At 37.2% G+C, this 72,089-nt stretch overlaps 2 protein-coding genes across 3 annotated transcripts in view; one reads left to right on the top strand and one right to left on the bottom strand.

Moving 5' to 3' along the window:
* LOC139116877 (alcohol dehydrogenase [acceptor]-like) overlaps positions 1-7,958 on the top strand; it is a 12,747-nt gene extending 4,789 nt beyond the window's left edge. For both annotated transcript variants that reach the window (XM_070679606.1, XM_070679609.1), the window contains exons 7-15: positions 250-366; positions 628-720; positions 2,304-2,357; positions 3,268-3,318; positions 4,132-4,226; positions 4,624-4,816; positions 4,918-4,970; positions 5,342-5,509; positions 5,926-7,958. In XM_070679606.1, coding sequence (XP_070535707.1) covers positions 250-366; positions 628-720; positions 2,304-2,357; positions 3,268-3,318; positions 4,132-4,226; positions 4,624-4,816; positions 4,918-4,970; positions 5,342-5,509; positions 5,926-6,055 — 954 coding nt within the window. In that variant the 3' untranslated portion in view covers positions 6,056-7,958. The remainder of the gene's footprint in view (positions 1-249; positions 367-627; positions 721-2,303; positions 2,358-3,267; positions 3,319-4,131; positions 4,227-4,623; positions 4,817-4,917; positions 4,971-5,341; positions 5,510-5,925) is intronic.
* A 15,222-nt stretch (positions 7,959-23,180) lies between these two features.
* LOC139117802 (QRFP-like peptide receptor) lies at positions 23,181-48,394 on the bottom strand. Its single transcript, XM_070681052.1, has 2 exons — positions 48,262-48,394; positions 23,181-24,965 (listed from the first exon to the last, which is right to left on the bottom strand). Exon 2 carries the CDS (start codon positions 24,938-24,940, stop codon positions 23,864-23,866), a length of 1,077 nt encoding a protein of 358 aa, XP_070537153.1. The 5' UTR covers positions 24,941-24,965; positions 48,262-48,394; the 3' UTR covers positions 23,181-23,863.
* Between the last annotated feature and the right edge of the window lie 23,695 nt (positions 48,395-72,089).

Genomic DNA, 72,089 nt, shown 5'->3' with positions numbered 1-72,089 from the left:
TCATGAGTTGTGTTTGAAACGGTTACTTTCCTTCAAATATAACTTTTCGACATAACGTTTGACATTTCGGCACTTCAACTTCGCTTTAAGTAGCGACGCAAAGTCAGAGAAAGTTATTGGGACCTGGCTAGATGAGAATCCATTATGTGACAGTGAATATAACCATAAGAGTAGTGACGATGCGATCGATGAGGAGCGAATGGTATGTAGATTGAAACTCACTGTTTTATCTTTGTGATATGCTTACAGATTGTATTCGAGGAGAAGAAGGCAACTGCTGTAGAATTCCTAAAAAGTGGAAAAAATGATATTGTGTATGTGAATAAGGAAGTGATCATATCGGCTGGTTCCGTAGCTTCTCCCCAGGTACGTACTGTGCAGCACGTACTAAGTGTCTGGTTCATAAGTAAATATTAGCTAGGGAGGTATAGTTTCAAAACTTCTAAAGGTTAACATGTCCCTGGGGGTATTTTGAAAAATGCATAACGTGCGAATTCAGAGTTTCTACTTTCAATGGCGTCGCTTAAGATATTGTTGTTTGTTAATTTGAGCTGCATCTTTTTTTACCGCGTTGAATAAGTAAATTGAGTAAATGACGGTATTAATCGATTTCTCGTCTACAAATAGCTTTTGATGTTATCTGGTGTTGGGCCAAAGGCTCATCTGGAAGAATTAGGAATACCTGTGCTGTGCGATCTACCAGTTGGTGAAAACATGCAGGTGAGTATCAAAATACAATTTTTATAGAAATCAACAAAAAATCAGGCATAGCTTGTTTTACACCAGGCGTCATCTGGTTAATGATTGTGTTGTGTTGTGTCTATGTTTAGCTCATAACAGAGGACCGTCATACATTTTCCAAATAAAGTAATTTTTACAAGAGGGTGCTAAACTACGAACGCCAATTTTAGTCCAATACATGCGCTGAAACACTAATGATGTAAATAATGTAAAGTTCAGAGCAAAGATAATCCAAACTTTAAGTATACTGTAGGTCTATCATTTTGTTATAAAACTTATACAAAAACCAGGTTTAGCTGCGAGGCTTTTAACTGAGCAACCGACTTCGTCCAGCTGGTAGCATAGGTCATATTGATCCAAACTTAGACACAAGTTGGACCGTGTGCCAAGAGCAATGCTTTAAGAATATGGCAAAGAAGAGAATATAACAGGAGTTCAAGTTTGTTTATGTTATATACAAACTTATTACAGGAGTTCAAGTTCGTTTATGTTATATAAATTCTTATTTTAACGTATGCAATGGCCATATATATTATTTTAGAAAATGTGACAGTAGATTGTAGACCACGGCTCAAAGTCATTGCATTCAGATTTAGTATTCTGCCCAATGACTGAAAGCATAGACAGAAGAGGGGTCTATAGTCTATGCTGAAAGGTATTAAATATGCAAATGAGCAAATAATGGTAGGCCATACTAAATCCAACGTCAAGCATGACGAAATCTCAGTAAAACCAATGTATTTTAAAAATCAAATCAACTTCAGTGCAGTCACTTATTCTGACATATGATGACTTAATTAACGTAGTTCCTGAAATATGCAAATAGGCCAAGAATGAGCATGTCGTACAAAGCAGAGTTTCGGCATAATTAAAGAGTATGATCAATGTCAATGCATTCTGTTTCGATTTATGGCCTATTAATGCAAATAATAAAATTGAAAATGAGCTAATTATTATGTGTCGCACTCGTCTAATGTTTTACACAACTTACTTTAAGAATAAACAATATACCCGAGAAAACGGATCAAATGTTCAGTCTTACTATGTGGCTTCATTACAGAAAGTTATAACATGTGCAATTATTGAGCGAATAAAGACAATGTCGTGAGCTGGAAAGTCAGTAAATTCTCGAGTAAATTCTTTTAGTCACCTAGCGAAAGACGTCACAGTTAACACCGTCTTGCTAAATCCTCACCTTTAAAAAAGAATGGTTCAATAACCGAGTTATATTCGTTACAATTTTTCGTACTGCGACCCCTCAACATGCTGTAGAGTTCGTAAAGCGTCCACGCGCGCACAAACGCTATCACACATCGCTTACAAACTTTATGAAAAGGCATTTAATGCATTTCTTCACTAGGCGAGGTAAACCTAAGTATGATCACTGAATATAACAAGTCCAGTCAGAATCGGTACATTCAGTATTGATATATATAGTAGCGTTACAGAAATTCGTTGAATATGCAAATGAGTTAATAATCACAACGTTGCACTCACCAAACTACCTGCAAAGTTATTCTTATGTGTCTGATTAATTGATATTTTTTACAATTATACTTTAGGACCATATCATGATTATAATGAGAAATCGTGGAAGTGGAGGCGGGATTGCAAAGGTTAGTATGTTTAAATAGATAATTGTCGATGACAATTGATAAATGAGTTTTTTTCTGGAACATAGCACACCAGGATAACAACTTCCCATATAAACCTAGTGTAGAGATAAACTTTTTACATGTACATTTGTGAAATCTACTTTCGTGCATACACAAAAATTACGTCATAGAGCCTTCTATTCTTACATTTCAGAAAAAGTGACAGTAGACTGTAGACCGCAAATGCAAATGCAAACGCACGTTAAAGCATGGCAATGGAAAGTAAAACATATCGAACATGAGAAAAAATATAGTGAATAATTTAACAAACGCTGAAGATTTTGTTCTCTTTGAAGAAATTACCAAAGGCTTCTTGTCATTTTTATCGGTTCAAACTAAAGTCTCAGGATTTAATGATGTTGCGCCAGACATTAAAAATTCCATTACACACTGTGTGCAAAGAATATGATGCAGACGCTTGTGTTTAAAAAGAGTCCTCATGAACTGAATACTAGGAACGTAACCTTTTACGAGAAGTTTGATAAAAAGTTTAAGAAACGTAAATTGTTGACTTTGTCAACCTTTTTGTGGACAAATTTGCTCCCGAAGCTGCCTGAGCTCAGTTCACCGACGTGACCATTGCTATGATTAAGTCAGTGTGCCATGTATGATAGCGAATGTGTATGAGAGAGTGCTTCATGGATTTTACACCATGCAGCACGGTGGGATTTAGCCGAGCGTTTTTGAATGCAACGTCTTCGCTAGGTGACTTGGTGCCGTTCCCTGTGAGTTCGAGTCTGATCGGAATTTACTGAATTTTGTGCCATGCTGAAAGTACTTTAAAAAATTTCTATTGAAACAATGGTTTCCGATTTATGTCAGATTTATTTTTGTAAGAAGGTGAGCAAAACTTCTCCATTATTCCTTGCAGGATTGCCTAACAACAAATGCCATTGAAGTCGCCGGATTTATCAAGACCAAGGTAGTTTTCACATTTAGTGCCAGATAAAGCTTCAGATTGCTCACGTCTCGAAACAGAAAGTTTGTAAACCTTTGCAGACACTTTTCTTTCAAAAAAGTGCGACTTTTCTTTCTTTCACAATTAAGCATATAAATCAGGGTCACTATACAAAGTACTTCAAAGTATGCATTTTGATCCAGAGAAAAAAGAATTTAAATTTGAAATAGAATGCGTCTAAGGGTTAAATATTTGGACTCTCAAACTTATACGATATTGTCTATCAATTGCTAGGAATCATTTCAAGGCTCGCAAATAATTAAAGATTTTAAAAGAGTGGGAAAGTTTTTTCCTACCCCACATAGTTAACACATGGATGGCAGCCATATTGAATTTCTAGTGTGTTGGTAAAATATTGGGTAATTTGTTTCTCTTCTACCAAATATTGCCCCGTGATTTTTACTGTTGTTTGTGAGGGGGAGTGGTGTAACTTTTTTCGCTCGGAAGATTTTTGCTAAGTTTCAATCTTTCAATTCCGAGGCGTGTACTAAATTAGGTCAGACTGGTATCACATAGTTTTTTCCTGTGTATAGGCAGTTAAGGAATTTTCAGGAAATATTATAGCACAAAAAACGTATTGAGCCTTAGAAATAAAAAGCTCAAATGTAATAAACGTAACGGAAACAGACTTCGCTTCTAAGAAATATTACAAGGTACATTCTTAGACATCTAAATTTTAAAATTATGAGATTTGCCAAGAAAACGTCGGGCTGTTTTAACGCTGCATTTATAAAAGATAATGACCCCATTAACTGACATTTACTTTCCTTACAACAGGAAGATATCCCCTGGCCAGATATACAGGTTTTCTACTCCCCTTTTTACCATCACTTTGGACCTAATGAGAAAGAAATCAGTAACTATGCAGATGAGTAAGTACGATAATTAATCAATTACAACAGTAATCACAGGATTTGTATTGAGGATGGCAGAAGGATATCACAGACCCATGAAACCCCTGTGATTATAACCAATAATTGAACACTAATCAGTACTAGTAATGGTAATATTTTGTTTATGCCTTGAAATTAACAAATGTATTTTGTCCCTTGGCTATATAATATTATTCAAACAAAACATGTTACACATGACAAATAAACATCATAGAATTTTTCATTTTTTGTGCACACGTAAACGTTCGATTTTAAGATAAATAAGTTGTGACAAATTTACGAATTACGGATGAGATGCTTTTTAAATTATCTTTTCCGATCTAAATACTATTAAAAACGACTTAATGACAGGAGTATACCTTTAAATTGGATAAAGGTTCGACAAAGCTCTAGAGTTCACAGAAAGCAAAGAAAAGATTGCTGAAAGAGAAGGATTGAATTTTCTGCCCGGTCTGCTACATCCAAAGAGTGTTGGTGACTTGAAGCTAAAGAGCAGAAACCCGCTTGACGATCCGCTAATAGATCCGCACTACCTTGAAGACCCTGATGACGTAAAAACAATGATAGGGGTAAGTGAAAACACTATGATTTAACCTTGGTAACCAACTGTGATGTATTGATGAGGGAAATACAACGTAATGGTCTTCACTTTAATTTTATCTTCTTGCAGGGAGTACGTTTTATTCAGAAGCTTACGGCCACAAAGGCTTTTAGAGATTTTGGGTAAGGCATATTTATATAATGTAATCAAAATGGGGAGAGAGAGAGAGAGAGAGAGAGAGAGAGAGAGAGAGAGAGAGAGAGAGAGAGAGAGAGGAGAGAGAGAGAGACGAGAGACAGACAGAGAGAGAGAGAGAGAGAGAGAGAGAGAGAGAGAGAGACAGACAGACAGACAGACAGACAGACAGACAGACAGAGAAAGAGAGAGGCGGACAGACAAACAAGCGGAGACAGACAGATAGACAGACAGACAGACAGACAGACAGTGAGTAATGAATATGAATTCCAGCAGTATAAATCTAACTTCCAGACGTGTATTTACTGCTACAGTTGAGAGTTTAATTCTCTGTCCTGTGATTTTTGTAATACGACAGAATTACACCTACCTATTTCAAGTTTGACAACTGCCCTCATGAGGTTGATAGTGACCAATATTGGGAACACGTCGTTCGCCACCTGACGTCGACGATTTGGCACGTTTGTGGCACGTGTAAAATGGGAGCCAAGGATGACCCAAAAGCTGTGGTTGATCCATCTCTGAAGTAAGATTACAAGAGTAGTGCATAGTTGTATGAGTAGTTCATAGTGCTGTAAGTAATTTGCGATTGTTTTAGCGATTGTACCATTTACTATATCAACAGTACATAATATTTGTTCAATGTTAATTTGGGTATAGGAAGAGCGAAGGGACAGTTTAATCTTCTAAGGTAATTCATGCCCAAACTTAGATTAACTTTGACATTGTTTCGATGTAAAGTTCCACGGAAAGGGTACAACATCTTAAAGTGTGTACTTTGAATTAAAATTAGTTTCAGAATGACAATTAACAGACACAATGTTGTATCTTCAAATACAGTCATAGGGCAAAGGTGTTTGTTCAATGTGTTCCGATATTTATGTGATGATTTTAACGAAAATTTTCGCATTGAAAAGCAGCAACACTATCATTTCATTTCAGAGTGAGAGGTCTGGACAATGTTCGTGTTGTAGACGCATCTGTTATGCCTCATATAACCTCTGGTAACACCAACGCACCAGTCATCATGATTGGAGAGAAAGGAGCCGATCTGATCAAACAAGATCTGTAGTGCTAGTGTCGATTATGAGCTGAGAACGTACAACCCATTATCACTACCGCATTTGCCTTGCGTGCCCTTTTTGTGTAAACTCTAAAATGACCATCGCAGGATTTTGTAATTGTTTGATGATTATTATCGATGTTTTTTAAACTTCTGCTCCTGTACCGCATAGCGAATGATTGTAATAGTTTTATTATCAAATTCGTTTTTTTATTAATCTTCTCAAAAGCATAATTCATTATGTAACAGAAGGCTAAAGCAAACAATATACCAATATATTCAATACATGCTAATATACTAATATATACAATATATAAAATCACCCAAACAATATACAAGTATCTTCAAACAAGTATACCCTAAACAATTTTAAAGGACAGTCCATTTTTCGGCAAACTTAGTTCCATAGATACTAAAGGAAAGGTAGGGAAAATATAAACTTGAACCTAAAAAGATTCATAGCGACTCTGTTCAATCAATTCATTTCGTTGCAGTAAACGTTGATGTAGATATAAATAACCTAAAGTATTAAAAATAGCAATCATCTGCATGTTATTTATGTTTACATCTTTCTATAATGTAATCATTGAGGTTTATTTGAGCGAGATCAGATTCTCTGCGTGATCTTTTCAATCGCCGAATGGACTATCTGTTGATTTCCAAAAAATCGAACAACTTAATATGTAAAAGCTAGTACATGATACAACACAAAATTAAAATCGAGCGAAAAATTGAATCGCGCGGAGTTAAAATGTAACTTTGCGGGGTTTTGGAGTTCCATATTTTCTTCAGTCTTTGAAATCACTTTAAAGTTCCAAGACAAGAAATTGACGTTTAAGCTAACGATTCTCTAGTGGTTAGTAAGCTCAGAACCCCCGTAACTTACATATTTTCGGAACGCCTAGATATATGGAAACATTTTGGTTACCAAAGTGTCACCATTGTTTACATAGCTATCACGTGACAGTTAATTTGCATGACCTTTGGAAATCGGTTTTCCCTATATATTGCTTCAATGCTTTGAGATATGTTGCTGAAATTTGTATGAGTGCAAGCTGTCCTAAGGATCTTCCAAAATGTGTCTCAGAATTTTTTTAAACCTTCTAAAACAATTTTTATGCCAGAAAAAACGTCCAGAAGGGTGACTTAAAGCCTAGTTGATTTCTTTAAAATTGTGCTCCAAAAAACTTAGCAAGATATGAAAAATCTGAGACACTCCTTTGAAAAGCGCTGTGACAGCTTGCATTCCAGAAAGTTTGAGTCAGATATTATGAAGTATTTAGACAAAACATACGGAAAACCGATTTTTAAAAGGTTATGCAAATTACCTTTCACGTGATAGTTATATAAACAATGGTGACCCTTTGGTTAGCAAAATGATCCCCTACATCTAGACTTTAGAAAATGTATAATTAACGGGGTTCTGAGCTTATTAACCACCAGAGAATTATTAGATTAAAAAGGTCAATTTCTTGTCTAGGAACCTTAATGCCCCAATAATGCTAACTTTTGATGATAATTTCATCATTTGTATTTTGAATGTGAACAATATTTACTTGTTCTTCTCCCAAAAGAATGTTGATACACACAGTATTATACTTGTCAACTCAGCCCTTATGGTTGTAAACTGCATTGTTATTGTCGAAAAGTGACTTCTGGTTCGGACTATAATTCAAATGTAAACAATAAAAACGCATTTTATACATTTGAACGATACGTTGACAAGCTAAATAGCAGGTGTTTCAACATTCTTTGGGGAGTAGAATAAGAAGTTGCAATTGATATATAAAATAAAAGTAATGAAAAAATTATCAAAAATTTGCAGTACTGGGGCTTTAAGTGAAACAATGTATTAAAGTTGTAAGATTGAGTTGGGGCCTTTAGTATAAATAAAAAACCGTAAATGACATAATTGTCTCGGCGTTTATGTACGCATGTATGTATGGATGGATGGATGGTTGTGTCTATTTATATATTTATCTATTGTGTATGTGTGTATCTTTGTATCGATGTACTATCTATGTACAGCATGATTAAAACTAATTTGGAATAATTGGATCTTAATTTTTTTCAAATTTTTCAAAAGTGTTAGGTGCCACATAGCTGAATGTCGCAATATTACAAATCACTTATAAAAAAAGTTTGTAACTTACAAAGAAAAGCAGGTGAGATTACATTTGCAGATTAAACGACAGTGTAGAAGTTATGAATATGATAAATAAATGACATGTATTAAACTTCTTTTTTCATTATACAAACCTAACCTGTGTCTAGTGTGTGCCTATTACTTTACCCTAGCTATCTCTGTATAGTATTTCAAAGAAAACAGTCCCTATCTGTTAATTGCCCTTTCTAATCCCCTCCATATTAATTAGTTCTGCCGATCATCAAAGTGGGCTCTGACCGTGTTAAATAACTCGCTAGCAATCTATTTCAGTACCAAGGTTAAACCCATTTGCCATAGGAATATGGATTTCAAGTTTCGTATCTCCAGGATCGTCTTCAGGTAACAGTACACTGATACCTTCATCTTCCATCACTCGGTTTGCGAGTACACAGCCAGCACTACCAGCTCCAATTATTAAGAAGTCAAACGCTGTCTTCTCATGCGCCATTGTAATGACGTTCCTATTCCCTCAGGAAGCCGTCATTATTTATGGCCTAGGGGTGTCAGGAATATAAGGTGGGGGCCACTCAAAAATCCACTCAAAAATTGAAAGCTATAAGGGAAGGGGTTGCTCAAAATCCGGAGAGAAAGAAAGGGGTTTCTCAATTTTGGTGAGAAATAAATTGAAATACCTATCAGATTGCACCATTGCACACATCAATTTCTCAAAATTTTCGATGCGAGAAGGGGGACACCTCCCTCACTTGCACCCCGTTCGGGGTGTTCTAACATCAAGTTCAAAAATACCTTTCAGATTGCACCAGACTGCACCATTGCACACATCAATTCCTCAATTTTTTCACAGGATCTCGGACAAAACTGAACTGTTGTGAATTCATCCTTTATTATCACAGAAACATATTTTAATTGACTTTAGTTCAATAACCATTTTGACACTCAACCATATCGTATTCAGGGTTTTCATTAGAAGCTTGCAGCTGGAGAAATGACACAAGAAGGTCACATATTTTCCATTCCTGCATATTCTTTCGTCTTCAACTCTGGCAAACCGATAACTGTTTTTACAAAGTGTATTGTCGTTGTTTGGTTGTTGAGTATTGTGACTCAAAAATTGATCAAGCAAAAAATGTAACAAAATATCAGTGTTCAATGTCATTTTTAAACAATTTTACAGAGTGCAAAATAAATTGAAACACCTCTCAGATTGCATAATGCCACATCAATTTCTCAAAATTTTCTATGCGAGATAGATGATCTCCTCATAAGCATCTTTCCCAAGTGACTTTCTAACACTTTTACTTTGAAAACAATACCTCTCAGATTGTTCCAGACTGCACCATTGCACACATCAATTTCTCGAAATTTTCCATGCATGATTGGGGACACCCCCTCTGACACTTCCCTCAGCCTCTCGTTTGTTCTCCCTCCCCACTGTATATTCAAATTCTGCCCAGTCAGATATCCTAGTGAAAACCATGTCATGATACCATCCAAAATTAAACAATACTATATGGTTGGATCTGGTTATTGCTTGAGCTTTTATATCTGTATTTTGTTGTCACTTTCACTTTTCCTTTTTGTTAGTTTCACCTTTTTTCAGCCGTCATGAGATAGCCGATGACATTCTAGCAGGGTACATCAGGATTTGAAAGGTCTTTACTATTGCTGAATTTTTACAAATTTTACAAATACATGTATTGGTATTTTACTTTTCTAAGTGGGCGGGGGTAGTCGAAAATATGACTTAGAGTGTGGGTTACTGAATTTTCATCATGGTTGGCAGGAGGGTTACCCAAAATTTCGGGGTTTCTGATGAAATTCCTCCGATCCCCCCTGGGCCCTACATAATGACGGCTCCCTGAAGGACAGAACAATAACGAGTACATGTAGTGGGCGCAAACTTTGTGTCTGTCGTCAACTTAGAGCAGTATATAGGGCGCTCTGGGGAACAGGTGATGACTCAATCGTTACACTTTCCAAGGTTGTTTTGGCTTACATCAAAATAGTAACCTTTTGTTACTTTTAGAAACCACGTTTGAACTGTGAAATTTAAGTTTCGATATTTCTTAGACTTGAAAAGAAGACGCCTCTTTGCCAGAGCGATTACTTTCTGACAACGTTACGTCAGATCACATTCACTTTTGTTCGAATGATTATGAAATTAACGTATGCAAACTTTTTGCCCAACTTTCTAATATAAGATATGATAAAGCATCTTCACTCAAACTGCTTCTATGAAAGTTTTTAAATTTGATTTCTTGCTAATGTTGTACTAAGACTTGTCAATATTAGCATAAAATCTCATTTACAAATTTGTTATAATTTTTGACTTTTTTGCCACATTCTCCTCATTTTTCACCATCGTTTATTATAAGATCTTCTTCTCTAAAACTACATGTTAATAAACTATCAAATATGATGTGTACTTTCCAAGGCAAGTCCCTAGTCAGTTGTTCAAAACATGAAGAAAATGTACAAAATCATGCAAATTATTTAATCCGTCTTTCATCATGTTAGGTTAAACGTGTTTAGAAAGCTTACAAGTTCGTTAGGCAGGTTTGCTAGGTTGTCATAATTACTGTAAACATTAGCATAAATTTGCATATTTGGCTTCTTGAGAATTTGTTATACTCTTGTTATTTAAGCAATAATGCACCCCCTCCCGGCCCATAATGGACGAAAGCAAACTTTGCACGACATAATGTACGAGGCGAAGCCGAGTACATTATGAAGTGCAAAGTTTGCTTGAGTCCATTATGGGCCGGGAGGGGGTGCATTATTGCTATTATTTTATAGTTTTGGCAATGCCAGTGAATTTGTAGTTGTAGAAAACGAATAAAAGGGGAAATTGAAACTGAGTTTGAAGCCATGAGTGAGCGTCGTCCGGCATGATCAGCCCGGACTCTGTTACACGCACTCCACACTGCACTGCACTGAACATGCACGTTCAACACAAAAAAATGAGCAGCACTTTCACGGTTCAATTTGGAATTAAAAACGATGTATTTTCGAAGGAAATGAAAAATAATTGCATCCCTACGGTCTATATCGAACTTGAAACATCACCTTTAAATATCAAGCCATTCAAAAAGCCGACACGGTGAAATGCCAGACAAGAAGAAAACGGAATGTTCATGCATCGACATCAGCATGATCAGCGAGCTGCATGGTATCAGCTGATCAATACGATCATTATTATGTCGCTAGTAGTACAGCATTCATTGCAAATGATATCTACAGAGTTCAAAAATGATATTCAAATGTTTAAATTTCATTAATAATTGTGTCTATAAATTTAATTTTTGATGGATTCTTGAGAAGAACTATTTTATTTCGGCGAACGAGAAAACTTGACGTAAACGGGTGCTCGAAAGGTGCATTTGACAAAACACACTGGAGGGTTTCCGTCGCAATATCGTAAACAAGGCAAGGTGAAACCACAGACAAGGAGAAAAAAAGATAGATGAAAGTTGTCTCCGATTACAGTCAGTGCATCAGCATTAGGTGGCCGAGATGATAGATCAATGGAGAGTCCAAGGTCGTTATGATTGTCGGCAGTATCTGACCTTGGACCGAGACCCAGACAGTTCCAGTCAAGATTGATGACAGCTGCCGTTGTTGGCCTGCTTACGGCTGGTTCGAGTGGCCTTTCACGCTTGCATCGTTTACATAGCCACTGACATACATAATATGCCATGTGTCAAACCAAGTATCGTCTAGGAGTTTGCAAACGTACTGAGGTCTGTTTAACCTGTACGGCAACAAAGCGAACCATGTTGTAAACAAACGTAGTCGTTCAACCAGCGTATCGGAAGGTGGACTGCATGCTGGGCGCGAGCCAGACAGAGCAGACGACGAGTGCATGCGGGAGGACAAAAAAATTGATAAATCGTACAGTAAGACATTATCATATTGTGCACCACTATCAAGATTTATAGTTTTGTGTATTACATGGTTTATCCGATACTTTCCCTCCTTTTAAATGCGCAGTCTTGTTTTCGTTTTCCCCCAAAAAACTTATTGTTATGCTCGCTGTGGTGCCGCAATGCTGAATAATGGAATATATTATCAGTAATAATGTATGGATATGACGTCACAAAATTCACTGGTATTGACAAAGCTATAATATAATATAGTATAATCTAACCGTAAACTGCTCGTTCGATCAACCACGAGCAGGTTAAAGATCAAAAGCTAACAAAATTTAGGATTATTCTTATCATTGAGAGAAAAAATTATGGATATTTTTGGTCTCGTAAAAAAAACTCTTTTCTGATACCACTGGTCTGCAACCTTTTCAACTTAAAACATAGCTTCTCAGACATTTTTTAAATTTTACCTCATTATAATTAGCCACACAAATTTTAAATGTGAATTATATTAGTATTTCTATTCAATTTTGATTAAAAATTACATTTTTTTCTGAAATTGTCATGTGATGGCTTTGAAACATTGTTTGTAGCTCTCTAGGGACTAACCTAGTCAGGTTTCTTTGAAAACATTTGTTTTGTCTGAAAACTGCTTTTTGAATTCGCTCTAACGTTGACTTACAGGTCTCTGGAGTCAAATAGAGATAATACGTTTTAACTTGTGCATATACTGAGCCCTATAAATGTCGCAATCAATTTTTTAGGTGAATGTCATCAGTATTTATCACTTGTCTTTATACTTGACACTTTTGAGCTACGAAAAAGTTCCCTTATCACACGAGTATATTGATGGCGCAAATACTGCTATTTGATTAGTTGAGACACGCAATTAAGTGCTTTATCCGCAGAATAGCACAGTCGGAAAAGGCACGAGGTTCCAGCTAGAGAAAATTCGCTCTTTGACTTTTCACGCCAGAAAATCTATGTATTATGATACTATAGTAATAAACCACATCGGCAACGGGTGTAGCACTCGCATTTGACCATTTCACTCCATATCGGCACTCACCATCGCTCTTGCACATATATCATAAACATGGTCAAAATCTCTTGGTTTACCGTCGTTGGGTGTGGTTCATTGCTTAAAAGCAGCAAAACTTATTATGTCGGTCATTAGATTAATTATGTATAAAAATAAGCATCAATCAAGTGATTTTCATCTCAGAAAAGACTGTCACCGCTAATGATCAGTTCATTCCAAAGTCATGTTAACCCTTTTTGTTATATTTTATCCATCATTTGCCTGCCTGCCTGTCTGTCTGTCTGTCTGTCTGTCTGTCTGTCTGTCTGTCTGCCTGTCTGCCTGCCTGTCACTACACTTTGTGACTTATTAAGATCTCATTGCAGAAGAAATGTCATGTGCCTTGTTTAGCAGAAACTTGCACCTTCATGAATAAAACAATTCCTATCTAGAAATCAATGTTGCCTTCTCTGATCTACAGTATATATTAGCTTATTTAGCTGGTAGCATGTAAGTAGCTAATTATAACGGCTAATACCTTTAAATTGGTGAATAGCTATGCTATTCCGACCTCTCGAGTTTTTAGCTGATACCCAGATAATAACTAGCTAAGAGTTGCCATCATCAGCCAAAATAGCTAATATCTTGAATAGCTCAATAGTCATACCATTCCGACCTCGGTTTTTTTAGCTGATAGCCATCTAGAAAACACATAATCATAAACATAAATAAACATACATTGCTAAAATGGCTAATGGCTTGAATAGCTCAAAAGCCTGCTGCACAAGCAATGCCGCACAGTGCTAATCAATCCATCCATCTGTCGGTCTTTCCATCCCTATATACGTCGTATAGACATTTAGATAGATAGATAGATAGATAGATAGATAGATAGATAGATAGATAGATAGATAGATAGAGATAGATAGAGAGACAGAGAGATAGACACGTGCGTACGTACGTACATGCATACATACATACATAGTTTACATACATACATACATACACACACACACACACACACATACATACATACATACATACATACATACATACATACATACATACATACATACATACATACATACATACATACATACATACATAAAAGCCGAGACATATATGTCATGTACGCTTTTTATGTATTGCAAAGGCCCCGACTAATTCTTGCAACTTTAATATATTGTAAATTTCGCTTCAAGTTATTTCAAAGACTGAAGAAAAAATCTGGAACTCCGAAACCCTGCAAAGTTATATTTTAAATCCACGGGATTTATTTTTCCATCGATTTTAATTTTATGTTGTATGACGAACAAACTTTGCATCACCAGATCAAATTTGGAAATACCCAGATGACCAACGCGATGAAGCGGGTGAGAAGATCACGCTGAGAATCTGATTCTCAAATAAACCTGAATGGCTACATTAAAGAAAGATGTACACATCAGCATGAAGATGATTGCCATTTTCAATATTTAAAGTTATTTATCTACATCGACTTTGCTGGAAACCTTTTTACTTGTATTGATTTGTCCAAAAGGAAGCTACAAAATAGCACAAAAAGAACACGCAAGGAATATGCCGTAATGATAATAAGTGATCTGGGTTGAACATTCTCAGCTCATAATTGAGACAAGCACTACAAATCTTGTTTGATCAGATCGGCTCCTTTCTCTCCAATCATGATGACTGGTGCGTTGGTGTTACCAGAGGTTATATGAGGCATAACAGATGCGTCTGCAACACGAACATTGTCCAGACCTCGCACCCTGAAATGAAACATATAGTGTTGCTGCATATAAATGCCAACAGTTTCGTAGATATCAACATACAAAAAAGGAACACCTTCGCCTTATGACTGTATTTGCAGATACAACATCGTGACTGTTGTTATTGCAGAAACTAATTTTAATTTCAAAGTACACACTATAAGATGTTGTACCCTTTCCGTTGGAGTTTCCATCGAAGCCATGCATGTCAAAGTTAATCTAAGTTCGGGCACGATTTACCTCAGAAGATTAAAACTATCCCTTCACTCTTCCTATATAAAGATTGAATAAATATCCTGAGATTTATGTACTGTTGATATAGTAAATGGTATAACGCTAAACTCTAATCCTCAACTTTCACAAAAATAAAATTGCCAAAAAGGAAATCTTTTTTGAAGTTTCAAGATGAATCAATATATTATAAAGTGGTACAACAATGATAAGTTTCGATTATTGATAAAACTTTTTATCAGAGATCAGACCTAGGAACCACCCCGCTTTAAACGCCGAAATTGCACATACATAGTTTGCCTAAGATGATGATTAGCATGGTAATGACATTAAGTTTTTTGAATACTGTGCTGAAAATTTAATATAAACGCTACACTGACAAAATTACAGAGATTGAATTTCGGTGTAGTTCTGTGCCTTAAGAATTAAAAGTCTCACGTATGTTATGAAGTTAAGGGGATACTGGATTCAAACTGTCCTTATAATGCAGGAGTGTATCGATCATTCAATTTGAAAAAGTCGTAAATCTATATTTTTCATTTACAATGGGAATTATGGTGTTTACAGTACTTACATGAAAATATGACTTTTCTGTTCTTTACAGTTTTCATAATGATCAATTCGTGCGGTTTTACAAGAAAACAACCTCAATAAGAGCAAGAAAACAAGATTAAAATGCAAGGGCAAAGACAAATTTTTAAAGGTGAAATATCGACTGACATCTTGCTCGGGTACATGGTTAATCTATTTCGACTATGGCATATTTTTTGCATGATATATATAGCAGTGGAATCGCTAAAACAATCGCAAATTTGCTTACAGCAATATGTACTAAACGACAGTTGAAATTCTTACTTGAGAGACGGATCAACCACAGCTTTAGGGTCATCCTTGGTTCCCATTTTACACGTGCCACAAACGAGCCAAATCGTCAATGTCAGGTAGCGAACGACGTGTTCCCAATACTGGTCACTATCAAGCTCACTGGGGCAGTTGTCAAACTTGTAATAGGTAGGTCTAATTCTGTTTTATCGCAAAATGGCAGGAGGGAGAATAAACTCTCAACTGCAGCCTTACATACACGCCACAAAGATAGATAGTATAGTATACTCATATCTGTCACTCTCTGTCTGTCTATCCGTCTTCTCTCTCTCTCCTTCCCCCCCTCTCTCTCTCTCTCTCTCTCTCTCTCTCTCTCTCTCTCTCTCTCTCTCTCTCTCTCTCTCTCTCTCTCTCTCCATTTTCATCACATTATATCAATATGCCTTACCCAAAATCTCTAAAAGCCTTCGTGCCCGTGAGCTTCTGAATAAAACGCACTCCCTGCAAGAAGATAAAATTAAAGTGAAAACCATCGTACGTCCCTCAACTTTACGTTACAATTGGTTACCTTGGTAAAATCTTACTGTTTTCACTTACCCTTATCATAGTTTTAACGTCATCGGGGTTTTGTAATTAGTGATATAAATCTGAAATTATTTAACTAAATTTTGTGAAACCAGCTACAGATACTGATCCTATTAAATTCTAATTGTCGTGTGAAGCACCGTGAAGGGTCAAGTTAATTAAGGTTTCATTTGTATATTTAATGAAGTTTTGTAATTATTGATATAACTCCGTAATGACAGCATTAAATTTGATGAAACGTCCGACAGATGTTGATCTGACAGGTATCTAATTGTCCCATGAAGCATTGAGCAACGTCATGTTAATAAACAGGTCATTTACATATTAAATGAAGTTTTGTAATAAGTCAGTTACCTCCGACAGTACTGTGCGAAAGTTGATGACATCTAATATAGGTAATGATCTCACATATATCTAATTGTTCTGTGAAGCGTACAACTATACTAATGAACCGATTGTAAACCACGTGAGCACATTCAGTTCACATCTCGTCTTTAATGTTATAGTTAAACATGTACTGTTCGTTTCCCATTTGATCCACCACCCCCTCTAAATGGAAGTTCTTATGCTAACTTGGTATATCAATGATGTTAGTGTGATGCATTTACGTACACGCACTATGGATCCCGGGTACTGTACGAATCCATAATATACAAGAACCGATGCTACATATTGATCAAAACACTTTCAAGTGATAGCAAATTTTATTATCTTTCTCGTGTAGGAAAATGTTTGACACATTTCAGCGGCGGAAAAGCATGCAATTCTGTGCTTTTTGCTTCTGTATTTTGTGGTCTGTCTTTTCTTGATGAACACGACGTCCGCATATTGTATCAACTTTGATCTAAAGATAAAGTCGCGGCATAGCATTTCATTTGTAGCTCGTTTATTTACAACTCTGTATCAAAAACGTTTCCCGGTCCTGCATATATCTCCCAGTTTTATTGTCACTTGGTCATAGTTTAAAAAACAGTACGGAAATACTGATGCGATTTGATAAACGCAAGTCGACATGAGCTCCCCCAACGAAAGAATTTCACAGGTCGTGCGACACATTTTATTACCGACGGCTCCTTAATTTTGAAGAAGATTGTGTCTCGGAGACAGATGTTCAGACTCTACAACTTTTCAATACCCTCCTTGCCTACCGAAAGCTGTTCCGTTTTTGTTATTAGAATCGAAACTTTAATGTTTCCCAAGATAATTGAAACAGAGATAGCATTTTGATTTCAGAACGTGTCAAAAAGTCACAAATCAGAAGAAATTTGCAAATGAGATTTTATGCTAATATTGACACAGAGAAACATAAAGAGTGGCAACGCTTGCATGCCTTTTGTTCCATGGTCGTCTCGGTAGACTATGGCCTTTTCATATTAAAATGAGCTTCAAAGGTGTTAAACTTTTTGGAGGCTTTGTTTGTGGTTGATAATTACACGAGATTATGCGAAAAATACGACGAGATGGCATCGTACTGCCAGTCGCGTAGCAACCATAGTTACTTTGTGAGCTCTCAGGCCAGAAACACTGCTTCACGCCAATCAAAACATAACACGCCAGCAGTTTCATAAACATGTCCTTCCTTGACGCACGTGTAAAAGACGGTATGACTGACCGTAAACCTTTGAGTAAAACCAGACAGTATCGATAAAAGACTTTCAAATTTGGTTCAAACACACTCATCATATATTCATAAAAATATGAGAGGAATTTTTAAAACGGTAAAACTCACTTTCCTGAAGCTCAAAACACTCCCTTTTTCGCCAGCACGTCAATTCAGCTCAGCTCCACACGACAACAACAACACAAACTTTTCAGAACATACTTTCGCTCAACAATTGGCGAAAATCCGAAAATTACCGAAGGATGCATGGTCAGCACTCTTCGGAAAAGAGAGGCGAGAGTACCATGAGGCGAGGCGAACATGGATGGGTTACGTAACCGCTTCACGCCTTAAACAATACCCGTTGCGACTCTGTCTATGTTCCTCTGTGATATTGACAAGTCTTAATTAAGCACAACATTAGAAAGATAATCAAATTGAAAACTTTCAGAGAAGCGTTATGAAAGAAGATGCTTTATTTTATCTTAAATGAGAAAATTGGGCAAAAAGTTTAAATACGCAAATTTTATAATTATTTGAACAAAAGTGTATGTGATCTGACGTTACGTTGTCAGAAGTAATCGCTCAGGCATAGAGACGTATTGTTTTCAAGTATTAGAAATATCCGAATTTAAATTTCACAGCTAGTACAAACGTGGTTTCTAAAAGTAACGATATGTTACTATTTTGATGTAAAATAATCGCAATCATACCAATCCATAATCCAATAACACTTGGTCAAAATTTGTAAGACAATAGTTGTAAACATAGACACAAAACAGCACAGAACAGACAGTAAATAGACGGTACACAAACAAAGTCATATTCATGAAAGAAAGATATATGGACCTCTGGCCAGAATACCAAGAAGTGATGTCAGGTGTTTTTAATTATAAGTCAAAGCTATCTGTAACGTTTGAGAAACATAGCATTAATCCTTACCCATAGCTATAATATCTCTAGAGCGCCCTCCCTCCATGCGTTTGTTATTAGCATTCACAGCGAGACCTCTCTTGGACTTTGAACGGACTAGAACGTCACTGCCATGGCGGGTGTGAAGACAACGTTGGACTTCGTAATAATTGGAGCTGGCAATACTGGCTGTGTACTCGCAAACCGTTTGATAGAAAATGAAGGTATCAGTGCACTGTTACCTGAAGCCGGTCCTGAAGAAACCTGAAATCCATATTCCCATGGCAAAGGGGGCTGAACTTCGTACTGAGATTGGCAGTATAAGGTGACGCTTTGCATTTCCCGTAAATTTATGCTTTTTACTTTGGCTCTGAGAATACTTCCCTTGACAAAAACACAAATAATCGATTAATCTATTGGAGCCTATTTCTATTCATCAAATATCTGTAGAAACCAATCCAGTATGCAATATAGAGGCAAACTTTATGAAATAGGTCATTAGGTCATAACATTAATTAGGTCTTACATGCTATTGTTGCAGTAACAACAGATTTTCACTGCCATTATTTTATTTCAGAGTGCGAGGTTTGGTTAATGTTCTTGTCGTCGACGCCAGTGTTATGTGTCATAACCTCTGGTAACATCAATTCACAATTCATCATGCATGATCGGAGGGAAGGAAGTCGATATGATTAAACACACTTTGTAGTGCTTCCGATCTGCAATCTGTGAACCCCTGTAATGTGACGTGTACAAAATTGATCACCTTTACAGTCATCACCACGACCATGGCTACAAGGAGTACAGCTTCTGTAGTGAGACTTTACATTTGGGTCGATGTTGTTTCAATTGTACAATTTATTGTGGCCAGTTTAAAGACTCCGAATGTGTTTTTGTCCCCGAAACCATGATGGATGAAGAAATCTACCAGACTGGTCAAGAATCATTATGTTTTATCCTCTTCACCGACAATACTTCGAAGAGAGAATCAAACAGAAGGAGTTCATATCATCATCTATCAGACTGAGTGCCTTTACATCTAGGTTCAGTACACATTACAATGAACCCCCTGATCATTTTGAATCAGATGTTAAATATCAGACAAAAAGCCACCGTTTTTTCAAAGCTTGCTCCTTTTGGTTGTTTTGTTTTCTTCCAAAGATTATTATCGTCATTTCCTGTTAATCTAATCTAAATGAAGGAAACACACACAGAATGCTCTGATTCACTGTAAGTGTACTTTATTGCGGCATACGGTTTAAGTGAATATTAAATATAGCATCAAAACAGGTCCAATAATCAGTAACAAGGCAAATAAATCATTTACAAAGTCTAAGAAACAAACAGAAAGTCACAATAATGATAGGGTTAGAATAGCGTTTGCAATCGCACGTATTCTGACTTGAACCATGAGAAAGTAAGAATACGAAGAAAACTTCTGAATACGTTTTTTTTATTCTCAATAACAGCAGAGAAATACGTCACAGCAACTTAGGTTAGAATGCGCCTCGGGGTCAGATTTTTGGTCTCTCGAATTTGTTCAATATTTTTCTAATCTAGAAATTGAGTGGGCTAATTTTAAAGCTCTTGGAAAACGTAAAGTTTTCAACGTCTTTTTGTGAAAATCGAAAATTTAATTTTTTTAAATATAACAAAATACACGAAACACTGAAGTGTTAAACAACATTTAAAAAATCAAATTTGTAGAACTAAAAATACACTACTTTTAAAAGTGTTTCGTGATTAAGTTAACACTGGGATGGCGGTTGTTTTGACGGTAAATATAAGGTAATTTGTTTCCATAGTACCACAATTTGCATGGTGACCCCAATTTAATTGTTGTTTTGAAAGAGAATGGATGTGAAAGTTTCCAGGTGAAACGTTTGAGTAAAACTTTGTCTTTCAATTTCGAAGCGCATACTAGCTTAATCGTTATAGAAAGCAGGAGCACACAAAAGTTACAAAGCGGCAAAAACAACTATGTTCTTTATGTTCACTACAACTGTAACCGTACATGTACCCAACTAATAAACGAACGATATTATAACTTAAACTTGGCGTCACATCAAATAATTAAGATATTCTAAAAAGTTGTACTTTGGATAATTCTTCTACAGGAGATATAATCCCATGATATGATTTAAGCAGTTAATTCAAATATTGAATTATATTATAATGTGATATGATTTTACGATGTACATATTTACATTTATCAGATTTTAAAACGAGACTTCTTTCATTAAAAGAATTTGTGGTTTTAATAATATGCTTTCGAAATTTTGTCCTCTCATAATTTGATAAAAACAAACAACTCATGTTCTGTGCCAGGAAATATCCATCATATCGTTGTGTCTAAATGAAACATGACTTTGAATTAGTTCATACGTAAAAGTTTATCCATATAAACACTTTTCATTGTGGCTAGTTTCAGTTCTATATATTGATTTAATTCATTAAATAGCTTGCAAATATTCTTCCATGATTATATTTACGCATTATAAATATTTGCAGTATTTTTGCTGAAATTGGAATAGTTTTTTCAGATTCCGAGCAGTATGATCGTACTTGATTTCGTTATATACATCAGCATATTACAAATTATCGCATAACCGATTACAAATTTACCTCTTGGCTAAAATGCAAACGCAAAAAACGAATCTATTTACTTATCTGAAGTAAAATATAAAACACTAACACAGTAAGACTCACAGCGTTTATGAAGTAATTTCAAATATTATGTACAGATTTACAAAGAGTTTCGGCGGGGAATAATAAGTGTGGCTCTGACATTGAGAGCTGTGTCACTAGCAATAAGATATATATAACTCTAAATATTGAGTTAACTATATGAGAAAATAATTAAGATGACAGGAATCGGTTCATTTAGGTACGATGAGAACATGATGCCAGACTGTGCATACTAAAAGCGCATGGATATTTCCACGTTATATCACGCCGAGATGCTGCGAGCTGTTAACTTAAGCTCCTGAGGCTAAAAACTGTTGAACAATATATTGCAAGCTATATCGTAATGTTCGTACTATTGTTGCATTTGTACGCATTGTAACTCTTACACATTAAATTATAATACATTCTTTGTTCCTGTTGCTTTACGAAAATATGGTAATTTGCCACATTTTGGCAGGTTGTGCCCGTTGTATAAGGCGATATGAAGGCGCAATCTCCGCTGACAGCGTGACATTTCGTTGTCGTGTAGACATTAGACTCTTACCATGACTTATTGTGTTTAATGTTGAGAATTAATATTGTATAACATAAGGTGACTCTATAGATTATAGTTATATAAATATTATATTAATATGATGGTTTCTACATATACGTTTTTAAGGGTACGTTGGTACGAGATGTTTTAAAATGGTCATAAATTGCACAAGTTTTGTCCAACAGGAATGAATACAAAATATATTCTTCTATGGTTAAACTACTTATGATGAAGTTTGCCATGATTGAAATGGATTATAATTTTAATTTTCAAACTTCATGAGCTACGACGATTTGTAATATCACATTCTTGATAAAAATATGGATCTTAAAATGCTTGGCTAAAGTACTTACGTCAGTCACGGAGAGGACGAATGAGAAAGTCATTTATCACTACGAAGAAGTGACAACTAACCGTATACTTTAAGAAATTAATTGATGATTATATATATATATATATATATATATATATATATATATATATGTGTGTGTGTGTGTGTGTGTGTGTGTGTGTGTGCGTGTGTTGTAGAGATAATGTATATATAATGTGTGTATATATGTATAATGTATATATAATTTATATATATATATATATATATATATATATATATATATATATATATATATATATATATATATATATATATATATATATATATATATATCAATACATGTTTATGCCCTTAGCATTTCAGCAAGCTGGTATGTAAGGGGTAGCGGTCGTATATAGTTTCTATTATCGTAATAACGTTATTTAATTAATGTCCACGTTTTAGTTCACAGTGAATACTCGCCATACTGGCCTTGTCGTATTTTTCGCCACCACTAAATATCGAAAGCCCCTATTTAATTAATGTCCACGTTTAAGTTCATGGTGATGATATTTGTCATATTGGCTTTGTCGTATTTTTCGCTACCACTAAATATCGAAAGCCCCTATTTAATTAATGTCCACGTTTAAAGTTCATGGTGATAATATTTGTCATATTGGTCTTGGCGTATTTTTCGCTACCACTAAATATCGAATGCCCCTTTTTTAATTAATGCCAACGTTTAAGTTCTTGGTGATAATTTTCGCCGTACAGGCCTTGTCATTTTTCCGCTCCCCCTGCTACTTTAAATATGTACACAATTAAAAGTCCCTCTGCATCCATTGACAACGTCGTGATTCAGCAGTGTCTCTTTCTGAGTTACCCATAGGTCTAATGTCGATCTGACAGTATGGATAATTGAACAAAATGAAGATAAAAAACGTCAAAGTCAATATTTGTAAATGCCCTTTGCTTTTGACCAAGGTGACGAGTAAAGGGTCACGGTCATAAATCATACTTTACAAATATTGCAATGCCTATGATTTATTATAAGTTTATGGTCACAACATTCGTCATACTGGCCTAGTTGTATTTTCCGCTTTATCAAATATCCCACTTCATTCATCGATATCGTCTGCTTGATTCAGCAATAATATCTTCTACATGACCCATTCTGTTGATTTGACATTTAGGTGCGATAATATTGCATTGTAAAATATACCTTGCAATAGACATGTCACAACTTTGTGTTTGCAAGCCCGTGCAGATTGATCAATAGACTGTGATACAAGTAATGTTGCTATGCCTGTAAGGATGCAGTGCCTCGATTGGTGTGTATATACATAATTACGATACGGCAGTTGGTTGTGTTGCGGGATGGGTATCGTTATATGTTTGTAACCCGGCGGGCATCACCTTGTTCCTCTTGCAGCAATTCTGTACACACGGGAACATGCGATGCAATTCGTTTCGAAAGTTTTCGTTGAAGTAGGCGTACAGGAATGGGTTCATCAAGCTGTTGCTGACATAGCAGGTATGGGCGAAGTACCACTGAATGTACACCGTCTTGAAAATTGAAAGCGGGACTTTGTCCCTCGGTGTCAGGCGCCAGTACAGCGTGAAATAGTAATACGGCACCCAGGTCACTGCAAACAGTATTACAACGGAGAACAACATTTTCGTGGCCCGCTTCTTGTTTCGGTTGGATGAATTGCTCGGTGATTTCCTGTACCACAAAGTGCCAATCATTGCTGAATACAGACTTATTAAAATCAAGAGAGGGATAAGATACATCACTAATAAATCAGCCAAAAAGAACTTTTCGAGGTAACCATTGGCAGTGTACTTACTGGCGATTTTGCAGAAATACTTTGTCACGTTAGTGTTGTCGTGGGTGATTGAATCAAGAGAGAACATGATGGGTTTGTAGCTGGAGTATCCGAACGACGCGATCCAGACGCATGCGATTATGAAGATAGCCTGGGGGCGGTTTATCTTGGGGTTCAGAGGCTGTACAATCGCCCGAAAACGATCAATGCCTATGGCAAGAAGAGAAAACACTGTGGCACAACGCGATGTCCACTGCATCCACGCAAAAGTTCTGCAGACAAAGAGATCGCTGTTCAGTGCGTTGAAGAATTGTGGGTAATACTCGTATATCACGTGATAAGGAATTGTGAAGATCGCCACCATAAGGTCTGATACGGAGAGAGAAGCGATGAACCAGTTTGTCGGCGATTTCCGTAGTTTTGGTTGACGTACGATAGCTATAATCACCCATATATTACCCAAAATTATTATTATAAAGAATAAACAGTATAAAGTGACTTCATAGTCATCGGGGATTGTCGGCAGACGTGGACGCGATGGAAAGAAGGGCGGAAATCCCTCCTCTACGGGAGTCGAATTCGTTGTATTCGCCATCTTCTCGGGGCAGTACGCTTATAGCCTGAAACACGAAATATAGAACAAAGAGAATTGAAATGCTATGTTAAACGTCTGATTTGAGAGTGAAATAAAAAAGATCACAATGATTGCCTGAAATGAAGAAAAACTGAAGATGAATATGACAGGGCATTCGAAATCGATAGTGAATGTGAGTTGTGAACATGGATAGCAAAAAGTGCTGTTAAGGTTGGCGCTACGATAAAGACTATTTAAACATACCTAATTGTGTCCACTGTTTTGCTCCATTCTGTCGAAAAATTGTACTTTATGACTTCAATAACTTATATATGATGTATGCAGTTTAATTTATTACGTAAGTGTTGATGATAATAGGAAATGTTAATCAATGGTCACCAGGTCTTTTCAGCCTAATCTGAAATAAGGTGCGCATCATCGTCAAATCGCTCTGAATTATTGTTGAAAATCCTTATTAGCGCCATCGTGCGCGCACACATTACGTTTGTTGCTATGGCAATGTATACCCACAAACAACTAAGCATGCAAGTTACCATTAACAACGATGTGCCTTATGCAAGTTGAATGCTGTGAACGGCTAAGTTAGCCAGAGGTCGTCAACCCTCGAAATAATTGGATGCATATTTATTAATATAGTGGAATTGAATCGATGGAAATCTTGCGATAAAATGGCCTGCAATTTGCTTTACATTAGATTATATGTGAATAAGACAGCTGCTACTGTCATCTAGTTTTTTTGGCTTTTGTTAAAAGACAAAACAAGTAAAACATGTTCACTTTCAGTTTATTCGGTCGATTCAAATCCTTGCTTTTGCTTTGATTCACAAACGATTTGTAAGCGATTCTTTTAGTTCTGCGAGGCGCCAGGCTTTTCCACTCACTCAGAATTCTGGCCAAAAGCTGAATCCCATTATAACATTTTAATCAATCACAGTTATGATTACCGACAAAAAGATGTGATGATAACGCGATGCACTTAGTCTGACAGTGTAACAGAGCTACACGCCGCCACCATATGTGGCGATCAATATCGAAATCATGGTGTGCATGTGCTGTTAACTGAGCCTGTCAAACTGCCGTCATATCCAGACAACTTAACGAACATACAGATTGTCACATAATTTCCACGTGTTGTAGATACCGTGAAATCTAAAAGACGCTCCGGATGTGTGTACATCAACGCCTCGAGGTCGCACGCTGATTTCTCTGCTCTCTTCGTATAATTTTCATTAAGACGAAAACCTGTGATTAAGTTACAGAGTAATATTGATACCACCTGCAGGGATTGGCTGTGAGATTCAGACATTGATGTAAGAAATGGACCAGTCGGAGGGATTTTTAACACAATCGCACAGTTTTTATAGGATTGGGGAATTCGTATTATCACAAAAATCTTCAAAAATATATAAATATTGAATAAGCTTAAATACCCCTAGAATTGAGTCTTGAAATTCGACGAAGAGTTCGTAGTAAATTTCAAAATAGCTTGGAAATACAACGTGCTTGGGTGATAAGAAAAATATTTCTGGCAATAGAGAATGACGCCAACTGCATTCATTACAAACGTTCTCCTTCGATAAATTTTGCAACGACGTTCATGTACATACATTTCCTCACTGCAATGAATCTCGTTTTCATAATTCCATACAGTGATCTAGATTTTTCGGACCACTGGCAGGGATTTTATCTGCGTCATTGATATAGTACCATAGCGTGACGTCGCATGCGCAGTATTAAGGGCGGTCGGTAGATAAGGATGACCCTTTTATTTTATTTGTTTCTCATCTCCAGAGGAATACTCGGGCAAAACGGGCGGTCGAAATAAAAAAAAACAAGTACCAAAAAAAACTGTATTTGCTTCACGGTTCAATGTTCTGTCCATTTAGTCTCTACAATTTTTAAGTACAAAAAATGTGTATTTGTTTCAGTTTAATGTTCTGTCCATTCACGGTCACTGCCATTGCTTGTCTTTCAGTTCAGTGTTCTGTATTCTCTGTCCTTTCAGTCTGAGTCGCTGCAATCTCACAATTTGATGACGGTGGTGCTGTTGCTAGGATGATCGATTCAGAGGCGGTGCAAATAAAAAAAGTTGTTTATTTTCATGTCTGAGCTGAAATTTACGGTCGGTCGGGAGATGGTAAACACAAAAATAAAAAATGTTGCCCTAATCTGTTGTTTACGATGGAAAATTCTTAGACTTGTCTGGCATGGCGCTGATAATCGAGTCGCAAATACCTGTGCGCTGAATTGTCAAATCCACGAGAAACGCACTATTGACGAGCCAGCTGTACAGTATGACTGAGTCAGTATTTAACTATTTATCTGTACTTTACAAATAGAAAGTATTGCTGCTAAGCTCCGGTTCAGAGTTTGTTTGATAATAAATGGCCCGCAATAATGACTGCTACTGCTTTGATTTAGTATTGTCATATTTTCTGTCTCTTTTTTCGCACCAGGGAATAGTTTTATGTAAAATAAGGCCAAGACAAATAAAAAGTTTGTTTCTCATCCTAGACATATTTCAGATATGATACGGTGACACTGATTTTTTTACTCTCAATTTTTTTTTATTCTTCGATTAACAAGAACGCGGAAAAACATTACAACAACATAAGATAAATGCACAGCAGTGTTGCTTTATTATTTTTGTATAGCTACAAATCTGCGGTTTGACTTTTAGAGCAGCAATGCACAGTATGACTGGTCAATATATCAGTGACATATGTGTACACTTCTAAATGAAATGTTATTGCCAAATTGTTTACGGTCCTGTTTTATACAGCACTGTGTTATGCACTATCGTCGTGTATTTTTACGTTAATTTTTTATTGTATTTCCTCATAAACAGAAAAAAGGTTGATGCGGCGGGTCTGAATTGACGCGCGCGAGGATGAGAAACAAACTTTTTATTTTTCTTGGCCTAACAACTTCTTCGTTACATCACAAGAAACATTCTCAAAGCACCATAATTAAACGCTTATACCACATCACGAAATACTTGTATGGTTGATACTGCATCCGTCAAGTGAGCGCATAGCAGCTTCGCCTTGTAGATAAAACAAAACATGCATACATACGTACGTACATACATACAATACATATGCATGCATGCATACATACATACATACATACATACATACATACATACATACATACATACATACATACATACATACATACATACATACATACATACATACATACATACATACATACATACATACATACATACATACATACATACATACATACTCGTACAACAGAATGATCTAGATCGTGGTATTTTCCACATGTCCCTGAATTACAACATTCTGGAGGTCTTCGAATACAAAACTACTCTAAGGCACCACTAAAATATAGGAAATCAAAACAAGAGCGAATGTTTTCAGAACACGGACATGTACGTTCCCATGGAAGCTTACTGTATACAGACAATAACAAGCTACATTTCAATTGGATAAGACCACTGAGGGCTTCGCTGGCGTACATTATTGCCTAAAAGTCAACAAACACTAAAATGTAGGAATGTACATCCTTTCCAATGTATTTGCCCCGATGCAGTTATTTTCTCCCATGGTGAAATACGTGCCTAAGGCGAAATCACGGAATCCTAGTATATCAGCAAATTGCCTCAATCTTTTTCAAAATTTCAATTTGTATTTTTCGTTGAACAAGGGATTATATAATCCTCTTTTAAGCGATACATTCCGTGTGCGCCAATAATAATAGTGTGTGAATCACGTCTTGTGCGACTTCCGCGACACTCATATATTGAAATCAGCTTAATTAAAAGATACATTCTATCGTGGTGTATTCTTGGGGAACAATGCGCCTACACTTCTTGGATGGTGTAACAAACTTTTCTGTTTGAACAAGTCAGAGCATGGCATTATTGTCGAAGATATGTGCATTTTCACAAGAGTTTGAAGTGATTCAAAGAATCGTAAGAAGAGAGAATAAAAAGCAATTTTCTTCTGAGTATAAGTAGGCATATCGTTGCCATCTTGAATAATTGGTTGAACAGACGGCATTCAAGTGTTAAAGTTAATTCTTAATAACAGGCACGGAAAATGTTGACGTGTTCAGCATTACAACTCGGCTCTTACTGCTATAAAGTTTTGCCACGTCATGGTAGGGTTGACTTTGTATACATCATGGCTTGATAAGAAGAGGTTTACAAACAAACAAAGCTTTTTTCACATCATGCAGTTCTTCTTGCAAGATCTCTTGATACCCTTGCCAAGAACGTCACCTCGAGAGTAAGCACACAGCTCATGTTGACTCGGAGTGAACATAAGGTATACGTAGCATTCGCTTCGGGGACAGATACTCGGGCTTTCAAACTTTTTACGACACATTTTGGTAAACCACTCGTAGGTGCTCACCTTAAGCTCTTGGAGCACATAAGATTTTCACCTCCTTATTTTGTGAAAATCGGAAATTTATTTTTCCGATAGAGTCAAGACAGGGATGGTCACCATTATGAATATCAAATATCAGTAAATTAATTGCAATTTGTAAATTTTTGTTATGACCCTTGATTTTCATTCTTGACTGCGAAAGGGAATAGTTACAAGATTCCTCGAGGAAAGTTTGAGTAAAGGTTTTTTAGTCTTTCGAGGTGCATACTGCAGTAAGACGTTATTCATATAGTGGCTTGTTATGCCATAACTTTGTCTGTGTCACTCATTGAAAACCGATCTCGACAGATATGAGTGAGGCCGCATTAACAGCTATGATAATGTTTGAAATCTCTGAAAATTTGGCTTCAATCTGAAGATTTTTACATAGCATTGCAATTTATGCCAATAATAAAAACTTTCACTGAATCGTAGAGTCAAGTCGACTAGTCTGTTCCATTTTGTGAGTATATACAATCGCATCGATCCAAACATAGTTGGAACTAATTTGGGATTATTTGATGGTGAAGTAATGGCTGTTTAATCTGCAAAATGTAAGCTCATCTGCTTTTCGTTTTTAAGTTATTTTTATGATTAATTTGTAATATTGCAACATTCAGCTATAGGGTACCTAACACTTTTTAGAAATTTGAAAAATATGAAGATCCAATTATCCGTTCCAATCGTGTATCCTATAGAATGCGTAACGTTTTTTGGGACAGAGGAGTCCAAAAACAGTCCATATGGTATTTGGTTGAATATTAGGAAAATTAATATCTCGAAGCAGAGCGCAGTTTGTGCTTATGGAAGCAGTGATATCTTACTTTGAGCCGTGGGATATGAAATGGAATAGCACAATCTGTGGTTTGATGATAAAGTCGCCGAGCATTTTTCCATCCCTATTAATCTTGACGCCACATGCGCAGCGTATGTAAAACACTTTGCCAGCTTCGTCACGACTACATCCATTTTTCGCCTTCGAGGATCAAATACAGAACACTATGATGTGAAGAGGCTTGGAGCAGAACGAAATGAAATTTAATTCTTCTGTCACGTTCTCAATAAAATTGTTATCGAATACTAGTAAGCAAAATGCATACGATATTAAGATATGAACAACAACTCATAATTATGCTCAATTAAGAAACAACTATAAAATCACTAGGAAACTATAATTACATTGTTTAACCGATTGATGGGCCACAAATTAAAGAAATGTCTTTGAAAAAGTATATTTACTGTTGTCAAAATCTGAATAGCAAGAGCTGTGCCCTGAAGGACGTTTCTGTGTTTTTCAATCAGTCCAATTTCCTTGGACATCTTCTGAACGCAGACGGCGGAAAGTCCTGGAGGTGCAAAGCAAATCACGTCCTGTTTGTCGATGGAATTAAATTAGGAGAGTATTTAGGGGAATATGAAAACGCTCTTGAGTTATTTATTCAGTATATTGCCCGATTACACTCCTCGCAAAATTTTTATCAGACTGTCAAATATACGAAAGTTATGTTTTGTTACTCAGAATTTATGCTAAGGGTTACTCGACATTAGTCGTGTTAAAACAACAAAGCTCTTTATTATTGTCACATAGCTATTTTGACCTCATAAAATCGCTTTTTGCATTTCTATAAAGCCTAGTGATAGATCCTTAAATGGGCATTTTTATCGTGTTTTTCCTTCACGCGTTTAATTAATGACCTTCTGCAGTTCTTCAACCGAAACACTACTCTTACACAAGCCTTTATTCTACCTTATCCAGAGTATGCTGAAAAATCTTTCATATCCATAAATTTTATTGCGGAATTCTCCTCTTTTTCTGCATTTAAGCTAACATGACCGACTGTTGTACCGCTGTCATTCTAAGTGTGCGTGTGCGCGTCATTCGGCGCACTATCTCGAGAAAAGCTTACCAGTTTTGACTGAAATTGAGTACATGGATTGTATAATCAATTCATTATTACACTTAGATATTCTCAAGGCTCGTCATATCTCACAAATCGTGCTACAGATTGTTGATTATAGAAATTTATAATCAATTACACATTCATTTAGTACGATGATACAAGTTTTTTGCGACCCTAAAAGGAAAATACATTTTGATGTCAATCATTTTTTAAAGCAATTTCTATAATTTACATACTTTGCAATTAATGACATTTTCCTGATAAAATTCGACCTATCAAATATCAATAGCTCACGCAACAATGAAATTATCGTGAAAGACATAAGCGATATCACCAAATTGTATCTTGTTTGATGACAATTTTATTAAAGAAGCTTAACATCGACATTGATTCCATCGAATTTGATGATAAGGCATTCTTCATATATGTAGCACATAAAAGGCAAGTGTAGATTTGTATGTAAAATTGGTAATTTGCATATGAATTGCGTAAAATGAACGTTTTAAAATTGCTACACTAAAGTAAATGTCGTTTGCTAGTCATCATAACATGACATAGGCATATTCATGGCAGTTTGTCATCATTTAAGGTAGTTTGCGAATCGAAAGTGAAAGACTTTAACTTTTGCTTAAAATGCCCTGAAAAATTCTTTCAAACTTTCTCTTTCAAAATCAAGAATAAAAATCGGGATCGCCGTGCAAACTTTAGTACTATAGAAACAAATTACCCAAGATTTACCTATATTTGAAATTCAATATGGCCGCCATCCCTGTGTTTACTCTATGGAGAAAAACAAAATTTTGATTTCCAAAACACTAAGCTGGTGAAAGTTTTTTTCTTACTCCAAGGCCTTTAAAATGAGTCCAAGAAGTGGTAGATCAGAAAAGAATTGGACAAGTTTGAGAGTCCAAATATTTATCCCCTAGACGCATTCTACATTAATGAAGATGAAAACTTGTAGAATAACGCCGGAAGAATCATAAGTGTCAATTTACCGACAACAGCAAGTTATACTGAAACAAGGGAGCATTTTCAGTTCATATCTGATTGTATCTTATATCACTTGAGCAATTTTTCGGGGTTTTTTTATGAATGACTGTTGATTGTGCTCCCAATTTATCTTTTGTTCCTAACTTACAGAAAAAAATCGTCCAAGTCAATACCAATATATACTTTTCAATATCAAAAAACTAAAACAACCAAGGTGTAATGTTACTAGTTGCTAAGATTGTTCAAAATTTAAATTCTTTTATCTCACTTTTATTGATTTCTTTTCAATCTTTTCGTCTCATGCTGTTTCGACGGTGTGAGGTCGTGTTGAAAAAACAATCCTAGCCAGAGTTAGAATGCAACTCCTGAAGTTTGTGCTTGGTCGAACTATACATGTCAAAGGAGAACTAATTAAGGTAGATCGCACTCCTTGGGAACGATATTCGGGCTTTCAAACTTTTTCAATTCTATTGTGATCTGCCACTTGTGGTGGTTTATTTTAAAGTTCTTGGTGAAAGTTCTTACCGTCTCAGTTTTTCTAAAATCGAAAAATACATTATTCTTCTCCATAGAGTTAAAACAGGGATGGCGGCCATTTTGAATTTCAAATATCGATAAATTTTGGATAATTTCAATCTCTATTACCTACGGTGACCCTAATTTTAATTATATATTATTGATTTTGAAAGAGAAAGGTTGGAAAATTCATTGAGGAAAGTTTTAGCAAAAGTTGAAGTCTTCCATTTTCGAGGCGCATATTACTTTAGGGAGCGTTCAGTTTTTACGGCCGGGGGGGGCCGGCAAAATCCAGGGGGGGTCATCGTAATTTTGGAATCCGCAAAGGGGGGGTCATCGCTTTTTCACTGGTAGGAAAGGGGGTCACCACATTTTCAAAAACATAATACCAACAATAAAGTTCACTTTATGCCATGGCCATGATCGACCCTCTTTACCGGCGGGCCGCCTTCGGCGGCCCACTACAATAAATATACATTATGTATTACCCATGACCCTCTTAACGGGCAGACGCCTTTGGCGGCCCACTCCAATTAGGTTTACTTCATGCGATGGCCATGATCAACCCTCTTTACCGGCGGGCCACCTGCGGCGGCCCACTACAATAAATTGACTTTATGTAATACCCCATGGCAATCTTAATGGCCGCACGCCTTCAGCAGCCCTGTCCAGTAAAGTTTACTTTATTCGATAGCCATGATCGACCCTCTTTACCGGCGGGCCACCTTTGGTGGCCCACTAGAATAAAATTGACTTTACGTTATGGCCCATGACCCTCTTAACCGGAGGGCTGCCTTTGGCAAACCACTCCAATAAAGTTTACTTTATGCAATGTCCATGGACATGAGTTGTCTATGGAAATGAAGTTAAAAATTGCCTTACAGTCGTCCTAATCAACAGACGTTTCAATGGATGTGGCTGAGAAGTTTGTGCACTGGCATTTCTGCTACACGAATAAAGTGTGCCGCGTACCGGAGTTCAAATCCAAACCATGCGGGTAAATTTGACATATGGGTTTTGGTTATTTTTCAGCCGGGGGGGGGGGGGGGTCATCAATTTTTTTCATCTGACAAAGGGGGGGTCATCTTTTTTTCACGAAAAATGCAGGGGGGTCTATATTTTTTTTAACACCGCCGACAAGATTTTGCCGCCCCGGCCGTAAAAACTGAACGCTCCCTTAACAGGTAAGTCATTTTTGAACGACAAAAAGACATATTTTCACGTTTTACCTTCTGTGTAAATCTTCCAACCTATTGTCGCTTGTGGATTCAAGAGTTAAAAGCAGCCAGAACAACTCTGAAACGAAATTCCCTGCTGGGATAAAACTTAGTTTTGTTGTATTGTTTAATTGGTGTTAAATTAATTTTTTGAATTTCCCTGTTGAACGTGATGATATTTTCCATCTTTTTGCAAATAGACATAGTTTGAACAACTACGGTTTTTATGAAGGTCAATAAACATATAAAAATACAAGTATCAAATAAATTATCAAGGTAACTAGACAAAGATAACAAAGTGTGGCCCGCAGCTTGATGTTACAGCGAACTAAGTTTAACACATCTTATTTCCAGAATATACAATAATTGTTAACAAACTCCTTCAAACCACTTGAAAGAATGGTTTCATTACAACCATTTTCAGTAATAGAGCGCGAATCCACTGCAGGGAACTGCAATAAAACTGATCACACTAATTAGTTTTAGCTGTAGCCAGCTGACAAAGTCGACAACATTGTATGTCCCATGCAGACAGTTTGTCTGGGGAAGTTGAAATAAAAAAGATTTGTACATGGACCAGTGCATGGTAATGTTACATTGTATCTTAATCTTGAACACAGGGTGCCAATCGTAAACTCTCATTTACAACCCGAGCCTCAGACAGAGCTAGTTTTGCCTTTGTACAAGCTGACTTTTTGTCTGTATCAAGTAGCCTTGTTCAACACCAAAGTGGCCACGGCTACAGCTGAAACTAATCAGTGTAAGCAGTTTTATTGCAGTTCACTGCGGCAGCTTCGCGCTCTTTTACTGAAAATGGTTGTACCTATCGAGAAATTAAACGATATGATATCTGTTCCTTGTCATCGTTTCTCGTGTCATTTAGCAACTGTGCTTCCTTTTGTTCTTGTCTCATTAAACATCAAAATCTCAGATATTTTTTATGAGTTTGACATTTATCGTGCATATTCTAGACGCCGCAATGTCTAGGAAAAGCGTCTTCGTAGGCTTTTAGTCAAATAAAAACTGCAACATAAATGATGAAACAGCGGTCATCAACCATCGGCTATATGTGCTAAATAGCGATCTATTGCAGGGAGAAAAGCACACAGTGACTATATCATTGACTTGTAATAGGTACCCTGTCATAACACTACAGCAAGTCTGAGCTCGGATTAGGCTTACAGGCTCCGTTGGAGGAAAATGCGGGTAGCGCCGGAGCTTACGTAGAGGGATGATGGAACACGGTAGCATTTAGTCAAGTAAACGCCCTGCGGTATACCATTTGAAGTATTTTCAATACAACCCTGCCGCTATTGAAGTATTTTCTCTCTGATGACACAGAAACACTTCAGCTTTTCCGTATATCTGTTACCCATTCTGAAGAATAACCATGGCAATTCATTGAATCCACGCTCGTTCGACAAACCACTAGTTCATAATTGGAACCGTATATAATGCCCTTTTAATTAAGCTATTTATTTTCAAAACTCAGGGCAAGTCTGTGAGGGGACGAGTAACGCTAAATCAATTAATAAACGAATCCTTTGGAAAATGCGACTGTGTGGACAAGATTGGACGGTTTCCGATAACCCTGTTTGAGTAACTGCACAAACACCATGGCCATCCGGAAATATATTGAAAGTCTTCCGCTGCTGAGGAAGTATACCTTTCATGGACAAAAAAGTGACATTTCTTTTAACTTCTTGAGCTTATTGACAATGGTGAAACACAGCCACTACGATATGACCGTTCCTTCAGAAACAGAATGCACCCCACCTTGGCAGTTGTTTGAGATTTCTGTGGCATTTAAAAACTTTTGTTAACCCAGGGTTTACCGGACAGCCAAATTTTGGATCCAGACCGTAGACGAAACCTGGATAATTTTTCGACATACTTTGTTCGTTCGTGTATTCAGACACACAACTACTAACGGGTTAAACTAATTACACAAACGTTGGGAACATGGACTGATTTTATACTGAGTTCGGGCATTCATGATTATGTCAATATCGTTTTAAGGTACACTGTTGACTCAATACAGCAACACCGCTAAGCCTTAATAACATGACTGTCTATAAATTCCTTTAAGTGATTACGACATATCGGCGCAGATAGGAAATTAAGAAACAACAGGCACCTTCAAGAAATCAATTAAAGCTCTTTTTATATTGAGACTATTTCATAATGTGGTGTTTGATTTTGATTTTATAATTACAGCTCTCTGGGCATATGACGAGAGGGAAATTCTCTCTTAATAAAAAAATGCCATTTCTGACATTGTTCCGTTAAAAGCGCCAGGAAGTTTCAAATCAAGGGCAAACAAATCTCGGTGAGTAAAAAGCCTACAGAAATCACAAGTATACAATGAATACAGTTTTACTCTGACTTATTCAACGCAAATGCACCATTTCAATGGTTTAAGAGAAAATCGAGTGCGGTCTCATGGCAAATTGCGTGCATCTGAATTCTGTGAAATTATCTCTCTCCCCTTTACGATCGGCGTCTATCTCTGGCCGCAGTGACTTTACCATGGCAACGGCGATAAATACGCAAGTTTCATTGTGTGAAAGTGGCACTACACAGGGTTTGTCACGCTGTACTTATTAATGCGATAGTTAGACGTGCAAGTGGAACACGTCATCACCAAGACTTTCCCACTGCAAACGTTACTGAGGAGTCCGATTCGTAGGACTTGAACAATGGCACAGGCGTTTCAAGATCTCAAAAATAATATTCGAAGGCGCTTCAGTTATCGAAATCTTGTAAGAAACTCTTCAAAATTCGTATCAGCATAAGAAATATAACCATTACTACTATATGATTACTGTTATCTGTCACTTTATTCATACTGAGGAACCGGTTGGTGTTGTAGACCTCTAGAAAGCCTTAAAGTACCTTGCATAGGACGTGCAATGCATATAAAGTTTCTAAAGATCCACTCTTTGTAAGGTAATACGCCCCCACCCCCAACTTGAACAATGCAAAGTAAAATGTTTATGCATTCCTTGCTCTTGGAAACTACACTCTTCGTTTTTATGACCAGGAATCAATCAGGCTTAATCGTGTAGCTTTTTATGAGAAGAGCAAAGTACCGCAAATTCACCCATATTTTAGATTTCTTCCTATTATAGTAAAGTTTCAACAGGATATTTCAGTTGTGAAATATGTATGTATGTTAAGGTAGATGAAAGACAGAAATTTTTCTCAGACTTTTCTCGGGGAAGGTTTCAACCGTTCTCTTTCGAAATCAGAGGTAAAAAAAAATCAAGGGTTCCCATGCAAATTTTTGTACAGTATAAAAACAAATTACCATAAATTTACTGATATTTGAAATTCAAAACTGCCGCCATCCAAATGTTAACTCTTTGGGGAAAATTTAATTTTCGATTTTCACAAAAGTAAGGCGGCCAAAGCTTCATCTTCTCCCAGTGCTTCAAAATGAGCCCCCGAAAATGGTAGACCAGGAAAATATTGTTAAAATTTAAGAGTCGGAATATGTGTCCCTAAGGTAAATTCTACCTTAAGGTAGTTCGCACCTCAAATGTGAAAGACAACCTTTTGCTCAAACTTTCCTTCAGCAAAGTTTCAACCATTCTCTTTCAAAATCAAGAATAGAAATAAGAAGTTTCCGTGCAAATGTTGGTACTAGAGAAACAAATTACCCAATATTTGCCGATATTTGAAATTCAAATGGCTGCCATTCCCGTATTATCTTTATGGGGGGGGGGGAATGAAATTCCCAATTTTCACATTTAAACCGATCAGTTTTATAAATACCTTGTTTATTTCACAATAATATAATTTATATTTAAAATCGTGCACATCAATGAGTATATCGTATAAAAATGACCATGAATATATATATACATATATACACACGAATAATTTAGATGTCTTAGTGCACAAGATATTCCAGGGGTCAGTGGCAACAGAAACTTACCAGTGGTGTTGAGACAGCTGAGTATAGCAGTTATGCGTTTTATGTTAGCTTCGCTAGCCATAATTTATGTATTTTCCGGATTTTTTTTTTCATTTTTCTGCACAACACAGTCCCCCGTTTTCCTATCAAAAGCATGTCGAAATGAGTACTTTTCGATTTGTCAATGCAATGTGTATGCATGTACAATTTTAATCAGACAAGAATCCGTTTGTCTTGCAACAATTACGTTGGAATTGATAGCGATGCTAATACTGCATAGAAGGTGAATATGAGAATGCGTCTGTTTTATGAAAACCATCCAAAGTCTCAACTATTGTCTAATGGAGTTCAATTACACTGAAGTCACACGGAAATGTGTTTTGAGGGATTTAGTCATGGTAGTTGTAAGAACAGTGCAATAAGATGGTGTATTTGGAACTTGTATGAAAGATAATAAATAACTGTTAGGATGTACAAGATAATCCTGCACCATTACCAGAATAAATCTTGTATACTATCTGTTACATTGTGAAAAAAGAATCGCTTACAAATAATGTTGCCTTGCTATAGAATAAATCATATCATTCTGTCGCTAGAACCCGTCGCTTTGGGATATGATATGGTACTTCTCGAGGGGCGTTTTGGTCGAATAGCTATGAGTAAGATAAGAAGAAATTTTGAATGATTTTCCCTTTTGGTGTTTTTTTCATAGGTTTACAGATAAACTATGAATATTCGGAACGCTTCATTCTTTAAAAAATACTGTTGCTGGTTCGTTATATAGAAATTCTGTAATTAAAAATATGATAAGGCGGACTTGGGTAGTTCTAACTCTAAAGATAATATTTCTTTTTCAATATTAAATTACAAGGTACCAATAGTACTAATTTTCGGACATATCGTGTATACGGATACATGAAACTTACTGTATCTGAATACACAAAGGTTTTAACAAATATTCTCTGTGCTACGAATGTAAGCTTTCGCTTTTATCGTGTTTCTAAATGAACGGTGTTTTATAAGTGCAGAGTGGGTTTATGATACAACTGAACCATTCCGCACGAGACGAGTGTGGAGCCGTGCCGCTGTCTTTTACCGCAGGACACACTAGAAAAATCGGTGATCAGTTTCCTGTAACAACAATCGTGTACTGCGTAGCTGGAGTTAGCCTCGGGGATGGAACATTTAGACTCCGAAATATGATAATATAGCTATGAGTAAGATAAGAAGAAAGTTACCTTACTATGGAATGATTTGCCATTTTGAAATTAAGACCGCCAGAAGTGTAGATAGTTTTAAGCGCAGTTTGAAAACCTACCTTTTTACTCAGTTTTATGTGTAATTTTCTGTTTTACTTTTTTAGTGTGGTTGTATATTTAAATTATTTTATACAGCTATGTACAATGTGCTGAGACGTATGTGTAGTGCATTTTAAACAACTTTTAATAATAAAAATAATAATAATAATAATATCGGGGCGGGGGGGGGGGCTAAATCTTTAGCAATCTCATTTTGCAACCTGCATTTATGGATGTCGAAACATATTTTTTTCTATGCAGTTACCATAGTCACAGACATATATAGAAACAAACTAGCAACTGGTATTGTTCAAGGCGTGAAGCGGTTACGTAACCCATCCATGTTCGCCTCGCTTCAGGCTGCTCTCGCCTCTCTTTTTCGAAGAGTGCCGACCATGCATCCTTCGGTAATTTTCGGATTTTCGCCGATTGTTAAGCGAAAGTATGTTCGGAAAAGTTTGTGTTGTTGTCGTCGTGTGAAGCTAAGCGGAATTGGCGTGCTGGCGAAAACAGGAGTGTTTTGAGCTTCAGTAAAATGAGTTTTACCGGTTTAAAAATTCCTCTCATATTTTTATGAATATATAATGAGTGTGTTTGAACCAAATTTGAAAGTCTTTTATCGATACTGTCTGGTTTTACTCAATGGTTTCCGGTCAGTCATACCGTCTTTTACACGTTTGTCAAGGAAGGACATGTTTATGAAACTGCTGGCGTGTTATGTTTTGATTGGCATGAAGCAATGTTTCCGCCCTGAGAGCTCACAAAGTAACTATGGTTGCTACGCGACTGGCAGCACGATGCCATCTCGTCGTATTTTTCGCATAATCTCGTGCAATTATCAACCACAAACAAAGTCTCCAAAAGTTTAACACCTTTGAAGCTCATTTTAATATGAAAAGGCAATAGTCTACCGAGACGACCATGGAACAAAAGGCATGCCGCGTTGCTAGTCTGTTTCTATATTTGTCTGTGCCATAGTATATGGCGGATATTTCTTTCAAGTATCACAATTTAATTTGCCTCTCTAGTAAGCCAACAATATGCACGACGACCCGATATTAATTTTTTTATTCTTTAAAATATCTAGATAATTTTGTCAGACGTTTCGTCAAGCGATGTATGAGTGAAATAATACTTTCATTCATGGCGTGTAAGTTGAATTTTGTTCCAGAATGCCATGTCTATTATTTGCCTAATATATTCAGAAATTATTAAGTGCGAAATGAATATTGTAATCGCAGACTTTATCAGAAAAACAGATATTTGTGTGATTCGATCGACCTAACCAGCAAGGACAAACATGCAAATAAACCGCTAAACACTTGCATATGAATAATTTTAAACTTCGCGGGCGGTCTGCCATACTTTCAAAGTGAAATGTCACTCACTACTTTTTACATTTAAAAAAGTGATCATAACTAAGAAAAGGTCTTATCGAGTGCATGATGATTTCTACGTACAAAGTGGGGCTTCCTCGCTCCTTCGTAACACTTTGCATGACTCCTTAGTTTTAAATTGATTCGCAGACGTGCGTATCTTTGTTATCGCTGCGCTGGAGATGTCTGAGAAGCAAATAAAGCACGGTCCCTGTGGATAGACCGTGATTAAAAAAGACAGGCGCAACAGCAGCCTGATCCTCGACATTTGCTTTTAAGGTAATTTGTGCCTCGAAAATGAGAAACTTAAACTTTTGCTAAAACTTTCCTCAGTGAAAGTTCAAACCATTATATTTCAAAATCAAGAATAAAAATCAGGGTTCACTGTACAAAATTTGGTACGAGAGAAGTTAAAGATATTTAAAATTCAAAATGGCCGCTATTCCTGTATTGTTTATATTGTGGAGATTGAAATAAAATTCCCGATTTTTACCAAACTAAGCCGTTTGAAAAGTGTATTTCCTTCATAAGCTTCAAAACGAGCTCCCACAAGTGGTAGGCCAAAAGAATATCGTAAAAGTTTTAGTGTCCGAATAACTGTCTCCTGGGTCATTCTACTTTTAATCGGTTTTTCAGCGGCCCTCATCAAAGCGGGGTACAAGCTGCTGACAAAACATCCAGAAAGCGGTGAATACAAGCTGCGTTCCGGGAGCAAAGGAATAGCAACAGTTACCAGTATCATTTCAAAACATATTGATTTAATATCTTTTTGCCGGACTGTCAGAATCTATCATTAACCTATATGTTCAGCAAACTACAGATTTTATGAGCAAAAACAGATATAGGCGTTATTCGATCGACCTAACCTGCAAAGTTTAACATGCAAATGAAGCGTCAAGCTCTCGTATTGTTTAAAATATCGTTTTTTTCTCGCGACAGCATTGGCATAATTGGTGTGGGTCGAAGAGGGGGCTGACAAGACAACAGTGAATACAAGCTACGTCTTAGACATACATACAGTGGCGACGAAAAGCTGACATATTGAAGCTTATAACTAATCGCCTTGTTCGCCTTGTCTATAAGCCTCTGCATGTCGCATGATTTGAAACCTATGTAATGCTCGTATTTGTATAAATTTATTACTTTAGTTTGTGAACTTTTCTGATGGTGCCGAATTGATATTCCAGTACATATTATCATAAGAACAAATAAAACTATTTTATCCAGTAAGTGGACTTACGTGTAGCTTGTTAATAATACATGGGCGGGCTTCTGGGAAATTAAGGTAATATTGCAATTTAGCGGAGATGTAATAAAATACTTCTTAATGATGTATACCTACGTTACTTCTTAAAAACCCACTCTGCCAGAAATACCCTATTTTATTTTCCCCAGATGTCAGCAATGAGACTGAGAATACGTTATTGAGTAAAATCTGTAGACGTTTAGCCGCAAACCATAATTAAACCATCCGTTATCTAGTAAATGGATTTACCGTTGGGTATCGTTTAATGGTTATTACCCGAATGTCATTAGGGTAACAATAATAAAGTATGTTTAGAAAGACAAATAGATAGTGCTCTTCATTATTGTTCGTAATCTACGAGGGACGATTACCCTTGTCAATGAACTATCGTATGAACGTACCTTGAAGGTTGAAGAGTATGACTAGATTACAAAATCTGGATAGTAAGGAAACCTCGAAAGCGCCAGTAATGGTACGTCTGCAAAGTCTACACACGCACAACCATCTCATCAAAATGGCTTTCAGAAGACCAGGCACGTACAGAGTTTAAATTCTCGTACCTACTTATCACGTGAAGAGGATGGCCAATGGCGTCATCGACAGAGTTGTCATAGAATAAAACTTAATCGAAATTTATACTGACTGTGCTTGGTGTGTAACAAAAGAAATTGCCGGCAAACTTTACGAAAAAGAAGCGACGTCATAAAGGTAGTCGCCAGGTAGCATCAAAATGTTGGTTACGGATGCGAGAAATAGTGTGATACTATACACGATATTCATTTTATAGGTTTATTTGTCTCACCATTCTTTTATAGGTAATGTACTTTAATACACTGTCATGAGTGTTACTGTCACTAAGAAAGGCCACTGTACTCAAGTCAACCCCTTCAGAAAAATAAAATCCAGCTTTAGAATAGGTTTCTGTCTTAAAGTGAAATCCTCGAGGTGTTTAAATCATTGATATAAACACGCACTGCAAATGTACAACTTCGAATAGTGGCATAAAAGAGTACATACAGCCTCGGGGATAATTCTGTCCATGGACAGAGCTTAAAAATTCAGTAAATGCTCGAAAAGTAGTCATGTGCCATGTTTCACCAGTGATTTCCATCACCAGCACAACAACCAGCTTCAACTGTAAGTGTTATTTGTCGTTGAAGGCGTCCCGCTTCTTCAAGGAAAGTGTTCGGCTTACACAGCTTTAACCAATTCGGTTAAACCGCTTGTTTGGTTGAAGCGGAAAATATTGATCCACTCATTTGATTTACAAAAATCGGTGTAATGTTTACCTGCTCTTACGTTATTCAAATATAACGACGAAAAACACCAAAGAAAACTGCCGTAAGCACACCAGGATACACTGTAAACACACTTCGGATGGTACATAATTACAGTATATTAATGTTTGGCATCATTATCCAAAGAAATGATGTAGTTCGTGGAAAGTGGACTGCTATACGAGCTTAGACTAGCGTGTTTGTATGTTCCTATATAGCTGATCGTAAAAGACTATAGCAGTTATTAAATTCCATAAATTTTGCTTTGCATTATTCATGTCATGGCAAATCACACCATGATTGTCCTTGTGATGGAGATATGTTGCATCTGAGACTCGCCTTGAAAATTGGAGCACTAAAATTCAGAATGGCGAGAGGCGGCGACTGTTACTATGCGTAATATCGATATGAAGGAGAACAAATCTTTCATTTAACATTTCATTCCTTACTTTTTTTGAAAGAAACACGTTGTGAAATGAAAACAATTAATTCTGAAGGCAACGATCTACATAACCTAAAATAATTCAAATCATTACAACATTAGAATATGTCTCAAAAAAGAATCGATGTACTCAGGAAGCTATCTTGTAATCATCCTGTCTTTATTTTCTTCGTCGATGAGAAACTTGAGTACTTCCGGTAGCTTCTTTTATGATCGAGTAAAATAGAAATTAACACAACAGTGGCAGATCTTTTTTTGAGGGATTCTCTGAAGAGACAAGACAGCTGATTGGATAAGAACCTAATCGAGGTGTTAATGAGTCTGCTTGATAGCATGCTGATGAATTAATGACTAAAAAGGTTTATGTATCAGGCCAATCAAAACCAACCAACCATGCTTGGCCTGACCACGGTTCCTCTGATAGACGGACCGTGGCCTGACACTACATTTCAGACGTATGGTTATCTTGTCGAGCGGATATTTAACAACGTCATTTTTAAACTTTTAATTCTCAACTTTTATATGAAAGGGATTACATGGCATTGTTCGGACGTTGTTTCTGGTAATTTTGTTGTCAATCAATTAAGAAGTGAGTATACCTTCTGCCAAGCTTATGGACAGCACAGATGAAGAAACAAGTGGCATAGTTTCTGTTACCAGGCAAAAATAACAACAAAAATAATAACAGACCGCTAGCCTCGGTTTCAAGTAAAAAGACGTTGAATTTGACACTCGTGACAGAGTTGACATTTAGGATCAATACACATCATGCGAGTTTATTGTTTACAAGGGATATTTAATAAGGTAATAAGAGACGGCGAAAAGAATGACTTATGTCCTTAAAATTAGCCATGGAAGATTGAAAATTCCGAAGAGTGCAAAATTTTAATTTGAACAATGCAACAAAAGACAATCTGATAACTTCTATTATTAATCATAGTTATATGAGTGCACCGGCGAACGTTATTCGTAAAGCAAGCAGTGCCAACTGTTCGTACATTTTACGGCCATTGCTGCAGTACAAATACAAACGCTGGCTGTTGCAGTTCAGTTACTCCGAAAAGGGGTGTCATTTCAAAATTACCAGCGTTCAGATCAAAATTCTGTTTTACAAACACTTCGATTACTATAGCTTGGGGGACGTATTGTGCGCAAACAGCGTAGAAAATAAGAATCGCCTCAAATTCTCAAAAAAAATATCACAGCGGACGAGCTACGTTACTTTACAGTGGATCGCTTGAAAGAAAACCCCATATTCAGTCGACGCGGTCAAACTGTGTGATCATTGGCCAAATTTAGCGAAGCATTGTCGACTGAAATTAAACCATGCGTGAAATTCTCCCGCATTTATCATCGTAGGCGCTCAGTTCCCCGTTGCTAGGCAGTAGTCCATTACTAGATTTCGTCTAATGTTTTGTAAGTGATATAGCTGCTATATCATCGAAACCCATCTTTCAATATTTTCAACATGCCAGCACCCTCGTCGGAGTTCTTAAAAGAGTCGGTACGGTAAAGGACACGCATATGTCTGTTTTTCATATTTTTTTTTATTTTCCTATTCAAGTTTTTCACAAATCTGCACGATAAGAAAACCACACGTGTGACGTCACGATTTTAAGTTTCGAGAGAAAAGTTTGCAGACAGAGAAATACCCTGAGGAAAAAGACTTGGCGGTTTCTTAAAAGATATGAGCCTAACTGCAGAGTTCGTAAGATTATATTCACGTGATAGTTGCACATGTATTGACATTTACCGTATTCTGCCGGCGTCTTTCTTTACATCTCTGGCTGTGCGGCATTATGTTACAAATTGTTCAGTATGTGTATTTTTTTACATGTCAGTTTTCCGTCCAACCATCACAAATGTTTGACCCAGCTGTATATTTATATGTAAGCACCTGATGCAAATTGCAGACAATAAAACCTGCCTATCTGACGATCGCGTGAATGCGTGAAACTCGAGCAGTAGGTACCAAACATACTTGAAGCGTTCCCATTTTTATTATATATCTGTTATTTCATAGGAGTGTTCATTGTTCAACATACGTTGCTATAATTTCAGCATCTAGCAACATACGCCCTTTTCTCTAGTATCAGGCATTGTAATTCTGTGCTACTGTGCGAATATTCCTGCGGCAAGGTATATTGTCATCAAGCCATTCCTTATCTCCTTAGGTTTTAATTTGTAGAACAGTATTTATTACAAACATAAATATACGATAGAATAGAGAGCGCAAGGGGAATAAATCTTGCTTTCGATTTTACCAGTATCTATTTCAGAAATACTCATACATAAGCAATTTCCAAGCAGATTACTCCTTAAATGGAAGAAGCTGATGATTACATTGCATTTGAACATAAATCACGGGCACAATTTAAAACATACGAAAGAACTACATTTACAAATTTGTGATACTGTTTCGTCTATATCTACATGCATCATAGAAATGAAAGGGTCATTGGCTGAAACTTTAGGTGATTTTGTAATATGTTGTTTTAATGTCAGCTACCCTTTTCTTGTGCTTCTAGCTGAAGCACTGCATTGTTAGCGATTAAAGGTGAATTCTGGTCCGGACTAAAATTCGAATGTAAACAGTAACAGTGCAATCTACACGTAAAGATGCTGTGTTGAGAAGCACGTAACCGATTACATATAAATTGACGTAATACCTCATGAAAATTGAAAAAAGTCAGAAACGACAGCTTTTAAGTATTGCCGATGCTTTATACATGACTACCATATCCTGACAAAAGAAAACTGGTATGACATAGTGTGTTCATATTTTGTACAAACACATTATGCCAAAGGGGAATATCAATTACGAGTTTCTGGTGTACGGTGTGTGATCGGACTTGAAGTTAACACGAGCCGAATTCTAATCATAAAATTCTTCAATTAAATTATCAATAATCCATATATTGCTCCGGGTATTTTTTTTCAAAGTGCAGGCTTTGTAGTTGCAATGTAGTTGCGATCGTTATAACAGGTGCCTTGATACAGAGCTTTACCTGTTTTATGAGGTCTGGTCCTCTCGTTGGTAAGCGCCCAGACATCTCCCCCAGCAAAGATATTTTCATTACAAAATCCGACATTTTGATATGATAAATTATGAACATCGCTAGGCGGCGACGCTTTCATGCTAAGCAGTAATAACAGAGTTAACTCGTAAAAGAGAATGTTAATGTATACAATATTGGTAGCCCCGTTAAAAAAATTTACAGTTATGTCTCACCAGCTGCGATACAAAATTTCGTGCAGTGGCTGACTTATATATCTTCGATAGAGCGCTCGTGACGCCCCACTGACATTTTAAGGCGAACGACATAGGCTTGATCGAGATGCGCACCTCAGGTAAAATAAATTATCGACGAGGCATAAACTATCGGACTAGCCATGAACCTAAGCAGCTACGTGTGTGTCGACATAAGGGCGCTCTCGGGTATGTGTTCCATGGTACAAATAGCAATATGTACATGACTTCGAATTCAAACTTCACAAAAAGCGGGGTTTTTTTCTCTGTAGGTACATGATGTATGAATACACTCGGTTCCCTTTATTTTAAAATAACCCGTCGTACACGGGAGGAAACAAAAAAAGACAAGCGAGAGCCAATACTTAAACATCAAAATACATGACATTGTCTTTAATTCACTGTACACTAAAGCGTCTGTAAACCCAACCTGGATGCCCTCAAAAGATTTCGACTTTCAAAACACGACTTTCTATTTTTCAAAAAAAGGCAATGAACCAACAATGAACAATAAAGTCCCGCCACGGCACGTACGATAGATGGATCAATGAGCTCGAAAATTCAAATGAAGCAAGTACAAAATCAAGTCCAAGTTCACATGAAGAGAGATAATGTTTCTGCTTATTCATCAATAGAATATCTGAACATCGCATTATGGGAGTCACCTGAGCTCTTGTTTGAAGAAATATTCACATATTTTGGTTTAAAGGACGCGTAGTAGTAAGTTTTGACGATTTTTTTTTCACTAATGTTTATTTCTAATGCCAAATACAGCTTCTTCGTCTACTCCCAAAAGTATGTTGAGGTATATAGTGTTCATGTGCATTTGCAGACTGCATAGTTATTGCAAACAAGTGTAGTCAGTCCAGACTAGAATTGATATGTGAATGACAAAAATGCATTTTACACGTGGAAGCGCTATGTTAACAAGATAAAAAACCATGCAAAGTTAACATGCTTTTTGAATGAGAACAAGAACTTGTTACTTGAAATATGATACAAAAATAACGAGAAAACATTAGAAGTAAGAGCTACTTGCTCTTTGAACGTACAATCGTTTTTGAAAGAGACAATTACATGGTTGTAAAAATTGTCATCAATTCGGATGAGAAACTAAACCGGCCACATTGTTTATTCATGAGATCTTGAAAATATCTGATCTCATCACACATCAAATACGTATACGGCGATTATTATTTCCAATTCTGAAAACGGTACGGTGGTCGAATATTGGTATGTTGTGAATGAAATTGTTTCCTTGAATACTAAAGTTGACATAATACGAAGAGAAAATGCAGGAAATGGAAAGAAAGAAAACTTGAAACTAAAAATCTATCTTTGCTCCCCTAAAGACGAGCACAATTATGAGGCAAGGCGATGAGACTCATACGCACAACTGGAAATCAATGCTCTCAGGTTAAAACTTTATTGTCGGCGTTTGCTTCCTATGAGTCAACTGAGACAAAAGTGATAGCTAAGACTTACTTACAGTGTAACCAGACACTCGTCTTCTTTCGTCTACAGCAGCGGTGGTTCTCAATTGCCAGAGATGTACGTTCGGTCGGAGTCTGTTTTCGTCTGGTTGAATTACACGCCTAAACCACTACATTTGAAGGTGTGGTTGATGCCAACGGAAGTGATATTTAGGATAACTTGATCAACACTGCGCGTGCGTCGGCTCCTCCCCGACTCTAACCAAGCCACGGAAAACAAGAGTTGTGCCGTATTGATAGGGAATTGAAAGTTTGAGTCAACACGTCACTCCTATGACCAGGCAAGCAGAGATGATTTAATTGAAGTTCTGTTAGTAACTCAACCCTTACTGGAAACCGTTAGAAAAAACTGCTTCTATGAATCCTGTGAAGTGACTAATCCCGGCGCCAGTCTGTGCATCCTCAGGAGATATTTTGTTACTGTAATAATTACTATCAAATGTTACTGGATCGACCCATTTTGTTAAAATATCATCATCGATTGAAGCAAGTCAGAGTTAACGTGATCAATTATAAAGTCACTATATAATTGATCACGTTAAATCTGAATTGGCTACTCAGAGAAAGATGAGACCGCTTTGTTTGTGGGAGTAGTAGTAGAAGTGCTAATGGTCGTTTAGGTAAACTTTCGGGCTAGTCTTTGAAAGTATGTAGACGCTTCGACTTCACGCATCCAAACAAGCTAGTAAATTCAATTGCTACAATTCAAAGAATAGTACCGCCTCTAATGCATAAGTTCTATGCAGAGCGCATGCTGGTTTTGTGAAGACTCGGTTGACCCCTCGACCTCATAACTTCAGTTCAAAGCTTTGGTAAATCGTGGAATAAATTTGCGAATTCATCAGATACGGGATTTCGAAATGGCGAAAAACTCGCCCCCAGTCTAGGATACGTTATCCGTTTGTTTTAGGCTAGTTTTCAATTCAAAGGTTGAATTAAATACTCTACTCTTATCTACTTATGTTGTTTAAAAAAGCTCGAGGATCTATCTGTGACAGATCAATACTGATCACTGGCATGGATCTCAAAGATCCGGGTGAACCAGAAGACTTAAATTCAATTTTGGTTGACCCAGAGAGCGTGAAATCTGTAAGAGCGTCACGTGATCACTCAATCAATCCTAAATCGGAGAAGGAATTCGACCATAGGGTACTAATAACGGCAGCCGGATGATTGTCTTGCGCTTCTGCATGCTTGGCATGTTTTCTGGAGAACGCTTCAGCCGTTCCAACGCCTGATTATTGTTCGACATAAGGACATAAGCACAGTAGGAACGCCACGGGTTGTATCCTAACCACAAGTGATCACCAACCGTAATAAAACGCTGCCGAGCACACTGCGCCATGCCGTATTGGGTATAAGTGCATTACCATCAAATGAATTCGAATGCATTTCGATTAAAGTGTATAGGGCTGTTTTATAGGATTCATCCCTATCTGCATGGCCATAGTAACGTGGGATAATGTGTGCTACATTCAAATAGTGTCACCTTTTCGAGGTATGATCAGCATTACCTAGGTAAAACTTCACTAAAAAGACGAGCAGCGAGCATGCTGTGATAACGCCCTGTAAGTTTATCTTCATCATTACACAGTGTACTGCTGATATGTAGAAACCTGCGACAATGCTTCAAGTCGGTTAAAAACTCAGCAAACCCAAGACGTCTTCAAGGTTACATCTATCGATTAATTTTGAGCTTTGTATGGCTGATGATTAAGCGGACGGAATAAACGTAAGCCTAAGAACGTAAATGTCGACAAAGGAACGATGGAAACCTCCCTGAAGGCGACAGTCGAGAAAGATGCGTCGCCAAGATGTGCGCTGATAGCTGGGTCCCTCAACGTGACAAAACCGCTCTGTGTTGAGTATCTCGAAGTGACATCCGTTTGAAGAGTGAAGGCAGCTCGTATTTTCTCGAAAGTTAAGAGACAGAGCGAAGCAAACCTTCAGATATAAACTAGTACAGATTTTCACACGCAATATGTACGAACTTGTTGAATCACGTTGTAATATATTTTCAATCTCTTGCATTTAATTTATAGACCTTCGACTTCGCCCCTAGATATCAGAAAAGAGTGTTACTCGTTTTGGTTTGATAAATCGTTTGTAATGACTACATATGAACTCTGTCGTTTATTTATTTATTTATTTATTTATTTATTTATTTATTTATTTATTTATTTATTTATTCATTTCCTTATGTATTTATTATTTGAGGGTTGGGAGATCTCTCACGAAATGACTATTCGCCAAGTAAAAGAAAATAATTTCAAAAGAAAGGAGGGAAATTGCATTCCTGTATTCAAGAGTGTACTCATATAAACGGACGTTTCTTCACTGGGGAATACGATGTTCAGGCCACCCACATTGTATGTAAGTTCAAATGAGTAATTACAGAAACAGTGTAAGTGAAGCATTGGTCTTAAAATCCCTTTTTTTCTTTCAAGCCAATATAAAGGCTGTCATCCCTTCGTACTGTTTATGGTAATGAAGATTGATATTTTGTGTACATGTGAGGTTAGAGCGCTATAAACTCCTCTCTGATAAGCTAAAGTGGACGATTTATGGGATCGCAGATGTTAATAACCGCTACGCTCTATTCCCTGTCACTATTAAACAATTGAATCGAAGAAAACACGGGCAAACTGAATGAACTGGTAAACAAGCAATGGATTTCTAGATAAGGAAACTTTTCGTTCTCTGCTCCAGTAATACGAAGTGTATTAATTAGAATGAAGTGAATATGTTGCGGTGTCATAACTTTAACAGTGGTTTGCGTTGAACCGTTGGCAATGTGGGAACAAGGCATACTGTCTAAATTGGGGAGTTGCCAACGCTATCAGATAGCGATAATCACGCCTGTCGGTGTTGGCAGCTCCTCAATTTTAACCGCAAGTCTTGTTCACATCTTGCCAACGTTCAACACCAACTGCTGTATACATACGGTAGCATAGGGTACAAATATGGTAGAGAATGAATACATACACACATACATACATACATACATACATACATACATACATACATACATACATACATACGTACGTACGTACGTACGTACGTACGTACGTACGTACGTACATACATACATACATACATACATACATACATACATACATACATACATACATACATACATACATACATACATACATACATACATACATACATACATACATACATACATACATACATACTTTTTCACAGTGACGCCATATTCAAAGTATGAGTGTACTTGCCAAAGATGCAGTTACAGGAGCAAGGGGTCATTTCCAGGGTAAGTAGATCAGAAGTGTCAGGCAATTTGTGAGATCCTTTTTGAATCCAAAATATAATAAAAACGTGGATATGAGTCGATACAAGGAAACGTTCCTTTATAGAAATGGCATACGAGGTCATTGGCAAACGAGTGACGCATATCACTCGAGGTATATGACGTATCAGGGTCAGGCGGAGTTCATGGTTGGATATTTCAGATCGGTTCTATAAACACGTAATGTCGTGACAAAAATCGAAAGAGAGCAATGCAGTTTTCAATGGAGCATACAATTATGTCAACTACAGAACGGTAATGAGTATACATCAATTTTTCCATTCCACGTTTTAATTGTTGGTGCTATACTTTTTAAATACTTGCTCCTCCAGTAATCCTCCAACTCAACACTCTGATGGAGGTCATAGTTTCCGCATTTACTTGTAAATCAGCCTTCTGATTCTAACGGGGTTTAAACCAATAAACGCTTGTCAAAACGTCACTGTAGTTGGCAAAGTGCACGTTCACTGAGTGACAAGTATTAGATAGGCTAAACTAGACTTTATTATGAGAGTATCACTCGCTGAATTTATCCCGTCTGTTGATTGTTCGTCAAAGCCAACGTGATCAAGGTTCAAGCAAGGTTAATAACAGGCGTTGGCGAATATTTACCACCCTATTTCACTCATGTCACGCTTTTCGCTCACCGCGAATCGATAACCTGTCTTAGATTTTCAATTTAACCGAGAATTTCAACAGTGAGGCTGTATGCATTATTAAACGTACCCAAGGGAACAGAAAGCTCAGAAATGTAGCCGCCAGTATATCTTCACAGTTGCATATGTATGCGTCAGGTCGCACCGGCTCAGATTTACCAAGTCGCGTCAAAGGAAACAATACACTGTGAGGGATAGAGAGATAGATAAATAGATAGATAGATAGATACATACATACATACATACATACATACATACATACATACATACATACATACATACATACATACATACATACATACATACATACATACATACATACATACATACACATAGATAGATAGATAGATAGATAGATAGATAGATAGATAGATAGATAGATAGATAGATAGATAGATAAGATAGATAGATAGATAGATAGATAGATAGATAGATAGATAGATAGATAGATAGATAAACGAAGGGATAGACTTACAGGTTGATATTAGCCGGTTCTCTGGTAAATAGGCTAACGTTGGTAATTTATAGTTTGGAGTAAACACAGATATTTCTATGTTAATCATAAAGACATACTGTTCATAAAAAGACTGAAGCTTTCCGTCTATTTCGATGCAAAGATTGTACGTCATTGCTCAGACAACGACCGCAAAAGACTGAGGGTGTCTATTGTCTAGTGTGGTAGTTGTTTGAAATGATTCCAATGTATCGCCTTAGCTATATCTGCTATATTCTCAGTCAAATCTTAAAGTGTACTATAGATTAAAGGTTTTACTTTTCGAGTCTGGCCTTGACAATTATGCACAACGGCAATTTTTTTGACCGATATAAGCCATGTCATCATCTATGTAATATTCAACTTAATATCGTTAAAACTCGGAACAAGTCAATATCTATGGCCTATGTAATTTACTTCACTATATTAATTCCTACTTTTGAAATGATTTATATCCTGAAAATGTTTCTGCTCATCTACGGGAGTCTCTTAATGGTGTGCTTCCATGGTTTTGACAGTATATTGAGCGTAATCATGTAACAACAATCTCAGAGCATCGTTTTATTGACTGCCATCTAAAACTAAAAGGCTTTTAAATCATTGACCACGCTACCCTTTTCAACTATAAGTGGTTCAGTTCAACGGTAATCTCTCCTAGGGCGAAAGACGAACCAAGAAACATCAAAATTTATTAAAGCTTCATTCACCTGTTTTGTTCTTTAAAACACTAGCGCCTCATGATATGGGGAAAATATTCTGCAGCGTCAACCTGGTTATGCGGGCAATGCATCAAAGTAATCGGAATTACATGCCTGACTTCCTTGCAGATGTTTTAATAGTTCGGATAAAGGAGCAGTCAGCTCAAGTTCCGTATGGAATCGCTGCACCCAAGTGAAATTCTTAATGCATTTGTTCAAAACCTTATGACGGTGTTGGTAATTTTCATACAGCGTTCACAAAACGCGGAATGTCAGTCACTAGCATGCAAATTCGGCGGTTTTTACACAAAACTGGCGTATTCACTTTTCAGTTAATGTTTGTTGCCACTACAAGCATTCGATAATCCAGCCTTCTATAGTCCTTGATAATCAGTTCAGGGATTTGGATACAAAACCTCCAGAAGAAAAACTGAAGTGAGCTGGCTATAAGAGCTACCTTGTAAAACAAGAAACGTATTTACGGGACTTCTTGTACTATCGGCAACACTGTAGCCAAACAATTATTTCTGCGGTGAAATAATTAAAATTTTATATCCATTGATACAGAACTTCAACGGTATATTAACTCTGGTTTCAAAAGGTCGGGTTTTTCATCAATAGCATAAAAGGGTACCGCTTTCAGAATAACTATTATCTGTTGAGATACCAAGGATATTTGTTGACCAGAACACATGTGTTATCTAGTCAACCGCAATGATGGATGATGGACCATGATTCAGCCAATTTTGTTTTGGCACGCATCGACAGTGGCTCTCGTTCGTGTCAACGTTGAATTATTTTACGCCATAACCGGCTGCTTGTCTATGAGTTCATTTGCACTCGACGGATACTCGATAATCCTCGGACACTGCAATCACTGGCAAGCACGCACAGCGCGCTGTATTCAGTCACGAAATCTAGAGTGCATAGAATGTATCTGAAATACGACTCTCTCTTTAATCAGATCTTGTTAATTGGATGTCTTGGGTTTTTAAACCATCTATTAAGAGGACGGCGGTAATCAAAGTCTTCAATATATGTTCAATGAAACATCTGCAGAGACCACGTCACCAAGGCACATTTATACAAGTGTGCTGTGCGTGCTTTTTTAATTCACCTTTTCTTCTGTTTACCGACCCAAAGAAGGAAAACGTCAAAGCTATAATACCCACTGATACGTCACTCATAAGTTCAACCTGAAAGCACAGCGTTGTATAAAAGGACGCTCCTTAAATGCACTAGCTTATTTCATTGTCATCTTCACGCTTCTAGCCTACATAGAACTTCTTAATCTTATCAAAGCGCGGCGAAAACACAATTCAGAATGTTTAAATCCCGACCGTGGCTGCAACTTATTTCATTAATTTTCTGATTTTACGTCTAGCCGTAATGTAACTTTAATAACGGAAGGATGACAAACATAGCCATAGACCGGAATACGTGACTAAGTTGGAACTAGATAAATAATAAATGGGTACTCATTTTCAATTAGGACCGTTTTCATGCAAATGTAAAAACAAGGTAGGCATGCTTCATTCACTGATTTAAGCTACACATGAAAACATTTTTGCATCCATAGAAACCATGGCACTGAATGTTCCTCCTTGCATACTGTATATTTTATTTTATTCACGATACTTATACTTGTGAAAATGGCTGGAAACTTGTAACGCAGTGGAAAAGGGCCAGATTGTGTTGCTAATTGTCTCTCGCATGAATATCATTTATCAAAATTACACCAAATCTTTATATCAACTACTTACAAGGAGATGAAGCTTGTTCAGTTTTCATGTTAATATTAATATCTGCATCAGTGAGGTATGTGCAAAGTTTGGATCGATGCAAGTTAAAGATCGAAAGTAATAAAAATGGTGGTACTGGAAGACCGGTTTCTCATGCCGTAAGTGATTTTACAATGACATCCAATATATAGTTGTGCAAGATTTGGTTGAAGAGGTTCTTCACAAAGCCTTCTATTGTTGATGTACTGGAGTATCTTTGGACGAACGGAAAAGAAAAATCCCTTTAATCGACAGCATTCACTCTAAATGCAATATCCTGCATTCATGATACGTGTTAGCATCTTACAGCTAACACTAGAAACAGCTATTTTCAGATTCTACTAATGGCGTTACCGACAAAGAAAGAAAAACTAGCTTGACATTCAGTCTCGCATTAAGATGACTGCAAAGCCATGTGTATCCAAAAAGCGTATTCTTGCTCGGAATCTTTTCTTAACCATTTAAGCTTGTTATCGCAAAGGCATTTTGTATATGAATTAACATTCGGCTAGACCATAGACAGTTACTGTCTGTGGCTAGACTTGTGTCAAAACACCTGATATTCAGTGAAAGCATGCGGAATCAAGTCGAAAAAGATGAGGAGCGGGAACTTAACACCTTTACAACAATTTCAACGTGAATAAAAAAAACAGCAAAATAGAAATGGATTGTATACTGTTGATGTATTCCTTCCAAAATTGCCATCATACAATGCCAGCTGCACAATACCAGAACCCGATCTAAAAAAACCAGGCCGTATCAAACAAACAATTTGAGATTAACCCCAATCTTTACCCTGAAGTTTTCAACATTATAATAGGCATCGCAAAACTTGCCATAGGGCAAGTGTACACATCCATGCTATTCCCATGTGCGGTAGTCGAGCGGTTAGTACACAACTCGTGTTGTGAGTGTGTGGGCGGACCACAGCTATCTCAACACTTGAGGGCAGTACCGTTGCGTTTAATGAAAACGTTACTTAGTGTCAGGATTATCTGTTTTGATGAGATTTGGGTCAAGATACGCGGATAAAGTTCACTTTGCGGGGCTCCAAATAATGCTGAAGCTAGGATTTTGCGGGCCTCAGATATAACTGCTGTAGGTGACTGTGGTGACAGTCGTGCGTAGAAAGTTGATGTTGTATGAAATGCGGAGTGCAATGTCCGAGAATCAGGTTTTGCATGAGCCCTACGCCGAATTGCTCTTATTTGCTGTGTTCTCCTTCTTAATATTTTATCGTTGTCCATTTCTTTTACTTGTTAATAAAAGGTTGTAAATTTGACTCTGAGTTTCAAGGGATTATCTTATTTCTATTATTCTAAAAACAAGTCTATAACGGTATGTGTTCATGTAAAATGCAAAAATTGGCATATTTGGATCGGTTGTGCTTCGGACAACTCACTTTGAAATGTATGCCTTCAAAATATTTGTTCAACTAAAAGTCGAAGACAATTCCTCTGTTAAAAACCCTTGAGCGAGCATCAAGTAAGGGTATACTCCCAGTGGAATCGACAGATTAGTGTGTATGTATGCATATACATATAGGGCCGTGTTTTGCGTATAACCCTATTTTTATACACCTCCCTCCATTAAGCGTCCGTATAAACTAATTCTATGGTAAATTTTGAGGGATGCGGCATGCGCGATATGAGTGGAACGCGCGCGATTGTTGCCTTGGCACGAAGCCAATTAATTAAAATCAATTGCATTTAGACTCAGTTTTGTGTTTAGCGTGTTTTAAACCTTATACTACGAATACATTTTGGTGGAAGTTGTCATTATGTCTATAACTAACCGTAAAATAGTTTGTTAACATCCGATAATCGCTAGGTCCAAGGTCAAACAGGCACGTCGCGCGTCTCCCGTATTCGGGACTCCGCATACTATACAAAATACGGAAAGTGATTGGACGGTCAAACTCCCATAGGTTACGGCAGTAGGTGTATAATATATATATATATATATATATATATATATATATATATATATATATATATATATATATATTTGATGTAGGTGGTGTTAAAATTTGATAAATAAAATTTGTATTGGTGGCGACATTTTGAAACCAACTCAGAGCGTTTGTTTAACAGTGTAGAATTGTCAGCATTGATAATGTGCAGCTTTTCTGATATACAAAGATTACATCGCTTGCTTATGCTAGAGTAGCTCTTTGCTCTGTCTATGATTGACCTTGCTTGATTGGTCCTTGCTTCTTACGTTCCATACAAACTTTTACAACTCGGTATTGTTTTCGTATCTGTCGTTACGGAACGATTGCATGTGGTAAGTGTAGTGCGTCTTGAAGGTGTTATCAGTGAGGCCGATGTAAACTCTCTTAAGGGCATGGTTAACAAGGCCAAAGTATCAACGGCGGGCAAATAGAATCGTTCGTTCTAATCATATGTAAGAGTGTCAAGCTAGTAATCCTTTCACTTCTATCTGAGGATTGCAGGATGCATGAAACTTAAGTAATATATTTCATTACTTTGTACTTGAAGTAATTTGTTTATTTATAACGCTCTGCTTTGCATCGAGCACTGTAATTTCCCACGAGGACATCTGTATACTTCAATATATATATATATATATAGAGAGAGAGAGAGAGAGAGAGAGAGAGAGAGAGAGAGAGAGAGAGAGAGAGAGAGAGAGAGAGAGAGAGAGAGAGAGAGAGAGAGAGAGAGAGAGAGGTCGAAATCATAGATATGTGCACTAAAAATGAATTATTTTTTCGATAACACTGATTTGTTACTTTTATCTTTACCATATCTTTACCATATGAGATTTCTTTTATTGAAGCGTTCCGCAGCGTATATTTTCTGTATTATTCACATTGTATGGGACGAAGCTGGTGAATGAAAGAATGAATGAATGAATGAACCAAAGACCTAGGCGCACAAATGTGTTCACTTTCAGCGAAGGACAAGTGCATCTAATGAACATGTTCATGTTGCGTTTACAGAGATGTTAAGACTGAATCTGGAGATTATTTTCATCTAAAGCAGTAGATAGACGGTACAAAGAAATGCATACTTGTTGGAGATACGCGATTCGTTAACCATCCTTTTCTATAAATCAACTCCCTGTCTCTCGAAACCTGCACTGTCTCTCACGTAACATGTATACTACATTCGTACAGAATGCCATCTGTTCACACAGCCCGAAGATTAAACCCCTATTGATTTGATGTAATTACTTTCGATTTTGACTAGCAGGGCAATGGCTACAAGCCTATGGGATAGTAAGCTGTCATATAAGACCCCTCTATACCCGCAGCGCTTTTTTGAATTTAAATAAAATGGAGCGAGAGTGTGTATCGTGTGCAACTGAATGAAGTAACAAAGAATGTAATTCATACATGTCTTCTTCATGTGTTCATTTCTACCTGTTGTACAGTTATAAACTGAAAAGATCTTTATTTGACCCCGGGGAGAAACACATAGTCATACAGTAGGATTGATTTACCTTAAAAGGGCAAGTTATATAAATAATATAAAACACCTTCAGGTCTAAGACTTTCATATATTATTAATGGATGAATTTCCCAGAGGGCCACAACATTTTGAGAATATAATCTGCGACTAATCCATTTTCTTGCATTTCTTTTTAAGAATATTTGTAGAACAGATACCCAAGTCTTAACCAGTGACTATATCTTTGGGCACAGTGCCGCGATTTCTATATTAGATTGTCATCTTGCGAAAATGTGCATCCGTTACCCTGTAAGATGGCCAAGCATTTCAGATGGACCAAATATTTTAGGTGTTCGCGAGACAACTGCAAAGACGAGGTTGTAGTAAAAAGTAAAGCACATGAAGGCAATAGATTTATTTATAGGTATCTGAAACAAATACAAACGAAATTAGTTTGCTGAGTCAAAATTATCATTGACGTCATATATTTAATGTCGTATTAAACATCTATTGCCTGGTCATGAGGGCTATAGCGCCAGTCTATTACCCCGAGGGGCCGTGTGTTACCAGAAACACATCGCTATTCCCCGAGGCCGTAGGCCGAGGGTATAGCGATGTGTCTCTGGTAACACACGGCCACGAGGGGTAATAGACGAGCGCTATAGCCCGAATAAAGGCCAGACTATAGGTGTTTTATAACACACCACATGCTCATGTTGTATTGTTCTATAGTTTTTAATGTGGTTTGATATTTTGCACCGAAACAATCCATTAAGTTTACTGGGCGATGTTTCCACAGCGGTTTCCGTTGTATTTCAAAAAATATTCAAGCATACGTTACCTAGCGACATCCTGAGTTGCACTTTAATCTTTTCCGTCGATGAGCTGTTCAAGTTCCTACACTGTTGGAATGTTGAAAAATGTTGGAAAATCTGTTTTAGAGAATGTGTCATTACCTATCCCGGACGCACATCAGGTTCTGGTCACCCGCCATTGTTGCAAAGCTGCAGACGACACCACGGTCACGTGACCAGCACTTTTCTAAATTTGGTCAGAACTATTTCCGCTATTCAAAAAATACCCTCTGACGTCACTTTTGTCGATCCGGTGGAGACTAGACGTATCTATTTTCTCGTCACGTGACGTATTCTGGCGAATCGCGACACGGAATGAGCATGTGGCGTGTTATAAAAAAAGGTTATTTCCCCAAACCCTGTAGAAACTTAATCAATTTATATTGAGCCCATCGTCGGTCTCTTTATATTCCCGGTTTAAGTGAGCAGAAATCAATAATGAACATTTCAAGAAAAAAATACAATTTCATTTTTATTTCATCAACATACGTGCAAAAAAGTTAAATAATATTGAACAAATTCAAAGATTCTCATTTGCGTACGAATACCGCGTAAACCAGCAAAACAAACTCACCCTCCATGCAAGTCGTGCATCTCCACCCTGTTTTATCCGTGAAGTTTTACAGGTATGGCAGGAGTAGGAAATGGATTATATGCAACACCTTATCAAAGTTAGAGTGGAAACTAAAACAGCGTGTCTTCCTACGTCAAAGGTGCTCTGTAAAAGGCATATTCCAAAGGGGCAGTTTCTTGACGGGCGGGCAACGTTAATCATCAGGAAATTTTATTCATTCTTCATCGAGCAACTTGAAAATCAGCCCTGAGCAGTCGTCGTTGCGTCGCCAGGCGGGTAAGCCTTGATATTGGGCTGACGGGTATAGTTTCCTTGTTGAGAGAGCGGAAAACTTGTGGCTGGGTACGATGAAGTTTATCAATTGTAGCGAGAGGATATTTACAGACAGATTTCAGTGTTTCCGCAAATATTTCATTGTGCCCAAAATATTTAACGCTGATATGTTTATGTGTTAGATGTCCCTGGATAAAATCATTGAAAGCCGCCAGCTGTTGCTGGCTGCTACAACAAACGTGTGAACTTTTTTAAAACCAAATCAGATTTCGATAAATTTAGTAATTTTCTAGCGATCTTGAACTCGCAACTCGCAATACTTACTCATCTAATTATGAAGTCAGCGATCAAAACCACTCGAATTTATATGAGTACGAGAAGTGTTTCTAAATAAACTTATTATTCTCTGTCGCAAGAAATTGTCGACAGTCCGCGTTTTGATGTGAAAGTCCGTTAAAGCAGAGGCAAATGCGTGTGAACAATAACTCATGTCCACCGAGATCTAATCGTGAATGCGCATTTTCCTTTATTTTGCATTTTTCCTTTATCTTTCACATGTTTATTTTCCGCATATTACTTCTCCGGTTATTGGCGGATAAAAACCTCTAATGGTTGTCCCTCCAACAACAAAGATTAAGGTTTTTCCCGTCTGACATCGAACCTTTTGAGTCGCCCGTAAATGCGATCGGAAACTGGATGATGGCAGATTACTCACCATGGAAGATAAACCTTCGCACATAAATGCAGTCTCTTTTATACGAAGGAATCGATGTAGCACTTACTTGGTCGTCTGACAAAAAAACAGGCGTGTTGTTGAGGGACGACTGTTTACTGAAGCTAGCAAAGAGTTATTCCGATCTAGCAACTGCAAGTCTGTATCAGTGACGAGTCATCATGGCGCAGGTCTACCATCATTATGCTACCTCGCGTGTGGCAAAAATAACGTGAGTTTAAAACGAAAGAAAATAACTTTGGGAATAATAGTGATGAGAGTGGCGGGCTGCCTGTCCAAGCATGCTATCCCACCAAGATTTGGCCTAATTAAAAACAAGCATAGCAGGTTTTTTTCGCTTGCTCCGTCATACACCACGACCTGCTTGATTTGTTTACGATCACTGTTTCCAGATCAGTACTTTCACCAAAAATGAGATTTTGACGCTCAGTGCAAGACACATCTCGTATGGTCATGCGTTTTTCCACATACTAGCGCTACTCAAAATGCTCCCAGAATCTTTAGCTAGCTGTAACTCTTGACCTAAGAACATCTTCATATTCTCTCCTGGTTTTCTCTGAATTCTACTCTTTGAAAAGATATGGGCTTTTACAACATTAGGAAACTATTCCTTTGTAAGTAAATTCAAATTTTAAAGGTCATTTTGATTTCCCGCAATTTTTAAAAAAATGGTAATATTACAAAGGAAACAGAACATACAATGTCACAGTTGAAAACATTCGCCCTTGTGCATTACATTGGACTACTCTGTGCAGTTTACGTGCAGAATACAGTGTAGATAAGCAGTATCAACGGTTTTCGCTTTTCCGCATGGGGCCGCGATTTAATGTTTGGGCAAACATTTAATCGCAGTGTAATCTTTATCGTGTTCAAAATAGCACATACTGTCCCGGCGGGTAGTTAATAATTAGTGTGTTCACACACCTAAAATTAGTACATTTCCACAAACTTATCTTAACTTGAAAGTAAAACCATAAAAATACTGCTTAAAGATACAGCTAGTGGGGCTTTAAACAATGAAATGATAGTGTAGTTACAAGTTTTTATACTGTGATTACACCGCTTGCTGTCAACTTATATTGGTACAGTAAATCTATTAATTTCACAATAATCTGTTTGTATAATATTTTTGAGGAAAATACTTCCCAGTATTATTCATACTTGTCTGTATCGCTTCAAAATAGCAAAAGAAGCTTGCATACATTAGTCACGTTTGTTTATCTTGCTTCCTAAATTGCAAAAAAGGAATTAATTATAAAAAGTTTTTAATTTAAAATTTGTCGTCACAAAGCTGTTCTAAGAACACTATATGTCTTAACGTCATTTAATTCGTTTTCATAATCAATGATTGTTCCATTCAATGTATTCCAGAAACTTTAAGTTGCAAATATAGGGCTTACCGTATTTTAATTTATCACATATTTTAACTCATGGAATCGAGAACTGGCGTTCTTCCTATCATGGTCTCCCACATATCCTTCCAACGTACAATCATTGACATGTGATGGTTTCTACTTCCTATTCAAAAATGACAAAGTGAGGCCTTTACACCTGAAATAAAACTGTCATTTATGTTTAGAGTCAGTCTCTTAAAATTATAATTAGTTTTGACTCATTCACTTTTAAGTTTTGTATGCGTTTTCATAACTATAACATATTCTTTCGGCGACCCATTATTAATGATTAAATACTATTAGATTAGTTTGCTTGCTTACTAGTTTTTATAATGATCTTTCTTCTTCTAGGAATTTCCCATCTACAAATATATCTGCCTAGGGTATGCTGTTCAATTTATAAACCATTCACGAGCGAATATATATAGGTGTTATTAATAATATCATACATGCATCATCAACAATTTTTTCAAACGTAACCTTATAAATCCGAACCTTGTCGAACAATACCTATTAAATCGATCATCTATTTTTTGAGGAATCGCACCTTCAGACACAATATGGCATATATGAACATGAAAGCTGATAAATTGAAGCCTTTTTTGAAAACAGAATTTGCACAAATCTGCAACATAGCAGAAAATCGAAAGGTTACGACAACGGTTGGTTTTGTAAAGTGCGTTCCATTTTCCCTTATCACCTTCAAACTGATCTGTTTCCATCAAGAAAAGGAATGTCAATTATCGACGAATTACTTTTTCAGACGTTTTGGCGCGGTTTTCAGTCTACTGCCAATTATATACGCATTAAGAGAAGTGTAATCTGCGCTGGTAAAACGGGAACAGTATAATGTTTAAGTCTTTCAAACACCGACAGAATGGCGCATGCATGTCGAATACGAACTTAGATGTGTTCTACATTCAGGAACAAGTAATAGAGAGCACTAGCAAGCTAGAACATCTTCAAATATTCGGTTAGATTAGGATTACTAAGATGACATTTTGAAGAAAGTACCTGCCCTCTCATATTAAACATGACCATCAGAAGATATAAGATTCATGGTGATTCTACGTAGATATCTCATACGTATTTGACAGGTTTATGAAATCTTCATTGAGATGTTTAAATCCTTGATAAAGGTAAAGTAGAAGCCATGCAAGATTACCCCGTTATTAACTGCTAAGCCTAACGTCTACGTTGCCCAGGAACAAACAAGCAGCTTACCGTAGATATGGTAATCGTTTTACAAGCACACTAAATAGGCAACAGGTAGTAGAGCAGGTGTTTTTTAGAGAGAGCTGAACGAATAATAATTAATCTTTATAGCAATATCGCCTACAGCAGGATGGCTCCCCTCATTGTCACAGACGCTAACTATTACTCACGGATTAGTCTGCAAAAGCCATGATGATAAGGACTTTAGGTTACTCATCCCATCCCACGCCATATTCGGACACCTAATCAACTAGTTCCTTCAGTATTGCTGTCGGTGTTACCAGTTTCTGCGCAACGCCATATTGTTATAAAAAAGTGGACGACAGCGTAAATGAAACTTATTACAAATGGCATTTAATGATCATCATTCCTAGAGGGATGCCACGCAATGGCTTGGCAAGGTACCTATTATAATCAAACATGAATATATAACTATAGCAAACGCATTGCAACAAGACTTGCTGACTGAGATTGATATCGTATTGTGTTCTTCGATTGTTCCTACTCTTGGCGGGTTGAATAATGTGTTATTGAAATTCACAGCCTGTAGCCAAAATAAGTTTGAATCTGCGATCTCAGGCTCTATTCTATTCTATTCTATTCCATTCCATTCTATTCTATTCTATTCTTTTCTATTCTATTCTATTTTATTCTTACATATGATTTGTTTAAGCAATAAAGCACACTAAGCGACGGTATACCATGAGATTTTACAAGTTCACGGCACATATGCATAAGCAATGGTAAGTGCGTATATGGAGTGAGCTGGTCAAAATCGAGTGGTATACCGGCTGCTGGGGTGGATTATTGCCATTATATCATAACATTAATTTAAAATCCTGGCATGAAACGTCTAAAAAGGGATCATCTTTTCACTAGCTGAGAGTTCGTGCCCGTTCCAACGGTACTAAATTGCGAATATAGCGCGGTTATTTCCACTTTTCGACCGATCTAATAGCAGCATTTGCGTCACAAATATACTGGTATGGTATAAATAAGTATAATGCAATCGTCCTTTTACAAGCCAAGAATGTATTATTTCACTCCAAGAGGCTAACATTACCTTTGACCATTTACGCAACTTTAATCTTACAGATAACCACTGCAGCCACGGTTTGCACTTAAGGAAATGATATATGTAGTAGATAATGCGTAGTAAGAATTTGCAACTTTAAGCAATAAAAGATTTTTACATATTCCAACACGAGCAAATGGAATAATATTTAGGGTATGTTTAATCAGTATGTGACCTTCAGTGAGGGACAACATATTTTCAGAAGAAGTTTCATCTTTAATTGTTTTTGTGTGATCGTAAATCTATTAGGAATAAGTTGCATTCGGCAATCGAGCATCATAAAATATATAATCTCATTTTAGACGCGCCGAGACTCTCGCCAGCAACTGAAGCAAGTGACACAGCTAGAAACTTGCTAAAACCAGTTCCTTTATGTGGCTATTGGTCGATAACAAATTAATTTAAATTTGTCGACAACTAAGTGTACTCTAGACTGAAAGATCCATCGTTCGAGGACGCTCCCTACAACCCATCTCTTGCAGGGGGATTGTAGAGAGCGCCCTCGAGCGACGGATCTTCCAGTCTAGGTGTACTCAGGAATGCATCAATTTTGAGCTTTCCACAGTGTACAAATTTGCCTTCGTCTCGTTTCTTGTGCCCGGAACCTCCCACTGTGCGTATATAAGACGCCTAGTGTTTCATGCGTTGCTATCCATTAATTTCGTATTGAATTATAGTTTTACGGTTTTTTCACATTGTGATGTCTTATCTGGGCAAAATGGTAGAAATAAACATATCTTGGAAACAAAATCATAAGAGCTAAAGGCATGGATTGTAATGTTTGATATGTCCATAAAACTGGATAACAGATAGCCAAATGCTAATTGAAGTAAATGAACAAAGCATGAAAAGGTTATTAACTTTGCCTTTTTAAGTTGATTGGCAGTTTTCTGTTCTAAATACAATGAAAAGGACAACTTCGCTCACAAAAAATTAAAAATTTGTCGACAGATGAAGAAATTGCAACGATGGTGTGCACTGTTCCTTCGTTTTTATGCTTGGAATTTTGCTTTTTATTTCGACCTTAGGAGGCGCTCGCACATGGGACTGACAGGGACTCATGAAAAGACCTTGAGAAACAGGTACGGAAACCCACCTAACTTCAGTGCGTAAGCAAGCTTGGCAGTTAAGGGACCAGGGATGATTAAAACATGCGCACGGCAAACGTAACTTCCGCGTTAAGGGGAGGGAGTTTAGCTGTATTTCGATTACCGTGCGCAAAAATCGCACTACATGTTTCCTTATCAACATCTCGCTCCACGTTTTACTGTATCGCAAAATATCGCGCTACACTGTTGGGCATGTACTAGGCCAGTGCGGCACCTTCGCTACACCATTCTTTTGACATACATGTGGTTCAGTGCACGGTGTAAAATAACGTGACAACCATTATGGATACATTTCGTTATTGTCGAGTTGGCGCTGAACAAACATTGATTTTAGAGGGGGTATGCCAGTGGTGGTGGGAGCGTGTGCGTGATGCGTGATTTGGCCGAGTATTTCTGTCTTTTACTTCTCCGCTAGGTGACTGGATGCTGTATGTTGTGAGTTCGAACCCGATTGAAAACACCGTATATTCATAGCCACGTTATTACCGATTGTATTTGTACATGATACAGAATGAGGCTGGGTTGGATTTTCGCACTTTCAACTTTCGTTTAGTGGGGGAGGGGGAGGGGGGGGGGTTTGAGGCCAAATGCACTTAGTTTCGTGTAGCGTGCTCGTGCTTTAATTATCCACGGCCCCTAAATCAGAATTAATCGCCATGTGTCCTCTCATATAACATAGCGGTACACCAAGTGCTATGCACAAAAATGTAGAGCATTCAAAATGCCGCATAGTAACCCTGCATGGGCAAAAATAACAACGTAGCAAAATAACATTGCAGATAACCTACTCGGTTATAAATATTTGACAATTGGTGTAATTCAGAGATCTGAAGTACACCAACCATTGGGTGCTTTCGATTATCTTCCTCGAGACGCCCTTGGGCGTCCATGGGCGACCCAGTTTCTGTTCGATTATCGTGTGACGTCATTGTCGGATTACCTCGGGGTAGATTTCACCACCCCTGCTCGTCGAGTCGCGGAAGTGCGGGGCACTGCATAACAAATACGGCGGACGACAAACAGACAACACTAGTGCTCATGGAGAAAAATCGCCCGGGTACAGTTAATCAAAACAGTTGACGTGACATGGTGGAGTTAACGTTGAAAATAAACAGGCAAAAAATAGCTAATCTGTGGCGAAATCTTTGATTTCCGGGTGTATTGCCCGGTTGTATTGTTGTTTTCGTCTGTCATTTTGTTCCACGGTAACGTTCAATTTTCCCACTTCCCCGGGGAGCCCCATTATAACATCATGACGTCACTTAGGGCTCCCCGAGGATCATAATCGAATGCAGCCCCGATGACTGAAACCTTCAAAATCATTCAAGAGGGCGCCAGTATCTTGATTCTTCTCGATCCATGCGGCTTTCTAGCTGTTCGGTCAATTTACCATCGGGGTTAATGTCACGGAAAAAGAGCGCCAGCGCAAAATGAAAATGGAAAGCTAATTTTAAGTTTTATTAATCGAAGGAGCAATGTTTTTTTTTCTTGGGCAATACTCTTCCAAATCAAACTTGTTGTAATAATCACACGTCTCTTCTTTCTTCAGTTCAATGTCCTCTGCAATTCCTTGTCACATCCGATTCTATGTCATGCCACTTTGTACACAAGCTTTATATCACATCTTAGTAAAATTGAAAGCTATGATGACTGTAACGATCAGTACACAATTTAGCTAGTGATAGGCTGGAAGATTAATTCAAATCAAATAATATCGTTCACTTAACGTTAAATGGTATTACTCAATATGTCTGTTACTCTTTTGGAGTTGTTTTAAATTTTTATATGCAGATATCAAACATGTCATTGTGAAACTTTTTCTCAATCCACAATCTTTTGATTTGAAGCGCTGGAATTTCTTCGAGGTAGTATATCGAATCCACAACTGTTTCTCTATAAAAGATATGTTACGATGCCATAAAGTTTCCTATCGATTTAGGTTACCTGGTGCAACTTAATCACTACAGACCGTACAACCCGGTTATATTGAAAGAAAACGATTTCTGCGTGTAGTCTTAAAACTATCTTGCTCTCTTTATAGTTTTACAAAAGCTGAATGAACACACGATTTCATTTATCATTAGGCATTTTGAATCGCTTTGACATTGGAGATCGTCAACACCGGGGAATTCAGCTGCATCCAATAAACCCCTTTTAACGAAATCCTGTCAATGGCACAATAGCATGGAATCATTTGATTTATAATCTGCTGATTACTGGCTTACACCAGGGATAATATTTCATGTAAATGCTTTCAAAAGCGATTTTTGTCCTCCATTAGCAGATTAGCCGTTTTTCTTATTTCTATTTTCATGCAAACAATTCTAGCCACTGATCCCTTTCATTATCGCAAATGACGCTAATTTAGCAGCGTATACTCTTCAATTGCGTATCTGTGAAGTCGTGCCTTTGATGTCTGAATATGTTCTGTCCTGCTCCATTCTGTGACCTTGATTAGTTGAAGATTAAGGAAAATCACAAAAGGCGATATTCTGATGCATTTAATAGGGAATTTGGATTACTCCCTGACTGTCTAATACAAAGGCTAGCCAATAAATCATTATACAGCGTGTGCGGCAACATTCCTGCAGTTTTTTTGTACGATCCATATCATTGCAACGTGGCTGACACGGCAAGCAGTACTTATCTTGTAAATATTAAATTGTTATAATGTTGGCTGTATGTTCGAGTGGTTGCGTTGTATCCTCATATTACAGCTTCTTGTTCTATTAAAAAAAACATGAAAAAGAGCGTAATGATAATATCGAATTTCGTGATGTACAAGCTGCATGGATGTGATGTTAAATCGTGGAGTTAATATAGAAATAACGGACGACGCGCTGACCATTAACGTTTATTTATGGGCAAGGGCGAGAGGAAAGCCAAAAATTAATGGGCGAGGCTTGCCGAGCCCGTTAATTTTGGCTTTCTTCACGTCTGCGCACATAAATAAATGTTAATGGTCAGCGCGGAGTCAGTCTGTTATTTCCATTACATTATCAACGAATCCCGAAAAACCGTCAAAATTTACGAAAATTTCCCGTGCGAACGACAACGGGGCCCCAGAACCTGTCAGTGAGTAGTGCGCGCGCTGCAAAAATTTTGCAAATCCGGAGATTTTTTTGGAAAAAAGCGTCTAAACTTGGCCGACAAATGCTCCATTTTATTTTGTGGTTGATTATGAATTTTGTACAAATCACAATTTTCGTTTTAGCTGCAAAGTTACTATGTTTACGATATTATTTTTAATATTCACGGGCATGACAACAAACCATTACTGTGTATTATATTACCATGCAATGTCCATTGCGTTTTAATTGGTCGAGCTGAACCGCGCGACTGCCCACAAATGCACAGTAATGGTTTGTTTTCATGCCCGTGAATATGAATAATATCGTAAACGCAGCAACTTTACAGCTTAAACGAAAATTGTGATTAGTACAAAGATCATAATCAATCACAAGATAAAATGGAGCATTTGTTGGCCATGTTTAGACGCTTTTTTTCAAACCAATCTCCGGATTTGCAAAATTTTTGCAGCGCGCGCACTACTCACTGACAGATTCTTGGGCCCCGTTGTCGTTCGCACGGGAAATTTTCGTAAATTTTGACGGTTTTTCGGGGTTCGTTGATATGTAATTGAAATAACAGACTCCGCGCTGACCATTAACGTTTTTTTTATTGGCATGGGCGAGAGATAAGCCAAAATTAACGAGCTCGGCAAGCCTCGCCCGTTAATTTTTGGCTTTCCTCTCGCCCTTGCCTATAAATAAACGTTAATGGTCAGCGCGTCGTCCGTTATTTCTATATTTGTGGGCAGTCACGTGGTTCAGCTCGACCAATTAAAACGCGATGGACAGGACATGGTAATATAATGACTGATTTTAGTTCGAAGCAGAATAAGCTGACAATCCTTTCGCATATGTTCACAATCCATTCTGTCGACATGTCTTCGAGAAAGCGAGAAAAAATTCATTCATTTTACATAACACAAATAACACGATTTGAAGTAATTTGGGATAATTGGAAAGTGTAGCTATGTAGCTTTAATCTGCAACTGTAAGGTCATCTGCTTTTTCTTTTTAGCAATACACTTGTTTTATTGGTAATTTGTAATATAGAACTTTCAGCTACAGAGCATCTAACACTTTGAGAAATTTGAACAGTACAAAGATCCGATGCTCCGAAATTAGTTCCAATCGTGTTAAATTATGGTAACATTATCAAATGTTAAGGTATTTGCCCTTTAATTTGGCATCTCGTCATTATTTGTGACAGCATTGAAAAACAAGGCTTTTGTGATCGGTAATAAATGCTATTGTTCATTATTTAACCCTTGAACTTCAATTGCATGATTTTCAATGTAGAATCTTCATAACATTATATCCAATGATCTCCTTAGCAATGTCTTTTGTTATAAATCAGAGTACCCTCTCCTGTACCTCATCATCATCACCTTCATCATCATCATCATCATCATCATCATCATCATCATCACAATTATCGTCATCATCATCATTATCCCAATTTCATGACAGCAACACATGTTTATCAGATAAGTAATATCGAGGATATATTGCGTAGCAACTCAGAAAACCACGTACTAGCGGAAGGAGGCTTCAGCCTCGTCTGCAAGAGATGTGAAAGCAATGCTCCTAGATAGTAGGACAGGGAGCACAAAACGCGCGCAGATGGGCAAGGGACAAGATGAAGACGATTCGGAATAAAAGAGCTTGAAACACCTATAGCAAACGCATCATCGCTGGAAAGCTGAATAGCTAGGAGAGCTTATAGCAACACTGGCGTATATATTACATTCTACATTCTGATTCTTGCAGGAAAGATTAGATATGGCTTCTTCATTAATGGTGAATATCATCAACGGAGAAAATAATTGCCATCAACTTAATGGCATTAACTTCCTGCACAAAGAGAGCATGATCAGATTACTTGGTGTTCGAAAGATTCGTCGTACTAAACGTGTTTTGCAAGTAGCACATTCAGTAGATTCTAAATTATAAGATTTGATCTATTGCAGATTTTTGCGTACATTTAGACGGATGCCATGCATGAGGAGTGCGCGAGAAGTGTTCAGTTATAATACAGTGTCTTGCTAAAGCCTTGGGTGCTTTTCTAGATTTACGAGTATCTTTTCTCAGGAGATTATGAGCACAGGAAAGATTGTAATCCACGAAATTCTGCGTATGCCATTATTTTTATTTTTCGACACGAATTACCTCTAATGTCGATATTTCGATTTCCAGTGCTGTAAACTGCTCGGTCTTCATTGAAGTCTGTTTTATGTCCAACGTCGCCAGGTGAAGAATTCCAAATAAGTGCTGATTGGTGTGTTCCCATGACTCACAACAATTGCTGTTGTTGTAGAATTCACACTAAAGTGACTGAAGTTTCTTTTATGTTAACGTGCGTCACCAACGAGTTAGAACAGGGGTTCAATGCACGCCTAGTATGCAAATGTCAAAACTAATATCTTAACAGAACAATGGACCTATACATCACTCTTAAAAGGCCAATTATGTCAATCAAACAAGCAATTCTACATTAACGAAATGAAGCAAAACTCATAAAGCAGCATAGACAATTATTATTGTCACTGAGTATCTCCAGGGTCCAACTTCACAACGGAACCGTATCATGCGAGGGTTTATTTTCTTCTCAAGTGTGTAAAACGTGAGAGAATGCCAAATGTAATGTTATTATTTCTTTTCTTTCATTAAAATTATATGATGAAGATAAATAAAAGTAAATTCAACTGTATAGACAAAAAAACCAATTTGCCTAATAAAATTGAATCTTCTATCTTAAAAACAACGATGAATGAATTTCGTTAACAATGATAATGTTTGCATTATTTCTTTCTCATTATTTTGACTAAAGTTTCTTTGATGTTAACGTGCGTCATTTGTCTTGCTTGTCTTTTCATTACCAAAAACACTGTGCTACACTTACACCTTGTGTATGTTATTTATCACATCCCTGACTAAACTGTTGGTGCTCAATTATGAAATAACTTGCCAAAGTTCCCATTTGCGCCGTTGACTCTTTCCGAATTGTTAGTTGCTTAACAGGGTCGAGAAGGTAGATCATTTGAGAACGTCTCCAAACAATTTCATTCATTCACTCCATTCATTCCGTCATTCAGTCACTCATTCATTTAAAGTGACCAACACGGCATAGTAAGGCTACATCCATCTTTCAGCTGCTAGGCTAGAGGTCATCGTC

Source organism: Ptychodera flava, chromosome 18 (assembly GCF_041260155.1).
Source record: "Ptychodera flava strain L36383 chromosome 18, AS_Pfla_20210202, whole genome shotgun sequence".
NCBI classification, from domain to species: domain Eukaryota; kingdom Metazoa; phylum Hemichordata; class Enteropneusta; family Ptychoderidae; genus Ptychodera; species Ptychodera flava.
This window is presented reverse-complemented; position numbering and strand designations above follow the sequence as displayed.

Coding starts and splice junctions, on each gene's coding strand:
- LOC139117802 (XM_070681052.1), bottom strand. CDS start 24,940: ATGGCGAATACAACGAATTCGACTCCCGTAGAGGAGGGATTTCCGCCC.